Source organism: Dendrobates tinctorius, unplaced genomic scaffold, assembly GCF_039654945.1.
Source record: "Dendrobates tinctorius isolate UK_male_01 unplaced genomic scaffold, ASM3965494v1 ptg000033l, whole genome shotgun sequence".
Classification (NCBI taxonomy): Eukaryota; Metazoa; Chordata; class Amphibia; order Anura; family Dendrobatidae; genus Dendrobates; species Dendrobates tinctorius.
In genome coordinates, this window is record NW_027361701.1 from 17,232,455 (window position 1) to 17,304,543 (window position 72,089).

The 72,089-nt window shown below is 43.4% G+C and overlaps 2 long non-coding RNA genes across 2 annotated transcripts; both read left to right on the forward strand.

The window, feature by feature from the left end:
* Positions 1–19,200: 19,200 nt before the first annotated feature.
* LOC141087463 (uncharacterized) lies at positions 19,201–23,396 on the forward strand. The gene is made up of 3 exons (XR_012231655.1): positions 19,201–19,334; positions 21,676–21,729; positions 23,280–23,396. It is a non-coding gene; the product is annotated as an uncharacterized lncRNA (long non-coding RNA).
* A 752-nt stretch (positions 23,397–24,148) lies between these two features.
* On the forward strand, positions 24,149–28,526 carry LOC141087464 (uncharacterized). Its single transcript, XR_012231656.1, has 3 exons — positions 24,149–24,537; positions 26,881–26,934; positions 28,457–28,526. It is a non-coding gene; the product is annotated as an uncharacterized lncRNA (long non-coding RNA).
* Positions 28,527–72,089: the final 43,563 nt, after the last annotated feature.

Consider the following 72,089-nt stretch of genomic DNA (forward strand, 5'->3'; position numbering starts at 1 on the left):
GGAGCAGAAGCAGCGCCTCAGCACAAGACAAGACCAGTATGGCCCAAATGTGGCAAAGTTTTGCGTCCCCGCCACAAATGTCTACACCATCACAGACGGCTCCAGTCAGCAGGAGGCAACATTTCCGTAAGATGGTGACAGACTACATGTCTTGCGCTCTCAGTGTTCTCCCACACGGCTCTTCCCCCTTCAAATTTTGGGTCTCTAAGCTGGATACATGGCCAGAGCTTAGCCAGTATGCATTGGAGGTGCTGGCTTGCCCTGCTGCTAGTGTATTATCGGAACGCGTCTTTAGTGCCGCAGGTGGTGTACTAACAGACCGTCGCATGCAACTATCCTCCGATAACGTTGACCGGCTTACTTTTCTGAAAATGAACAAGGCCTGGATCTCACAGGAATTTGCCAGTCCTCTTCCAGATTAAATAATTGGTTGGCAACAGTATCCAGGTCTCCTGTTGTGTTCATGTTTCTACCACCTGAACTGTAATCCCTGGGCTCCAACACCGCCAGTTGCTGCTCAGAAGTGCCGTCTGCACAGTCAACACTTGCTCCTGTGTTATTGGGGTTCAGTAATGTCAGCTGATCCCCTGCTGTGTGTTTGGCAATTTCTCCTGCTCCGACCACACTCACACTACTACAGATATTAAACTTGCTCCAATTAGGCCTCTGGCTACACTCTGTTTCTACTGTAATCCCTGGGCTCCAACACCACCAGTTGCTGCTCAGAAGTGTCTTTGGCACGGGTACTCCCTCCTGCCCAGCCTGGTTCCAGCACGCCAGCTGTTTCTGGGTAGTGTCAACGTCACTTTGCCTCTAATATGTTGTCCTGCGTGTTGCGGTCGGGTTAGCCGACTCTATGGTGCCTGCAGTTTAGGTGCTTCCTTTGTGGGCTGCGGGATCTGGCAATGAAGGCTGGTTCCGTAGTGCCAATAGGACAAGCTCCCCCTGTAGGACCGTGGGTTTCGGTAACTCCGGCCGGCTCGCGGCCTTGCAACTTTTTTTTTCATGTGTACCTTCTGCTGCCTATCTGAGTTCCAGTACCATTAGCTGGTTCTTTGGAAGCCAATCTTGAATATGTTCCCCTGGGTTCCAGTAACGTCAGCTGGTTCCAGGCAGAGCCTTTGGCTTAGGTGCCTCCTTCTCGGTATCCGAGTTTCACCAATGTCTGCTGGTCCTTGGTAGTGCTTTCTAGCACAGGTACCTCCTGTTTAGTAACCGGGTTCCAGTACCATCAGCTGGTCCTCAGTAGTTCCATTGGCTCTTGTACCTTCGGCTACCCATCCAGGTTCCAGTACCGTTAGCTGGTTTTCAGCAGTTCCTCAGCCTTCTTGTACCTTCTGCTACATTTCCAAGTTCAAGCTTTTTGAAATGGTTTTAGGTAATCACTCTGGATCTTCCTGATGACGACCCTAAAGACGATGACCCTGAAGACCACCCCGAAGAAGACGACGAAACGTCTTAAAAAATTAATTCCTGCTATTCCATTTGATTGGGCTAAACCTCTATGCCTTTAATGTCTCCTCCACCTCCCCCAATATATTCTACATTAATCTTAGTTGTTTTCCTTCATGTAGAATTAACCTACAAGGAAAGTAAGGGTTTATTTTCAATCCGATATTTCATAGAATCATAGAATCGTAGAGTTGGAAGGGACCTCTTGGGCCATCTGGTCCAACCCCCTGCTCAAAGCAGGATTCGCTAAATCATCCCAGTCAGATGTCTGTACAGCCTCTTTTTGAAGACTTCCATTGAAGGAGAACTCACCACTTCTTGTGACAGCCTGTTCCACTCAATGATCACTCTAACTGTCAAAAAGTTTTTTCTAATATCTAATCTGTGTCTCCTCCCATTCAGTTTCATCCCGTTGCTTCTAGTCTTTCCGTGTGCAAATGAGAATAAAGTTGATCCTTCTACAATGTGACAGCCCTTTAGATATTTGTAGACAGCTATTAAGTCTCCTCTCAGTCTTCTCTTTTGCAAACTAAACATTCCCAAATCCTGCAACCTTTCCTCATAAGACAGGGTTTGCAGACCGGTCACCATTCTGGTCGCTCTTTTCTGAACTTGCTACAGTTTGTTGATGTCTTTTTTAAAATGTGGTGCCCAAAACTGGACACAATATTCCAGATGAGGTCTGACCAAAGAGGAGTAGAGGGAAATAATGACTTCACGTGATCTAGACTGTATGCTTCTGTTAATACATCCTAGAATTGCATTTGCCTTTTTTGCTGCTGCATCACACTGTTGACTCATATTCAGTATGTGATCTATTAGTATACCCAAGTCTTTTTCACATATGCTGTCACTTAGCCCTATTCCTCCCATTCTGTATATGTTTTTTTCATTTTTATTGCCCAGATGTAGTACTTTGCATTTTCCCTGTTAAAAACCATTCTGTTAGTTGCTGCCCACTTCTCCAGTTTATTTATATCTTTTTGAATCCTCTCTCTCTCTTCTCTAGTATTAGCTATCCCTCCTAGCTTTGTGTCATCAGCAAATTTAATCAGTTTACCCTCAATTCCTTCATCTAAATCGTTGATAAAGATGTTGAACAATACAGGGCCCAGGACAGAGCCCTGTGGTACCCCACTTGAGACATTCTTCCAACTGGATGTGCAGCCATTTACGACCACTCTTTGGGTCCGATCACTAAGCCAGTTATGAATCCACCTAACAGTTGCCTTGTCCATTCCATACTTAGTCATTTTTTCAATAAGGATTGTATGAGAGACTTTGTCAAATGCTTTGCTGAAGTCAAAATATACTATATCTACAGCATTTCCTTGTTTTCCTTCATGTAGAATTAACCTACAAGGAAAGTAAGGGTTTATTTTCAATCCGATATTTGTGTCCCATTGACTTACATTGGTTTCCGGTATCGGAATCGGCGATATCCGATATTTTTGGGGTATCGGTCCGATCCAATCCGATCCGATATTTCCCGATATCGGAAGGTATCGCTCAACACTAATGACAAATCAAGATTAAGAATGAAGTTCCACGCTAAGATCCATCTTGTAGCTTGATACAGCAGCAAAAGATGAGGATTTCATCAGTGCAGTGTGTCTATATATAGAAATCCCATGAGACACGCCCATTGGGTGTCTGGTGTCAAGGAAATTCTCCTAGAAAAGCATTGGAAATATCGAACGCATGCACAAAAACAACGCAAACCCATGCAAAAACGTAAACAAGTGCATGCACACTGAACTTTTTTTTGGCGTCATGCGTATGATGATGCGGGTAAAGAACGCTGTGTAAACATGCATTTGCATGCGTTTTTGCATGCGTTTGCACATGCAGATGATACACTGCGCACAGAAATGTTAATATGAACCTAGCCTTTCTCACTGCTACTGTCCCTGTCCAGCACTTCCTGTTCCTCCTACTGCTGCCCGGGATCTGCACATGGCTCACAGATTCCTGGTGTGATGACACCTAAGGTGTCAGTGGCACTGCCTAGGGGGCACTATCAGGGAGCACGTGAATAAGCACAGGGAGTGCAGGCAGAAGGCACGCAGTGCACAAGGACCTGAGACTAGTGTAGTGAGCTCAGGATCTGACACTAAGTGATCATGTGACCGGGGATGGAGCCACCGCACGTGAGTACAGAGAAGGACACTGAGCATGCAGAGCACAAGGCAACTGGGAATCCATGATGCCCCCCACCTCGAACTCCTCCTGAATATCCACCATCACATAGATAAGTAGAAAGGAAGAGCACACAGCTTATATAGGGAGGAGGAGGAGGTGCTGGCTGAACTGGGTTCAACATAAAAAAGTTAAATCAGCTGCACTCATCCAGAAAAAAAATTAAATGGATACATCCCACGGAAATTACCTCACTGATTCACTTAAGAAAAATAAGAGCAAAATAGTGTGTAGCAAAATATCTTGTGACGGTTCGACCTCATCTAGGTCTTTCTCAAACAACGCTATGATTGTCTCATGTAAGCTTTAAATGTTGATACACAGTGAAGAAACTGAGGGGTATAAGAGTCTTTTTGCTTTAGAGGTATGGTGACCAGGGGGCTAAGGAAGTATGCCACTCACCACCACAGCAATAGCGTTGAGCAGTGCGCTTCCTTAACCTCCTGGTCATCATACCTCTGAACCAAAAAGACCCTTATACCCCTCAGTTTCTTCGCTGTGTATCAACATTTAAAGCCTACATGAGACAAACATAGCGTTGTTTGAAAAAGACCTAGACGAGGTAGAAATGTCACATGCTATTTTGCTACATGCTAATTTGCTCTTTTTTTCTTAAGTGAATCTTTTTGTGGTGTAATTTCCTTGTGGTGTAACCATTAAAATTTTTTTCTAAATTAGTGCGGCTGATTTAACTTTTTTATATCCACCAACACAGGCGACGAGGGAGCAAATGACTCTTCTTCCACAGCTCCCAATGGTTTCAGCAGGGCCGTATGGAACACATTGGGGATCTTAATCCCTTTACTCCCAAGCAGGCTCGGACTGGCCTATAGGGGAAAAGGGGAATCCACCAATGGGCCCCTGTGCAAATCAGGGCCTCCAACCTTACTGTATGGGCAGTACTTGTCATAATTCACTTGATTCTCTCTGTTCAGAAAAAGCATCATCTCATCAATCATTACCCAAACTACCCAGTTTATTATTATGTAGAGATATAGGTACATTTGTGAACCAGGGTCGAGTAATATTTGTATACAAGTGAAAAGTGGGCCCCCAAATTCAATGTTACTGGTGGGCCCTTGGCACCCCAGTCCGACACTGCTCACAAGGGTGGTTTGCACGTTAATGACTGGGCCAATTTTTACAATTCTGACCACTGTCCCTTTATGAGGTAATAACTCTGGAATGCCTAAACGGATCTTGGTGATTCTGAGAGTGTTTTCTCATGACTTATTGTTCTTCACTTTAGTGGTAAAATTTCTTTGCTATAACTTGCGTTTATTAATGAAAAAATGGAAATATAGCGAAAATGTTGAAAATTTTGCAATTTTCAAAAATTGATGAATTGTTATGCCCTGTAAGGTAGCACCCAGTGTTCATGTTGAGGGACACTCACTCAGCAGTGGATTAAGCACGCCAGGCATGGGCTGTTCACATAAATCAATCCATCTAGTTTATTGGGCAGCATAAACCATATAGCAGCAACAGTCTTACATCAGACCAAATGAAGATTCAATGTAGAGCTCCGCTCTCTTAGCCCTATGGTCACACAGGCTGTGGTTTGTCCAGCAAACAGACTCTACAGTCTCTCAGTTAACTCCCCCTATCCGGGGTTATCTCTTAGCTGCTTCTCAGTCCTGACATCCCTTCCCTCCTGGGGACTGTCCAGTACTCACAGGCTGTTACACACAGGCCACACATGGTCAGCGGCATCCATATGTGCGCTTCAGGAAGGCAACACACCTAGCACGTAAGCCTTCTGGGACTTTCCACATGGACCAATCAGATCTAAGCATTCACTCAGGTGACCTACCCTGGTCACATTATACATTCCTTAGCCACGCCCACAGCATCACATGGCTATGACCTCATTGCATGTCCTTCAGATTCACAATCACACACATAGGCTTTACTTCAGACACATGCCCCTGGGTTGGTTTGTAGGTGACTGGTCCCACCTGTCTCACCAGCCACCCTATTTCCATTACCACAATGGACATGCCTGTATGCCTGTCCTGGGACACCCACATGGCACCCCCTAGCAGACACAGTGGTCACTGCACCACATACCTCCCCCCTCTGTTCAAACTTGTGGGGTTGAACACTTGATCTCACCCAGGGGTTTCGAGACCGGGCACCCATGTCAGCTTGCCCTACCAGTTCCTGAGACGCAGCCCCTTTCTGCGAGCAATACATTATTGGACTTGGTCCTTTCCTGTTTAAGGGTTAAACTAGTAGGCCTCACCCGCCCCCAGCGGTTCTTATGTCGGCGTTGAGCTTTGGGCCTTAAGTCAGCATCCAACTGTGTCACTAGACCCTGCTTTGTCTCCATATTTCTGCAGTGCGGTCCAATCCCCGACCTTTCTCTCACTGGCCTCTTTTCCTGGTGGGTACAGTCAGAAGTCCCACTTACAGATGCATCAACTGTTTGGCCTGAGTCTGACCCATTTAGTACGTCACAGCAGCTAGGGTCTCTCAGTTTCGTACCACCAGTAGAACTACCCCTTGCAGATTTTTGATGTCCTTGCCCTGCTGACAGTCTTTGGCTATCTGCTATTTCACTATTTGGAGGAACCCTTCGGGTCTTTATACCTTGGGTCAAAGGCTGCCACCATCTGATGTTCTGCATCTCTTTATTGATCTGCAGTCGGTCAAGTCTCAGCTGCTCAATCTCCTGCAGGTACGTTACTCGATATTCTAGGAGCATCCTAAAGTTCCTAAGGCTTTCCATGGAGCCAACAAGAATGATTGGAACCAAGCCACCTTCACCAGATACCTGGACTTCACCATCAGGATGGATTCTCACCCTCGCCACACCGGAGATATTCACAAGGTCTTGTATTACCTTCACGAGCCTTCCAACGACTTTCTCCACCAGATATTTGGGTACCGGAATTACATCATCCCCCAAGCCCAGCCAATTCTTAGCTTCCCTTGCCAGCTCTAGACATCAAGCAGCTTTCACATTATTCCGCCTGAACATCTGTTTAGCGTGGAGACATTGCAGATACATATCTGTTAGGACAGCTACCCACTTTGCTGTGTCTTCAATGGTTGATAGTACAACCAAATGCTGAGTCTCAGGTGCCCAGTGCACCCTACACGCTTTGACCACCTTTTTAAAAGTCTCATGCACACCTTCACCGGTACAGGCTTCTTGCACGTCTTCGGGTACCTCGATCACGCACTTCAAGATCGTCGGCTTGCTCTCTTCCTGGACAGATGGCTTCGGCTTTACAGTTGTCTCGACTGGGTGACTGTCTTCTTCAGCTCTTAGCTCAAAATCTACATGAGATTTTACCTCTTCGAGACCCCTTGCCAAGATGAGCACTGGCAGTTCTATTTTGTTATCACTTGGGCTCGGCTGCTGTAAGTCTTCCACCACCACATTCTCCCGCAGAAGACCTCGTACTGTTTCTTTGAGCACTTCTACCTCTTCTCTGAGGGTCTTATTCAGACTTTGCCACGTTGACGGTGACCTTTGAGCTCAGAGACTTCCTTCTCCAGCTCATCTACTCTGTGCTCCATTTCTCTCTTAGAGCCACAGTCACCCCCAGAGTCTGACTCATCCCCATCAGCCGAGTAAACCCTCCAGTTACCCTCCAACCGTGTGTCCGCTCCAGTCATCTTATCTACCACCTCACCAATCGTCATGTCACGAGTAGAGTTGAGCGAAACTGATCGGCCAAATTCAGAATCCGCTGTCTTTGGCTAAAGTTGGGTTTCGCCGATCGAAACCCGACCACAGCGTGAGGTCGTCCATGAGGTTGCCGCCTTGAATGCCAAAGTCGCGCTACCCACAATGGTTCCAGCACCTTTTCTCATCCAATCATCAAGGATGCACACTGTGGGCAATTCCATAACATAGGCAGCGGCCCTCACCATGTTAGAGAAGGGCATTCAAGTGATTGGCTGGCTTTGTGTGGCGTCACAGTGCCTATAAAAGGCCGTGACCGCCGACCACCATCTTACTTCTGCCGAAGCATAGGGAGAGGTTGCTCGTTCTCAAAAGAGAGAATGTTTAGGCAGGCCAAAAAAAAAAAATTGCTTCTGCTGATAGCGAATGTCACTGTGCAACCCAACAGTGTAGTGTGCAGTGACAGGGGAGGATATATTTGTGTACAGCAGCTCTGTTGGTTATTAGGCTGCCTTATATGGCTCCCTGATAGCTGCATTGCTGTTTGCACACTGCTGTGCAGAGTGCTTTTTTAAAAGCAAAAATCCTTTTATTCCTTTTTTTCTGCACAGTAGATACTGAGCGTAATTTTTTTCACACACCATATAGAGGTGTACTCTCCTCACACACTACTGTGTATCGGCTGGTATCACGGACAAATACATGCTATATGTGTGTGACTCCGTAAAAAAATACACGGAGATTAACATTTTTCCATACATACACCGTTATAGAGGTGTCCGATTCTCAAACAGTATCGGATATCTGGTGTTCTTATTCCGATCACATCGACACAGAGTCAGCGTGTGTGTGTGACACTCCATAAATAAATATACGGACATTTCCATTTCTCTATGCACCATATAGAGGTGTCCGATTCTCAAACAGTGTCGGATATCTGGTGTTCTTATTACGGTCACATCTACACATAGTCAGCGTGTGTGTGTGACACTCCATAAATACATATACGGACATTTCCTTTTCTTTATACACCGTATTGAGCAGTCCGATTCTCAAACAGTATCGGATATCTGGTGTTCTTATTACGGTCACATCTACACAGAGTCAGCATGTGTGTGTGTGACACTCCATAAATACATAGAATCATAGAATCATAGAATCGTAGAGTTGGAAGGGACCTCCTGGGCCATCTGGTCCAACCCCCTGCTCAAAGCAGGATTCGCTAAATCATCCCAGTCAGATGTCTGTCCAGCCTCTGTTTGAAGACTTCCATTGAAGGAGAACTCACCACTTCTCGTGGCAGCTTGTTCCACTCATTGATCACTCTAACTGTCAAAAAGTTTTTTCTAACATCTAATCTGTGTCTCCTCCCATTCAGTTTCATCCCATTGCTTCTAGTCTTTCCTTGTGCAAATGAGAATAAAGTTGATCCTTCTACAATGTGACAGCCCTTTAGATATTTGTAGACAGCTATTAAGTCTCCTCTCAGTCTTCGCTTTTCCAAACTAAACAATCCCAAATCCTGCAACCTTTCCTCATAAGACAGGGCTTGCAGACCGGTCACCATTCTGGTTGCTCTTTTCTGAACTTGCTCCAGTTTGTTGATGTCTTTTTTAAAATGTGGTGCCCAAAACTGGACACAATATTCCAGATGAGGTCTGACCAAAGAGGAGTAGAGGGAAATAATGACTTCACGTGATCTAGACTGTATGCTTCTGTTAATACATCCTAGAATTGCATTTGCCTTCTTTGCTGCTGCATCACACTGTTGACTCATATTCAGTCTGTGATCTATTAGTATACCCAAATCTTTTTCACATGTGCTGTTGCTTAGGCCTATTCCTCCCATTCTGTATATGCTTTTTTCATTTTTATTGCCCAGATGTATATACAGACTTTTCCATTTCTCTATACACCGTATTGAGCTGTCCGATTATCAAACAGTATCGGATATCTGGTGCTCTTATTATTTCATTCCGTAATTGCATATACGGAGATTTACAGTTTCACCAACAACGTATACAGCTGTACACCTCTGATACAGTACCGTATATCTGCTTGTTGAATTACGGTGAAATACATAGTGGGTGAGCGTCTGTGACTCGCAAAATATATACAGAGATTTCACTTCTTACATACCCCTTACACAGCTGTACGCTATTTATACAGTACCATTTCTCTGCTAGTATTTTTGGTACATTTTCAGAAACATGAGGAAGTCTGGTGGAAGAGGCTGCAGACATGGGCGGAGGGGCGCAGCTGGTACTGATGGTGGTGATGGTGGTAGTGCATCGGCTGGTTCTGGCAAAAGCACAATAGCAGCTAAGGCAGGAGGTGTTGAGCCTACGTCATCATCTGGCACAAGAAGGCCTTTAAGGTTTCCTGTTGTGAGTTCATTTTTCCCTTCACCATTGAGGTCTGATGAACTCCCTCCTCTGGTGAAGGAAGGTAGTGAGACTGATTACCAAACACCTGGGCAGCTAGATGATAACTGGGTGGCTGGAATTGAGGACTGGATATAAGGCTGCCGACGCCCTTCTTCCTGGCTGGTGATTTTCCTGCTGGATTCTTGGAAACCAGTCGGATTCCTGCGTCTCAAAGCTAAGTTTTTCTGCTCTGCTTTGTACTCTTCAGTTTTGTTTTTGTTTTGCCTTGTTTTTTGGGAGTTCTGCCATCCCTGGCCGAGGGTGAGCTGAATTCCATTTTTGTCTCTGATCTGTTGATCTTTTGCTCTGTCTTCAGAATATACCTGAGTGCTGATATAGTCTTTTGAAGCCTAGCGACTTCAGGGCCTGTTTTTCCTATCAGTCGGTTGGCTCATTTTGATAGGGTTTTTGCGGATGGCAGACAGCAGCTTTCCTATCCTGTCCTATGTAGTTAGCTTGGGCCCCATCATTTGCTCAACCTATCTTTCTATCTGTGTTAGTGTTTTCATCTTGCTTCACCGTCATTATATGTTGGGGGCTGCCTATTGCTTTGGGGTCTGCTCTGGGGCAGTTTAGTTTTTCCCCTTTCTGTCTTTAGGCTATGTAGCTCTCCGGCTGTGATCGAGGGGTCTAGGGCACCGTAGGAAATCCCCAAGGCAACTGCTAGTTGTTGTGGATAGGATCAGGGGTCTGCAATCCGATAGCTGCCAACCTCTCTGGTTTTTCTGGACTTAGCTGGTATTTTGTTTTTTCCTCCTTTGGTGACTCATCATAACAGTTCCCTTTTCTGGGATTAGGTAAACCGCTTTTAAAGCCGGAGCATTAGGAACAGGTTTTGGCTTACATTGCCGAAACAGCCTCCAGCTCTATTGCCTCCTCTTCTGAAGTTACAAAAACTGCAAACACAGAGTCATCAGTGCAGGCCTCTGGTCAGGAACAACACCTTTCCTTGTGTCCTTCACCCACACCAAAAGTGAAAGATGCTGCAGCACACACTTAAGATTACTCCATGGAACTCTTTTCACATACCATTCCTGGGTTATCAAGTCAAATCCTGAATTCCCCAGTCCAAGATGAATCTGACATGGAGTGCACTGATGCACAGCCACTGCTAGATGAATATGCTGGTACATTCACCCACAGCACTACATTGCCCTCGCAGTCTACTGAGCCCGAATCAGACCCTGATGAAACTCAGGTGCCCCTTCCCGCATACTATACCACCTTACACGGTGACACAGAGGAAGGTACAGAGGAAGGTGCAGATGACATTGAAGACAAGGTCATGGATGACCCAGTTGTTGACCCGGATTGGCATCCATTGGGGGAAGAGGGTGCTGGTGACAATAGGTCAGAACAGGAGAAGGATCCGCAGCAGGCATCGTCATCACAGCAGCGGTTATCCAGCAGGCCCGTAGCTGTCAAAAAACTTGGCAAGAAAACTAAAAGAGTTGCAGGACAGCTTGGCCAGACGGTCAAATTTAGCACAGCGTGCAAGCCCTGAAAATTTGTACCATAGTAGGAAGAGTGCAGTGTGGCACTTTTTTTAACAAAATCCTATTGATGAGGCAAAGGTTATCTGTAAGAAGTGCAGAAGGACCTTTAGCCGAGGGAAAAATCTACGAAATTTGAATACCATGTTGCATGCTTAGACATTTAACCAACATGCACTTGCAAGCATGGACGGACTACAAAACCTCAGGTAGCACATGTGCACCTGCTCTGACTCAAGTTAGCCGGCAACACTCCATCGCTTCCCCCACTGTAAGGCCACCACTAAGCACACCACCATCAAGAAATGTTGAGGTGTCGTCGCTAGGCCAAAGCAGTCAGGCAATCACAATATTTTCGCGAGGAAACACTGAATCTAGGCCATCAACACCCTCACCATCACCAACCCCTTCTCAGTCCATCATGTCCAATGCTAGTTCCCCCATATGCAGCTCTCAAGTCCAGCTCACCCTACCAGACACTCTGAGTAGGACAAGAAAGTACTCATCCTCTCATCCGTGTACTCTGGCTTTGAACGCCTACATTGCCAAACTGATCTCATTAGAGATGATGCCCTTCCGTTTGGTAGAAAGCAAATCTTTCCGAGAGCTCATGGCCTATGCTATCCCACGCTATGACCTACCCAGTCGGCACTTCTTTTCTCGAAAAGCCATCCCTGCCCTCCACTGCATGTGAAAGACCGCATTGTCCATGCACTAAAACAATCAGTGAGTGGAAAGGAGCACCTCACAACAGATGCATGGACTAGTAGGCATGGCCAGGGCCATTACGTGTCCATCACTGCGCACTGGGTTAATGTGGTGGATGCAGGCTCCACAAGGGACAGCGGCGGTGGAACAGTGCTGCCTAGCCCACAGTATAGGAAACAGTTGGCTGTAGGCGTTCGACCCTCCTCCTTCTACTCCTCCTCCAGAAGCGAAAGCTGTTATGATTGAGTCACCGTAGGAGGCAAAAACAGAACTGCTAGCTAAGTCCAGAAAACCAGAGAGGTTGGCAGCTATCGGATTGCAGACCCCTGATCCTATCACAACAACTAACAGTAGCCGTGGGGGGTTCCTACGATGCCCTAGACCCCTCGATCACAGTCGGAGAATTAAATAGGCCTAAAGAAAGAAAGGGGAAATCTAAACTGCCCCAGAGCAGACCCCAAAGCAATAGGCAGCCCCCAACAAATAATGATGGTGAAGCAAGATGAAAACACTAACACAGACAGAAAGATAGACTGAGCAAAGACGGGGCCCAAACTACCTAGATAGGAAAGGACAGGAAGGCTGCTGTCTGCAATCAGTGAAAAACCCTATGAAAATAAGAGCCAACAGACTGACAGTGAAAAAGGCCCTGAAGACGCTAGGCTTCAAAAAAAGCTATGTCAGTACTCAGGAATATTCTGAAGACAGAGCAACCGGCAAAAGGAGATTCAGCTCATCCCAGCAGGGAATGGCAGAATCCAGAAAAGCAAGGAAAACAAAAACAAAACATAAATGCAAACAGGCAAAGCAGAAAACTTAGCTTTAGGGAAGCAGGAATCAGACTGGTGTCCTAGAAGTCCACAGAGAAATCACCCGCAGGGCAGAAGGGCATCGGCAGCCTTATATCCAGTCAGTGACTCCACTCAGCCAGTCATCCTCAATAGACTCAGGTGCCTGATAATCAGGCTCATTACCTTCCTTTACCAGAATAGTGAGTTTACCAGACCTCAGTGGCGAAGGGGAAAATGAACTCATAACAGTACCTCCCCCTTGAGGAGGGGTCACCGAGCCCTCAACCACGCCACCAGGGCGATCAGGGTGAGCCCGATGAAAGGCACGCACCAATCTTTTGGCATGAATATCAGAGGCAGAGACCCAGGAATTATCCTCCTGACCATAACCCTTCCACTTAACCAAATACTGGAGTCTCCGTCTAGCCAGACGGGAATCCAGTATTTTCTCTACCTCATATTCCATGTTACCTTCAACCAATACAGGGTCTGGAGGTGCCACCCCAGGAACAACTGGTACAACAAACCTCTTCAACAAGGACTTATGGAACACATTATGGATTTTAAATGTGACAGGAAGAGCCAAACGAAAAGAGACCGGATTAATAATCTCCAAAATCTTGTAAGGTCCAATAAATCTAGGCTTAAACTTAGGAGAAGCCACCTTCATAGCAATATTTTTTGATGATAACCACACCATATCACCAATCTTAAACTGGGGACCAATGGTCCTATGTCGATTGGAAAACCGCTGGGCCTTTTCCTGGGAGAGAGATAACTTATCCACCACTTGGTCCCAGATCTGGTGCATTCTCTCAACCACAGTGTCAACACCTGGGCAGGCAGAAGGCTCCACCTGCCCTGAAGAAAATCGAGGATGAAACCCAAAGTTACAAAAAAAAGGTGACATCAAAGTGGCAGAACTAGCTCTATTATTTAAAGCAAATTCGGCCAAGGGCAAAAATGAAACCCAATCATCCTGATCAGCGGAAATAAAACATCTCAAATACGACTCCAAGGTCTGGTTTGTTCTCTCTGTCTGCCCATTGGTCTGAGGGTGAAAAGCAGAGGAGAAGGACAACTGAATTCCCAGCTTGGAACAGAAAGTCCTCCAAAATCTAGACACAAACTGAACTCCTCTGTCAGATACAATGTTCCCAGGAATCCCGTGCAAGCGAACCACCTGTTGCAAAAACAGAGGCACCAACTCAGAGGAAGATGGCAACTTAGGGCGTGGTACAAGATGAACCATCTTAGAGAACCTATCACAAATCACCCAAATAACAGTCATTCTTTGAGAGACCGGCATATCAGAGATGAAATCCATTGAAATATGGGTCCATGGCCTCCTGGGGACCGGCAAAGGCATCAACAACCCACTAGAGCGAGAACAAGATTTAGACCGGGAGCAAGTCCCACAGGACTGCACAAAATTCCTGACATCATGAGACAAGGTGGGCCACCAAAAAGAGCGACTCACCAGATCTCTAGTACCAAAAATACCTGGATGACCAGCCAATGCAGAGCAATGAACTTCAGACATCACTCTCTTCTTCCACTGGTCAGGAACATACAACTTTCCACTGGGACAACGCTCAGGTTTGTCCTCCTGGAACTCTTGCAGAGCAAGTCTCAAATCGGGCGAGATGGCAGAAAGAACTACCCCTTCGCCTAAGATGGTAGCAGGCTTGGTCACCACAGGAGAATCAGCAAAGAAACTCCTAGAGAGGGCGTCTGCCTTGACATTCTTAGTTCCAGGAAGAAAAGAGACCACAAAATCAAAACGTGTAAAAAACAAGGCCCACCTAGCCTGTCTAGGGTTCAAGCATTTAGCCGACTCTAGGTAAATCAAATTCTTGTGGTCAGTGAGGACCACAACTTGATGTTTAGCTCCCTCCAACCAATGTCTCCACTCCTCAAATGCCCACTTCATGGCGAACAGTTCCCGATTCCCCACATCATAGTTACGTTCAGATGGAGAGAACTTTCGGGAAAAGAAAGCACAGGGATTCATTTTAGATGTTTCAGGATCCTTTTGGGACAAAACAGCTCCTGCACCAATCTCAGAAGCATCCACCTCTACCTGGAACGGGAGTGAGACATCAGGTTGCCGCAAAACCGGGGCGGAGGTAAATCTTCGCTTCAGCTCCTGAAAGGAAGCAACAGCCTCCGGAGACCAATTCAACACATCAGCACCCTTCTTAGTCAGATCAGTCAATGGCTTGGCAATACTAGAAAATTTTGCTATGAATTTCCGATAAAAATTAGCAAAACCCAAAAACTTCTGGAGGGCCTTCAAAGAAGTGGGCTGAACCCAATCATAAATGGCCTGTACCTTGGCCGGGTCCATTTCAATAGTTGACGGAGACAAAATAAATCCCAAAAATGAAATCCTCTGTACTTTTTTTTTTAAACACAATTCTTTCCTGCTATTGAGTACCCTAGGATCTGCGGTATGGCGGGTGATTCTGTTATGATTGAGTCACCGTAGGAGGCAAAAACAGAACTGCTAGCTAAGTCCAGAAAACCAGAGAGGTTGGCAGCTATCGGATTGCAGACCCCTGATCCTATCACAACAACTAACAGTAGCCGTGGGGGGTTCCTACGATGCCCTAGACCCCTCGATCACAGTCGGAGAATTAAATAGGCCTAAAGAAAGAAAGGGGAAATCTAAACTGCCCCAGAGCAGACCCCAAAGCAATAGGCAGCCCCCAACAAATAATGACGGTGAAGCAAGATGAAAACACTAACACAGACAGAAAGATAGACTGAGCAAAGACGGGGCCCAAACTACCTAGATAGGAAAGGACAGGAAGGCTGCTGTCTGCAATCCGTGAAAAACCCTATGAAAATAAGAGCCAACAGACTGACAGGGAAAAAGGCCCTGAAGACGCTAGGCTTCAAAAAAGCTATGTCAGTACTCAGGAATATTCTGAAGACAGAGCAACCGGCAAAAGGAGATTCAGCTCATCCCAGCAGGGAATGGCAGAATCCAGAAAAGCAAGGAAAACAAAAACAAAACATAAATGCAAACAGGCAAAGCAGAAAACTTAGCTTTAGGGAAGCAGGAATCAGACTGGTGTCCTAGAAGTCCACAGAGAAATCACCCGCAGGGCAGAAGGGCGTCGGCAGCCTTATATCCAGTCAGTGACTCCACTCAGCCAGTCATCCTCATTAGACTCAGGTGCCTGATAATCAGGCTCATTACCTTCCTTTACCAGAATAGGGAGTTCACCAGACCTCAGTGACGAAGGGGAAAATGAACTCACAACAGAAAGCTCGTCGACAGAGCGCAGTCGCACGAGCACTCCATCCACATCTGTCAGTGTTGCACACGAGGTGTCCCACTATCAAACAGCTAGTGCTAAGCGGCAGCAGGCTGTTTTAAAAATGATGTCTTTGGGCGACAGTAGACACACCGCAGAGGTACTGGCCGACTACTTGTCATGGCTGGGCAGTCTACATCTTGAGCCAGGCAAGGTAGTCAGTGATAATGGGCGGAATTTTGTGGCAGCCATAGCCCGTTCATAACTCACACATACCTTGCCTGGCTCACACCTTGAACCTGGTGGTGCAGTACTTCCTAAATAATTAGCCAGAGTTAACAGTCCTGCTCCATAAGGTGTGAAGACTGTGCTCGCACATCCGTCGCTCAAACATCCACTCCAGTCATATGAAGAAGCTGCAGCGATCACTCAACCTCCTAAAGCACCACCTAATCATAGACATTGCTACAAGATGGAACTCTACCATGCACATGGTTGAGAGGCTGTGCGAACAGAGGCAGGCTGTAATGCATTTGTGGGAGGATATATGGGCAGGCAGTTTGAGGGCAGACATAGAATTTTCGGGTGTGCAGTGGTCAAAGCTGAAAGACCTCTGTAAAGTCCTTCACTTCAGTGTTTTGAGGAATGCACACGGCTGGTAAGCGCAGACGATGCCATCATAAGCATGAGCATCCCACTTATGCGTCTGCTCATGCAAACTTTGGCGCACATGAAGGATCAGGCATCTGCAGCTGAGGAGCAACAGGAGGAAGAGGAGGAGGAGGGAAGCCTTGATGACAGTCAGCCATTGTCTGGACAGGGAACTGGCGTGGATGAGGTGGAGGAAGAAGAGGAAGATGAGGAGGAGGATGAGGGGATGATTATTTTGGGGAGGAGGACGCTTCTCAGGGGGCAAGAGAACATGTGGGTAGAGATGAGCGACTTTGCCTTTTTTAGGGTCGAGTCGGGTTTCATGAAACCCGATTTTCGCAAAAGTCGGGTTGAACAAAATCAGCCGACTATAGGGAAAAGTCGGAGGCCGACTGAAACACGAAACTCAATGCAAGTCAATGGGGAAGTAAAGTCGGCAGGGAGTGGAGGACAGTAAACATACCTATAGTGCCCATTTCAATGCCAAAAACATCAATTCTTATTACTGAAGCTTGTCAACCTTAATTTACGTCATAATAATAGATACGCGTTGAAAACTGGTGGTTATTTGGCTAAAGTTGTGGGGGGACACAAAAAAGTGTATGAGAATCCGAGAGAATGAAAAAATCTCTATAATACATATAAGATTGGGACTAAGTATAGTTTAAATAAAAACCTTTATTATTAATAGGCAGTACATAACACAGTACAAATTAAAAACAATCCATCATAGAGCAAAACAAAATAAAGGCCCAACACATATGGGTATAATCTATTCGTACAAAATATCTCAATATTTTAGCAGTAAAACCCATACAGAATATTATACAAATACATATATAGCAAAAATACATACCGGAGAGTAGCCCTAAATATAGTCGTACTGTCGAGGTAGCTATTTAGGGAGGGCTAAATTAACCCTTCACGGTTGAGCCAGTGATTTCCAAATTATTCCAGTGTTGCTAGCAACTCAAATGATCACACGGAGACTGGGGTCTCTGTACGGGAGGATCGAGGCAGATCACTAAGCCCCTTTATTTTAGTCACATCTTTTATAATCTTTTGCTTAATTATGCAAGGTTCTCAAGTACCAATAGCATCATTTCACTTTGTAAGCCAATAATATTGCAAGAAAACCGGAAACCACATATATGTCCGTACCTAAATAGTGTAGAAAGTAGTATAATGGCATATTCTTCAGAGTTTTACACCCCCGCCTCCCTTATCTTATACAGATGGGAAAAGTCTGGTTTCATGACAGCCCATGCCAATTACAAAAATTTATCTTACAACAACAAAAACGGAGAAACGAAACCTTACAGAGAAATGGAGAAGTGAAACTTAAGCTCTGATTTTAGTATTAACCCTTCACATTCCCCCCTAGATAAATTTTTTTAACACATATGCAGCATCAGAGGTGCTATCCCAAGCTAACAGCTTGAGGGGTACTGGTCTTCACATGACTTATGCCGTGTTACCAGTCATAGGTAATACAGATGGTTAGCACTCGGCCAGAGGGTTCGAGTTCGCGGTGCCAGTGAGAAGGAACGGATAGTCCCAGAATCGCATAAACAATGTATAGTCACTGCACACGCTGATTGTACTTAATGTGAAGTAAATTTATTGCTTGACAGTGAGGAAGCGACATCAAACGACGTTTCGGCCACATCGGCCTTTATCACAAAGTCGCTGTAATAAAATACATACATAAAAATATCAAAAAATTGTAAACTTTATACAAAATATATACACATAGTATCCAGAGAGCATGGAATATAAGCACTAGAGTTATTTAGAAAGATGTGGAGACATCGAACACGTGAAACTGAGAGATAACGCGGTAGATAAGAAACATGAAGGAGCGTGGTCATACCCTTTTCAATTGGATGTAGGGTCTGTTTTCACCAAATCGATAGTGTCACTGCTAGGCATAAATGAGTTGATAGCATATTCTGTAAGTAGGGATAGATGAACATATCGTTAGGGTGACATAAATAAAGAAAAAAATAAAAAAATAAAAAATAAAAAATAAAATATAAAATAAAAAATAGGAATAAGAATGAAAATAAAAATAAAAATAAAAAATAAAAAATAAAGAGTAAAAAATGAAAATAGATCAAGTACTGAACTGGGTGTCTGGAGGACAGATGGATAAAACAGATTAACCAGCATAAGTGGCGTAGCTAGTTGTATACAAAAAAGACAGTGAGGGACTGTAAAAATATGCCCAGGTATCTAGCTGTCCAGACAAAAGCTGTATTCTATTTAGGGAAAACCAAGAAATATACCAAAGTTGCCGCTAAATCCTGTTCCTTGAAGAGGTGGTGGACTGGTAAATATGCCACTGCTAAACAAAGAAAAAGGGGGTACATTAGAGATGTGGCAGGATTGGTGGTCCTGGATTGGGACCATACAAAAGTTGGTGATGCAGCGGTGGTCCTGGGTAGGGACCATGGTAAGGTTGGTGGTACAGCAGTGGTCCCAATGGGACAGTACTTACTATTATTAGTGGCGGTTACTATTTACTTACTATCCAGTTGTAAATAGTAACCAGTTACTTACTATCCAGTTGGCGGTTCTTCACCAGGATCCGGGAGCGACACTGGCAGCACCTCTCTTTCCAGAGTTCCTTTTTAGGTCAAAACGCACGCCAACAAGGCGGTCGAGGAGGAGGGGAACAAAATCGCCAGATGACTCTTCGGTCGCAACAGGTAGGAGTCCAAACTTAATTGTAAATATCTCTGATTACTCCCTTTCTCCTTTAGAATTTAAAGTGCTAAACCTAGGACTCTCATTCTGTCCAACACCAAGATGGGATGCTTTCCAATTAGAGAAAGACCTACAACAATTTTACCGCAACATTAGATTAAAGGTACATTTTGAAGATTCTTCAACAAGGGTAGCCAACAGCATAGCTCCAGATTCCAATCGGGTCATTAGCCCCTCGATTACAATTGACACCTTAGGACTACACAACCCAAGTAGCTTTATGCCTCCCAAAACCAATCATGCAGTTGAGACTTTTATAGACCTTCTTGACAGGGATATTAAACAGACCATCCATGACCAACGATTGGGCCTACTTCCCGTCCGCCATAATTTATCACCTGTTGAAAAACAAGCTATCTCATCCTTGAGGGACAATCCAAACATCATTATAAAACCGGCAGACAAAGGAGGAGCAATCGTTGTCATGAACAAGAATCAATACGTGACCGAAATTCAGAGACAACTCTCGGATACCAACACATACAGGAAAGTTCATACTGACCCGACATTCCAAATACGTAGGAAAATAGACCAAATTCTTGACAAACATATGCAGCTTAAGACCATAGATGCAAAGACTAGAACATTTCTGACAAACCAACATCCCATAACCCCGGTACTCTACACCCTCCCCAAAATCCACAAAAACCTACACAACCCTCCTGGACGTCCAATAGTAGCTTCCACGGACTCCATCCTCAATCCTTTATCCATTTTTCTAGAGAAAATATTAACTCCATTTACTCACACCACTAAATCTTTTATTTTGGACACAGGCGATTTCCTGAATAAGATTTGTTCCATTAATTCCGTTTCACCCAGCAGCATTCTCTGCACCTTTGATGTCAACAGTCTATACACATCAATAACACATGATAAAGGTATAGAGGCAGTCAGACTAACTCTCATGGAAGCTAATACTGCACCGGACACACAGGCTTTGTGTTTGGACCTTCTAAATATAGTCTTACGGGAAAACTTCTTCCGATTCCAGGATGATTTTTTCATCCAGACATGCGGCACCGCGATGGGCTCTAATGTAGCCCCCGCATACGCAAATCTTTACATGGATAAGTTTGAACGAGACTACATTTACGCCAATCCACTTTTCCAGGAATTTGCCACAGTGTGGCTTCGCTACATTGATGATATTTTTTGCATATGGGGTGGGGACTCAACTAGCCTTTCTAAATTCTATGATACCATCAACAATGCCAGGCATGAGCTGAAATTTACAATGTCCCACAACCTGGAATCAATCAGTTTTTTGGATACTAGGGTCAAAAAAGATGCACAAGGAACACTGTCATCCGATCTTTACACTAAACCCACCGATTGCAATAATCTCCTTCTGTATGACAGTTGTCATCCAAGGTCCACCCGTAATAGTCTCCCACGATCACAGTTTAAAAGGATTACCAGGATTGTATCAGATCCTTCGACTAGAGACCTCAGATTACAAGAAATGTCTGATAGATTTGAATCTAGGCATTATCCATCTACACTTCTAGCTTCTGAGATGACTAAAGCACGGATTGACCCCGACACCACCAGAACCACAACAATCAAACCACCCAGACTCCCATTCGTCCATGGTCACCACCCGTCCATGCAAAGAATACATAATCTCATCCACAAACATTGGCCTCTATTGACCAGATCCTATCCTAGGATTAACCTCTTTAAATCCCCACCATTGATGTGCCTGAGGAGACCTCAAAATCTTAAGGACAAGCTTGTCCGGGCTGACCTGGGTACCTCCAGTCACATCAATACACATACTCTAACAGGACAAAAGAGAACTGGTACATTCCCTTGCCTAAACTGCATGAGCTGTTCCAATATCATCAAAGGCAGTGAGATAGTCCACCCACGTTCTGGCAAATCCTATCCAATTAGGGATTACTTCACTTGTGAAACTAACTTCGTCGTTTACATTATCAAATGTCCATGTGGTTTATTGTACGTGGGTGAAACCACCCAGGCAATCAGGGACAGAATATCCAGTCACAAGTCTACGATTAGATGCGAGAAAACATGGCTCCCTCTTCCTGCCCATTTCAAGGAATCCCGACACAACGTATCACAACTACGGTTCCAAATTATTGAAAAAGTCCCTAGACCCAAAAGAGGTGGGAACCATGTTCGCCTTTTAAAGCAACGGGAGACATTCTGGATCTACACACTAGACACCTTACATCCGAGGGGTCTCAATCGAGAAATCGATTGGCTAATCTAATAATTTTTATAAAAATTTATTTTTTTCTCTTCCTCTTTCCCTAGACCCATTGATTGGTTGCCTTCTTGAGTCTCCCCTTTTTACATCTAACCCAAGCGGTAAGATAATGAAACATAATGTGTTTTTGTTTTTTGTTTTTTCTTTTTCTTTTTTGTTTTTGTTTGTTTTTTCTTTTTCTTTTTCAAGTTTGCAAAAAAGTTTTCCACAACCCCAACCCCCCTCCCTTTTTTTCCCTTCCTCTGTTTGAAGGCATTTTGCTGTACAATTTATTTTCACCTTTTCTTTACAAATTTGGTCTTTTTATTTACTTTTCAAAAAAATTTTTCTCCCCTTATTTTTTGTTCCTTGCAGGTTTTTTTCCCCCCCTTTTTTTCCCTTTTTTTTCCCTTTTTTTTCTTCTTTTCTTTTTTTCTTTTTTTCCCCCCTTGTTCCTTTTTCTCTTTATTTTTTATTTTCTTATTTTTATTTTTTATTTTTTATTTTTTACTTTTTATTTTTTATTTTTTATTTTCTACTATTCTCATTTTATATCTTTATTTTTCCCTTTATTATTTTTCCTTCTTTATTTTTCCTTTTTTCTAATCTTCATAATTCATTTGATTTGAGTTCATAACCTTCTCCATTCTCTCCCCTAGGTCTGACATCACTCTTTTCATTTCTTTTATTTTTTATTTTTTATGTTTGTTTAAGTTTGGACTCCTACGCAATTCAAATGCTGTATATTTACATGTATGATTTGCAATAATACTGTTCGTTTATATTTGTTTCCATATGTTAATTGCCCAGTCTCTTTATATATAGCACACTGCACCTCCCCCCCTGATGCGTGTGTCCCACTCAGAGCTACAGCAGTCTCTGCATGGCCTCATTAGGTTTTCTTTGATTGCGCTCTACTGCGCATGTGTGAACAGCCAGCGCTATCTTTTTGGTGGGGATCACTGTGAGACACTACGGCAGTGCTCCAATGCACACGCCCCGGCGTCTGATGTCACTTCCGGTCACATGACCGGACCAGACAGGATAAAAAGCACAGCCTGTGATCCAGCGCTCACTCACTGCTCTGGCACCATTGTGCTGACTTCACACTCCACTGAGCCACCAATAATAGTAAGTACTGTCCCATTGGGACCACTGCTGTACCACCAACCTTACCATGGTCCCTACCCAGGACCACCGCTGCATCACCAACTTTTGTATGGTCCCAATCCAGGACCACCAATCCTGCCACATCTCTAATGTACCCCCTTTTTCTTTGTTTAGCAGTGGCATATTTACCAGTCCACCACCTCTTCAAGGAACAGGATTTAGCGGCAACTTTGGTATATTTCTTGGTTTTCCCTAAATAGAATACAGCTTTTGTCTGGACAGCTAGATACCTGGGCATATTTTTACAGTCCCTCACTGTCTTTTTTGTATACAACTAGCTACGCCACTTATGCTGGTTAATCTGTTTTATCCATCTGTCCTCCAGACACCCAGTTCAGTACTTGATCTATTTTCATTTTTTACTCTTTATTTTTTATTTTTTATTTTTATTTTTATTTTCATTCTTATTCCTATTTTTTATTTTATATTTTATTTTTTATTTTTTTATTTTTTTCTTTATTTATGTCACCCTAACGATATGTTCATCTATCCCTACTTACAGAATATGCTATCAACTCATTTATGCCTAGCAGTGACACTATCGATTTGGTGAAAACAGACCCTACATCCAATTGAAAAGGGTATGACCACGCTCCTTCATGTTTCTTATCTACCGCGTTATCTCTCAGTTTCACGTGTTCGATGTCTCCACATCTTTCTAAATAACTCTAGTGCTTATATTCCATGCTCTCTGGATACTATGTGTATATATTTTGTATAAAGTTTACAATTTTTTGATATTTTTATGTATGTATTTTATTACAGCGACTTTGTGATAAAGGCCGATGTGGCCGAAACGTCGTTTGATGTCGCTTCCTCACTGTCAAGCAATAAATTTACTTCACATTAAGTACAATCAGCGTGTGCAGTGACTATACATTGTTTATGCGATTCTGGGACTATCCGTTCCTTCTCACTGGCACCGCGAACTCGAACCCTCTGGCCGAGTGCTAACCATCTGTATTACCTAGTATCAGTTTTCTTTGGTTATTAGCACCGACCCAGTATCCATGACGTCTGAAACATTTATGTACGATGATGCACTAGGATCAACAATTTTATCTAAAATCAGATCTGGCTCAGATTTTCTTCACGTTCCCAGTAGGGACATCAAGACGAGAGACTGGGAGAAAGAAAAGAAAAGACTCATAGCTTATGATCTACACTGCGCCACGTTGGGCGAATACCATCGACAAGGGAAGATACCCCGCGGGCTTCGTAGCCACTTGAGACCTACTCTTTTCTCTGACAACGCTAAGTACTGTGCCACTTTTCAGAGAATTCTGAATAAATGCTCATTCGATATAATTCTATTAACAATCGAATACCTTCAAGAAGCCATAACTGATACCGAAGCAAAAATGTCTACTATAGAGACCCAATTAACTTCAACTTTGAGTAATACTGAGTTTAGTACTCTCAAAAATAAAGTTGATACTGTTTTATTAACACATCGAAAAACTCTAGAAGAACGGAAGAGGTCTAAATTTCAACGTGACACAGAAGACTACCTGAATAACAGAGTGTACAGATGGGAAGATCCAGCACCAAGACACTACCGTTCCAGACCCCGCCGCCACCAAGGGGGATACACAGCCTCCGGGGGATCCTCTCCAGTTGGCGGTTCTTCACCAGGATCCGGGAGCGACACTGGCAGCACCTCTCTTTCCAGAGTTCCTTTTTTAGGTCAAAACGCACGCCAACAAGGCGGTCGAGGAGGAGGGGAACAAAATCGCCAGATGACTCTTCGGTCGCAACAGGTAGGAGTCCAAACTTAATTGTAAATATCTCTGATTACTCCCTTTCTCCTTTAGAATTTAAAGTGCTAAACCTAGGACTCTCATTCTGTCCAACACCAAGATGGGATGCTTTCCAATTAGAGAAAGACCTACAACAATTTTACCGCAACATTAGATTAAAGGTACATTTTGACGATTCTTCAACAAGGGTAGCCAACAGCATAGCTCCAGATTCCAATCGGGTCATTAGCCCCTCGATTACAATTGACACCTTAGGACTACACAACCCAAGTAGCTTTATGCCTCCCAAAACCAATCATGCAGTTGAGACTTTTATAGACCTTCTTGACAGGGATATTAAACAGACCATCCATGACCAACGATTGGGCCTACTTCCCGTCCGCCATAATTTATCACCTGTTGAAAAACAAGCTATCTCATCCTTGAGGGACAATCCAAACATCATTATAAAACCGGCAGACAAAGGAGGAGCAATCGTTGTCATGAACAAGAATCAATACGTGACCGAAATTCAGAGACAACTCTCGGATACCAACACATACAGGAAAGTTCATACTGACCCGACATTCCAAATACGTAGGAAAATAGACCAAATTCTTGACAAACATATGCAGCTTAAGACCATAGATGCAAAGACTAGAACATTTCTGACAAACCAACATCCCATAACCCCGGTACTCTACACCCTCCCCAAAATCCACAAAAACCTACACAACCCTCCTGGACGTCCAATAGTAGCTTCCACGGACTCCATCCTCAATCCTTTATCCATTTTTCTAGAGAAAATATTAACTCCATTTACTCACACCACTAAATCTTTTATTTTGGACACAGGCGATTTCCTGAATAAGATTCGTTCCATTAATTCCGTTTCACCCAGCAGCATTCTCTGCACCTTTGATGTCAACAGTCTATACACATCAATAACACATGATAAAGGTATAGAGGCAGTCAGACTAACTCTCATGGAAGCTAATACTGCACCGGACACACAGGCTTTGTGTTTGGACCTTCTAAATATAGTCTTACGGGAAAACTTCTTCCGATTCCAGGATGATTTTTTCATCCAGACATGCGGCACCGCGATGGGCTCTAATGTAGCCCCCGCGTACGCAAATCTTTACATGGATAAGTTTGAACGAGACTACATTTACGTCAATCCACTTTTCCAGGAATTTGCAACAGTGTGGCTTCGCTACATTGATGATATTTTTTGCATATGGGGTGGGGACTCAACTAGCCTTTCTAAATTCTATGATACCATCAACAATGCCAGGCATGAGCTGAAATTTACAATGTCCCACAACCTGGAATCAATCAGTTTTTTGGATACTAGGGTCAAAAAAGATGCACAAGGAACACTGTCATCTGATCTTTACACTAAACCCACCGATTGCAATAATCTCCTTCTGTATGACAGTTGTCATCCAAGGTCCACCCGTAATAGTCTCCCACGATCACAGTTTAAAAGGATTACCAGGATTGTATCAGATCCTTCGACTAGAGACCTCAGATTACAAGAAATGTCTGATAGATTTGAATCTAGGCATTATCCATCTACACTTCTAGCTTCTGAGATGACTAAAGCACGGATTGACCCCGACACCACCAGAACCACAACAATCAAACCACACCCAGACTCCCATTCGTCCATGGTCACCACCCGTCCATGCAAAGAATACATAATCTCATCCACAAACATTGGCCTCTATTGACCAGATCCTATCCTAGGATTAACCTCTTTAAATCCCCACCATTGATGTGCCTGAGGAGACCTCAAAATCTTAAGGACAAGCTTGTCCGGGTTGACCTGGGTACCTCCAGTCACATCAATACACATACTCTAACAGGACAAAAGAGAACTGGTACATTCCCTTGCCTAAACTGCATGAGCTGTTCCAATATCATCAAAGGCAGTGAGATAGTCCACCCACGTTCTGGCAAATCCTATCCAATTAGGGATTACTTCACTTGTGAAACTAACTTCGTCGTTTACATTATCAAATGTCCATGTGGTTTATTGTACGTGGGTGAAACAACCCAGGCAATCAGGGACAGAATATCCAGTCACAAGTCTACGATTAGATGCGAGAAAACATGGCTCCCACTTCCTGCCCATTTCAAGGAAGCCCGACACAACGTATCACAACTACGGTTCCAAATTATTGAAAAAGTCCCTAGACCCAAAAGAGGTGGGAACCATGTTCGCCTTTTAAAGCAATGGGAGACATTCTGGATCTACACACTAGACACCTTACATCCGAGGGGTCTCAATCGAGAAATCGATTGGCTAATCTAATAATTTTTATAAAAATTTCTTTTTTTCTCTTCCTCTTTCCCTAGACCCATTGATTGGTTGCCTTCTTGAGTCTCCCCTTTTTACATCTAACCCAAGCGGTAAGATAATGAAACATAATGTGTTTTTGTTTTTTTGTTTTTTCTTTTTCTTTTTTGTTTTTGTTTGTTTTTTCTTTTTCTTTTTCAAGTTTGCAAAAAAGTTTTCCACAACCCCAACCCCCCCTCCCCCCTTTTTTTTCCCTTCCTCTGTTTGAAGGCATTTTGCCGTACAATTTATTTTCACCTTTTCTTTACAAATTTGGTCTTTTTATTTACTTTTCAAAAAAATTTTTCTCCCCTTATTTTTTGTTCCTTGCAGGTTTTTTTCCCCCCCCTTTTTTTCCCTTATTTTCCCTTTTTTTTTCTTCTTTTCTTTTTTTCTTTCTTTTTTTTCCCCCCTTGTTCCTTTTTCTCTTTATTTTTTATTTTTTACTTTTTATTTTTTATTTTTTATTTTCTACTATTCTCATTTTATATCTTTATTTTTCCCTTTATTATTTTTCCTTCTTTATTTTTCCTTTTTTCTAATCTTCATAATTCATTTGATTTGAGTTCATAACATTCTCCATTCTCTCCCCTAGGTCTGACATCACTCTTTTCATTTCTTTTATTTTTTATTTTTTATGTTTGTTTAAGTTTGGACTCCTACGCAATTCAAATGCTGTATATTTACATGTATGATTTGCAATAATACTGTTCGTTTATATTTGTTTCCATATGTTAATCGCCCAGTCTCTTTATATATAGCACACTGCACCTCCCCCCCTGATGCGTGTGTCCCACTCAGAGCTACAGCAGTCTCTGCATGGCCTCATTAGGTTTTCTTTGATTGCGCTCTACTGCGCATGTGTGAACAGCCAGCGCCATCTTTTTGGTGGGGATCACTGTGAGACACTACGGCAGTGCTCCAATGCACACGCCCCGGCGTCTGATGTCACTTCCGGTCACATGACCGGACCAGACAGGATAAAAAGCACAGCCTGTGATCCAGCGCTCACTCACTGCTCTGGCACCATTGTGCTGACTTCACACTCCACTGAGCCACCAATAATAGTAAGTACTGTCCCATTGGGACCACTGCTGTACCACCAACCTTACCATGGTCCCTACCCAGGACCACCGCTGCATCACCAACTTTTGTATGGTCCCAATCCAGGACCACCAATCCTGCCACATCTCTAATGTACCCCCTTTTTCTTTGTTTAGCAGTGGCATATTTACCAGTCCACCACCTCTTCAAGGAACAGGATTTAGCGGCAACTTTGGTATATTTCTTGGTTTTCCCTAAATAGAATACAGCTTTTGTCTGGACAGCTAGATACCTGGGCATATTTTTATAGTCCCTCACTGTCTTTTTTTGTATACAACTAGCTACGCCACTTATGCTGGTTAATCTGTTTTATCCATCTGTCCTCCAGACACCCAGTTCAGTACTTGATCTATTTTCATTTTTTACTCTTTATTTTTTATTTTTATTTTCATTCTTATTCCTATTTTTTATTTTATATTTTATTTTTTATTTTTTTATTTTTTTCTTTATTTATGTCACCCTAACGATATGTTCATCTATCCCTACTTACAGAATATGCTATCAACTCATTTATGCCTAGCAGTGACACTATCGATTTGGTGAATACAGACCCTACATCCAATTGAAAAGGGTATGACCACGCTCCTTCATGTTTCTTATCTACCGCGTTATCTCTCAGTTTCACGTGTTCGATGTCTCCACATCTTTCTAAATAACTCTAGTGCTTATATTCCATGCTCTCTGGATACTATGTGTATATATTTTGTATAAAGTTTACAATTTTTTGATATTTTTATGTATGTATTTTATTACAGCGACTTTGTGATAAAGGCCGATGTGGCCGAAACGTCGTTTGATGTCGCTTCCTCACTGTCAAGCAATAAATTTACTTCACATTAAGTACAATCAGCGTGTGCAGTGACTATACATTGTTTATGTGTTACCAGTCATGGCTGTCGCGGCGCACCCTTCCCCCCTGTATACTGCAGTTCACAAATAACAATTTTTGATGACGGTGATGGGGAAATTTTGTAGGTAGGCATGTGCTTGGCTTCAACATCTTCATCAAGTAGCCTTTTGAGATTGGTGCAGAGAAGAGCAGGGGCAACAACACCTTTGGTATCATCATTAGCTGGCTTAGTGTAGAATTTCCTAATACATACAGAAATACACCAAAGAACAAGTTTTAGTATCACATATACAACAAGGATACAGGCAGAAATGTGCAACAAGCTTTGTAAGATCCCAGTTATCCAGCCCCCAATTCCCTTAAATCGGCTGGATTGAGAAAGGAGAAAGTGTCTGACCACCAACTGTCCTTATTACGATCATTGTCTTTATCGTATTAATCTCTGAGTCATTGAATATCTTCTAACTTTAACTTTTAACTTCTACCAATAATAATATGGAAAATGTGAAAAACCAAAACATTATGTCCCCTTTATTTGCTATTGGCTTGTTGGGTGATGGGGAGGACTTCATAGGGACCGTCATACAAGGGCTCTAGTCCGTGCTTCCTGGCATGCCTCTTCACGACTACCAAATCACCAGGCTTCAGATTATGACAGGTGTCGGTTTCTGCTGAATCTGGAAAAGAAGAGAAAACTAGAACATAGATGTTAGCAAGATTTTTACTAAGCAGAATAACACATGGAACAACACGGTCAGTCTCTTCTGATAACTGCTGGGGCTGGAAATTTGCAACAGGGGGCCTAGCACCAAACAATATCTCATATGGGGACAGGCCATATTTTATAATAGGGGTAGTACGAATGTGGTATAGTACAGTGGGTAGGAGCTCTGGCCATGGCGCCTTAGTCTCCTGCATCATTTTGGTCAATTATCCCTTCAGTGTGCCATTCAGCCTCTCAACTTCCCCACTGGATTGTGGGTGGTACAGAGTATGGAGGGCTACAGTGGATCCAAGCATTGTCAGAACTTCTTGGTACACATGAGAAGAAAAAGCCGGGCCTTGGTCACTTTCAACAACTTCTGGAACCCCATATCTGCATATGACTTCCATCACCAGTTTCTTCGCCGTAGTTTTTGCAGTCATGTTGGTAACGGGGAATGCTTCCGGCCAACTGGAGAACATGTCAACAACAACCAAACAGTATTCATACCTTCCAGACTTAGGCATCGTGATATGGTCCACCTGGAGCCTTTGGAAAGGATAGTCGGGCTTATCAAGATGCTTCGGGGGTACACGTTGAAGTTGACCGGGATTACAGGTCTGACAGATATTACAGGCATGGTTGAGCGCTGACAAAACTGTGGAAATTCCCGGGGCCCAGTAGAATTTTTGCACCAGTGCGAGGGCCTGATTCTTTTTTTTTTTCCTCGATGTGTAGGTCCATGTGCCCATATGGCAATAGCAGGGTACATTCGCTTAGGGAGACACACAAGTTGGTCCTTTTTCCAGAGACCATTATCCATTCATGCCCCATCAGTCTTCCATTGCTTCACCTCTTCCTTTGGAGACATTCTCTGCGTCGTCATTAAGCGGTCTCGCGGGGTCCGACAGAAAACTTCAGTCTGTTGTAGATCATCAGGTTCTTGTAGGGTCAGTGCTTCTTGTAACTGTTTACTTTGAGAGCGTGTGGTCACCATAGTTGGTATAGTTGGTTCAACGGATAAAAGAGCAGCGGCTTTTGCTTGCATATCTGCAAATGTGTTGCCAACAGTCTGTGGACTGTTCCTAGGACCGTGCGCCTTAAATTTGATAATGGCCACCTGAGTATGTAATTTGATCGAGCCCATGAGGGTTTTAACATCTTCAGCATTTTTCACTGGGGTTCCAGCAGTAGTAATAAACCCTCGATTGGCCCATAGAGCCCCAAAATCGTGAGCAATACCAAATGCATACCATGAGTCCTTGTATATATTAGCGCGTCTGTTCTTGGCCAAAGTACATGCAGTAGACAGAGCCTGGAGTTCTGCTTCTTGTGCTGACTGTGAGGGCGGGAGCGCAGCTGCGTGCACTACAGTGTCCTCTGTGGTAACTGCATATCCCGTGTGGAATCTACCAAACTCATCAGCATATCTTGAACCATCCGTCTATAACACCAGATCAGGATTTGGGAGTGAATTGTCACTGACATTTGGTGGAGTAGCTGTTTCTTCAATCAGAAATTGGGAACAATCATGTTGGAGAAAATCCTCATCACTGCCATCTTTCCTTATAGTTCATTATGCCGTCTTTCAAGGCATTGTAAAGGGGTTGCATTATGCGGGATGCATCCAGTATCCACTGACAAAAATAGGTGCATAAGAAAACGGTGGAGTTCAGTTTCATCTTTTGGGAAAGGAAGGGAGCTGACAGCTATTTTTCTTTCTTCTGTGAGGTGTCTGGCACCCTGAAGGAGACAGTGACCCAAGAATATCACTTGTCCAAGGCAGAACTGAAGTCTCGAGGCCGAAACCCGACAGTTCAGTGCTGCCAGATGCTTAAGGAGGCTAAAAATGGCAGCAATGGCAAAAGACACCTGCTCATATTTTTTTTTGCAACCTGGGTGGGACTGTTTTGGGCCCCTTGTGACATAACTGTCCATATTAACTGTCGTCCCTGATAAGTGAATGCAAATGGAAACTGGCAGTCTGGGTGTAACGGAATGCTAAAGAAGGTATTGTCAAGATCAATAACTGTAAACCAAGCAGCATCCTGGGGTATTTGGGACAAAAGAGTATGAGGATTAGGCACCAGGTTTGAGAAACACTTTTACTGGTTCTACAGGCATTTTCCCTATATCATTTGGCCCTTTCGACCAGAGTTTAGATGGTATCTCTGAGAGGTATGGGGTGAGTCATTGATCCTCTGGCAATATTGGGGATGGATCTGGGCCTATCAGGGCCATCATAACTGTAGGAAGGGCATGCAAAATACAGATTTCCTCACTGTCTTCATCTACATAGGGATTATATAAAAAAAAGAAAAAAAACATCTGACCATCATCTTGGAATTGTATTCTGGAGCGGAACTGTGATAATAAATCTGCCCCTAGTAAACTTACAGGACATATGAGAGAGATTACAAACTGAGCAGTAACGAGAATTAGCAGGGAGGGGCTGAGGAGCAAGATTCCCACTAGCTTAAGTCTGAGGAAGGGGGGCGAGAGTTTGATGTGTGCTCCAGTGATACTCAATGATACTGATAAGAGACTGGCTGTGTGCTCGCAGCTGCAGTGGGGGCGAAGGGGGATATGGTGTGGGCTAAGATGGGAGGGGTACTGGAGCAGCTGCAGCTGCTAGCTTGCTTTTTTTTTCTCTCTCTCTCCTGAACAGAGCAGGTTAAAGTCTGAAAACTTTTTTTACTTTCAATGCATCATCCGGGGTGGAATTCTCAATGTCAAGTCTAACTGAAATTATTGCCTCTTGCAATTCGGGTCTGAGGCCGGACATGAAAGCTGCCACAAAAAGATGTGTATGGGCTTCATTATACAGTGAGAATCCCAGATCTCTAAATACTACCATGAGACGCCCATAGAACTTCTTGGCGTTCTCCCCCTTGGCCTGTGTGACATCTGTGAGAGAGGTAGCTTGGTCCGCTAATTTATCTTGTGCCCAAACCTTCAAAGCATTGCAGAAATCAACACCACTTTCATAGGTTTCCCCATCCAGATTCATATTATATATTATGCCACCCTCAATAATTGGAAAATACCCCTCCCCAACTTTTACTCAAAGTAAGTGTAATAGATCTCTTCGGGGAGTGGAATAAATGTCTCGATTTGATGCCATTTGCCTGTAGAAAGCCATGGGGGAAGTCTCTGGATTGGGTAATTGATTGCGAACAGTGTCTATTTGTGATGGAGTGAAGGGATTATACTCATAACCACTAGCAATATTAGACATAGCGGGGACTGAGGCTAGCGGCGGATGATAATAGGTAACGTCAGAGTTTAACAAAGGAAAGGTGGGGGTGGGGGCTGCTTCTCCCGGTCTCCTTGTGCCACAATTATAACAGACCTCTCTCCACTGAGGATTAGTAACTACACATACAGCACAGATCCTCCCGGCAGGATCATAGGGTGGGGGAATACTGAGTTTCGATAGTCCAGGATACATCAGTGCCTTAGGGTTAAAGGGCACAGAGCTTACAGTCGGGAGGAGAGGCTTGATTTCCTGGGGAGGGACCTCATCATCTAGAAGGGAAACTTCTTGTTTCAAATCATCACTTTTAACTGTTCGACTGCCTGACACATTGGTATTAATCTTAATTCCTTCTTAACCAATCACATTCTCACACCACAGTCACTTGCTTGAACCACAATGCATCCCGTCCCTGTCGTAATAGACAATTTTTCCTTCTTCAACATAGCAGTAACAGAAACAATCAGAATTCACTTGCTGTGCAATTTCCACATAACCTTCATTATACAATTCATGTGCCAAGCCACGGAATTCCTCAGCGCCTTTAAGTAATCCATCATCAGTCAACCTTTTAACTCCTTCATCCCATAGCGTAGGCTGCAACCTCCCACCCTTAGGAAATCCCAGAATCAAAAATATTTTTCCTGCATTCCTGACACATTTCTTTCCTCGTCTTTGAATCAGAAGACTAACAGTATCTGATCCTTCACACAATTCCAAACTTTTCTTTTTCTTCCACATAAACATAATTCTCTCCTTTAGAGCTAAATATCCTGACAAATTGTGCACAATACTGGAGCAGCAGTCTCCGTTTGTTCCACAGGGTCAACCCCCTCTGGGAAGCCCAAAATTCGCGTTACTCAGTGAAAGGAGAAGGACGTCTCAGACTATCTCTCCGGACACATCTGGTTCTATATACAGTGGGGCAAAAAAGTATTTAGTCAGTCAGCAATAGTGCAAGTTCCACCACTTAAAAAGATGAGAGGCGTCTGTAATTTACATCATAGGTAGACCTCAACTATGGGAGACAAACTGAGAAAAAAAAATCCAGAAAATCACATTGTCTGGTTTTTTTTCATTTTATTTGCATATTATGGTGGAAAATAAGTATTTGGTCAGAAACAAAATTTCATCTCAATACTTTGTGATATATCCTTTGTTGGCAATGACAGAGGTCAAACGTTTTCTGTAAGTCTTCACAAGGTTGCCACACACTGTTGTTGGTATGTTGGCCCATTCCTCCATGCAGATCTCCTCTAGAGCAGTGATGTTTTTGGCTTTTCGCTTGGCAACACGGACTTTCAACTCCCTCCAAAGGTTTTCTATAGGGTTGAGATCTGGAGACTGGCTAGGCCACTCCAGGACCTTGAAATGCTTCTTACGAAGCCACTCCTTCGTTGCCCTGGCGGTGTGCTTTGGATCATTGTCATGTTGAAAGACCCAGCCACGTTTCATCATCAATGCCCTTGCTGATGGAAGGAGGTTTGCACTCAAAATCTCACGATACATGGCCCCATTCATTCTTTCATGTACCCGGATCAATCGTCCTGGCCCCTTTGCAGAGAAACAGCCCCAAAGCATGATGTTTCCACCACCATGCTTTACAGTAGGTATGGTGTTTGATGGATGCAACTCAGTATTCTTTTTCCTCCAAACACGACAAGTTGTGTTTCTACCAAACAGTTCCAGTTTGGTTTCATCAGACCATAGGACATTCTCCCAAAACTCCTCTGGATCATCCAAATGCTCTCTAGCAAACTTCAGACGGGCCCGGACATGTACAGGCTTAAGCAGTGGGACACGTCTGGCACTGCAGGATCTGAGTCCATGGTGGCGTAGTGTGTTACTTATGGTAGGACTTGTTACATTGGTCCCAGCTCTCTGCAGTTCATTCACTAGGTCCCCCCGCGTGGTTCTGGGATTTTTGCTCACCGTTCTTGTGATCATTCTGACCCCACGGGGTGGGATTTTGCGTGGAGCACCAGATCGAGGGAGATTATCAGTGGTCTTGTATGTCTTCCATTTTCTAATTATTGCTCCCACAGTTGATTTCTTCACTCCAAGCTGGTTGGCTATTGCAGATTCAGTCTTCCCAGCCTGGTGCAGGGCTACAATTTTGTTTCTGGTGTCCTTTGACAGCTCTTTGGTCTTCACCATAGTGGAGTTTGGAGTCAGACTGTTTGTGGGTATGCACAGGTGTCTTTTTATACTGATAACAAGTTTAAACAGGTGCCATTACTACAGGTAATGAGTGGAGGAAAGAGGAGACTCTCAAAGAAGAAGTTACAGGTCTGTGAGATCCAGAAATCTTGATTGCTTGTTTCTGACCAAATACTTATTTTCCACCATAATATGCAAATAAAATGAAAAAAAAACAGACAATGTGATTTTCTTGATTTTTTTTCTCAGTTTGTCTCCCATAGTTGAGGTCTACCTATGATGTAAATTACAGACGCCTTTCATCTTTTTAAGTGGTGGAACTTGCACTATTGCTGACTGACAATACTTTTTTGCCCCACTGTATATCTATATATACCTGAGTTACGTATCCTACCCATCTTCGATCACTCACCACGCCCAATACTAATAATGATCGGGAATTTCAGGATATTTTGACTATAAAGAGAGTCACAATCACTGGTCAATCCGGGGTGTCCGTCCCTTATGAGGTACGGTTCGAGCACTGGGCCCCCAACGGGACTACACCTCTATATGATTCCACCCATGAATCACCCCACCACGAGGACAAACCTCAGATCCCCTTTGCAGCAACAAGCACAGGAAAACCACACCAATGGTCAGTCTGAACAGTATAACTGCCAACTTACCGTGGTTGTGGGGGGTGATCAGTCCCAATTTTCCAACACCTGTGTCCGCTCCGAGGGTCCTTTGTCTTGTTGTCCTCCGGGGGCAGAGGCGTCCCTGTTCAGGGGGCCCCACGTTGCGCGCCACTGTCGAGGTAGCTATTTAGGGAGGGCTAAATTAACCCTTCACGGTTGTGCCAGTGATTTCCATATTATTCCAGTGTTGCTAGCAACTCAATTGACCACACGGAGACTGGGGTCTCTGTACGGGAGGATCGAGGCAGATCACTAAGCCCCTTTATTTTAGTCACATCTTTTATAATCTTTTGTTTAATTATGCAAGGTTCTCAAATACCAATAGCATCATTTCACTTTGTAAGCCAATAATATTGCAAGAAACCGGAAACTACATATATGTCCGTACCTAAATAGTGTAGAAAGTAGTATAATGGCATATTCTTCAGAGTTTTACACCCCCGCCTCCCTTATCTTATACAGATGGGACCAGTCTGGTTTCATGACAGCCCATGCCAATTACAAAAATTTATCTTACAACAACAAAAACGGAGAAACGAAACTGTCATGGTCACGCGTGTCAGGACGCAGATGATACAGCAAGGCGAACCCATAACACATGTGACCCTGGATACAGCGCCTCCAGTGGGGCGAAATTAAATAATAAAACATGCAGATGGATACGCCACCTCCACCTGGCGAATTTAGGAATTACACGTTATACATACATTCTGGAAACCCCGCCTCCAGTAAGGCGAATTTAAATAAATAATAAGGGGGACCTGGGAAACATTAACAATGGTGGGCCCAGCGATAGGGAAAAGGGAAGTGGAGACCTCCTGAGCTCCCCTGAGCCAGTGTCCCTACACTCCTAACGTTCCCTATGCCGGTTCCGCACCGGGCGCCGCACGCGTACCTCAAAGCCCTTGCTCGCCCTGACCCTAAACCCTCACTAGGGAATAGGGCGGTGTGGAGACTAATCCCACCACTGCACTAAAAACACACATGAGGGAAAGAGACAATACAGGGGGACACCACTTAGCTTTATGCTCTGTGCTTATGCTCCTGCAACAGAGCCCTCCACCTGCGTGCGTCTTCTCCTCCACCCGGATCCATCACCGTAACAGGATCCTTCACCATAGTGCAGCCTTGGAGCAGAGTCCACCACCAGTTGCTGCTGCTTAGTAACAGAGTCCCAAGGATGAGTTCAGCTTCTGCCACGAAGTCAAGCATGCTTGAGTCCAGCTCAGCAGCCAAGTCCCACATGGTGAGTGCCACTCTCCATAGTCGCCACTCCACCAGTCCATGCAGACACTTCCTGCTGACACCATCACTGCGACCCCACCACGCCATGCCAGCCCTTCGTCCAGACACCATAGCTGACACACGTCCCCCCTGGCTAAGCTGCGCAGGACTCCTCCTCAGCTCCATTCTTCCACCAGGCTCTCACCAACTCAGAATATAGGGAATGAATGAATATCATCCCTTGGCAACTTGCCAAAAGGAAAAAAGTTCACTCTGTGCTTTTAAAGCTGTCAGATCACTTCAGATCATGACAGTACCCCCTCCTTAATGAGGGGCCTCTGGACGCTCAAGACCACCCCTCATTAGGGAAATACCTACAGCGGGGACGTCCAGATCCTGAGTTCACCCTACCACTACCTGACACTTCAGGTTTATGACAAACACACCGCTGGTATTGGCAATACAGTTCATTTTGGAGGCACCACTCGTCTCCACAGTGCCGACCTGGGGAACGAGTTTATGTATGGGTATGTTTGCTATGAGCTGATCAGACTCCACAACTCACTTCCACAAGATGTTTTTTGGTGGCACCATACACGCTCGTTCACACACAGGTCCGGACCTGAACGTTTATTGCACACATTCGTTTGTCACAATTAGTGAAGTCATTCTGGACTTGACAACAAGGGCGTCCTCCTGTGTCACCACACTCACACCCCCGCCATTCACCAAGGGACACCAACCTCCAACCCTCTTCACCATGAGGCCTGCGCCTCCCAGGGTTGGTTAATGGCGAGGATTGAGATTTGTCCCTACTCCCCCCCAGCACACCTGCTGCTCACACCAGGAGGAGAAGGGACAGGATATGGAGGAACATACACTCGCTGGTCACCTCCACACGACCAGGAGGGGGCGGCATTAAAGATTTGGCGTGAGCCCCGCGGACTCTACACCAGTCTGCTCATCACTGGAACGTACCCCTTCACCTCGGGGAATACCAAGCAGCTCCGTGGGGCACCATTCCTCCCACCTGCCTGGGTACACCCGCATGCATGAGCAAGTCCCACTCCCCAGCAGCGACTCTAGGGGCTTTTAGCCAGATCACAGCCGCCATTTTGATTTCCTGGTTATCTGAGCAGAGGCCCCAGACCCTGATAACTGCTGCTGCAGCGGCTCTAACACACCATGCCGCTCCTCACTCACCTCAGTGAGGCCCGGCAGCAATTACTCACAGGTCTCCACATGGCCAAGGCTCACCAGAAAAAAGGTATGGCTGGTGATAATGTCACGGTCACGCGTGTCAGGATGCAGATGATACAGCAAGGCGAACCCATAACACATGTGACCCTGGATACAGCGCCTCCAGTGGGGCGAATTTAAATAATAAAATGTGCAGATGGATACGTCGCCTCCACCTGGCGAATTTAGGAATTACACGTTATACATACATTCTGGAAACCCCGCCTCCAGTAAGGCGAATTTAAATAAATAATAAGGGGGACCTGGGAAACATTAACAATGGTGGGCCCTGCGATAGGGAAAAGGGAAGTGGAGACCTCCTGAGCTCCCCTGAGCCAGTGTCCCTACACTCCTAACGTTCCCTATGCCGGTTCCGCACCGGGCGCCGCACGCGTACCTCAAAGCCCTTGCTCGCCCTGACCCTAAACCCTCACTAGGGAATAGGGCGGTGCGGAGACTAATCCCACCACTGCACTAAAAACACACATGAGGGAAAGAGACAATACAGGGGGACACCACTTAGCTTTATGCTCTGTGCTTATGCTCCTGCAACAGAGCCCTCCACCTGCGTGCATCTTCTCCTCCACCCGGATCCATCACCATAACAGGATCCTTCACCATAGTGCAGCCTTGGAGCAGAGTCCACCACCAGTTGCTGCTGCTTAGTAACAGAGTCCCAAGGATGAGTTCAGCTTCTGCCATGAAGTCAAGCATGCTTGAGTCCAGCTCAGCAGCCAAGTCCCACATGGTGAGTGCCACTCTCCATAGTCCCACTCCACCAGTCCATGCAGACACTTCCTGCTGACACCATCACTGCGACCCCACCACGCCATGCCAGCCCTTCGTCCAGACACCATAGCTGACACACGTCCCCCCTGGCTAAGCTGCGCAGGACTCCTCCTCAGCTCCATCCTTCCACCAGGCTCTCACCAACTCAGAATATAGGGAATGAATGAATCTCACCAGCAGTGATTACACACCCTGAGACTCATTTATAGAGCCCCACACCTGATTCCTAATTACGTGCACATTAAACTGAAACCTAAGGTGCGATACCACTAACCACCACCGGGGACAGTCAAGTCACCTTGGCAACTTGCCAAAAGGAAAAAAAGTTCACTCTGTGCTTTTAAAACTGTCAGATCACTTCAGATCATGACAGAAACCTTACAGAGAAATGGAGAAGTGAAACTTAAGCTCTGATTTTAGTATTAACCCTTCACAGTACCACAGCCAGATTGTTGAAAAAATCACATATGTAGTGAATATAATTGAACATATGTGTCACAATAAAGTGCAATTACAAATAAATAAAAAACTTACAACAATGAAGTGATTAATTAAAAAGATGCAAAGAGAAGAAACACTGCTGAAAGGGAGAGCAGCTGTTAACTCGCAAAAAAAAAATACACACCGTGGTATATTCATAAGTGTATAAACAGACTAACCGCACTATAGTGCCATAATGAGGTGCAAGAAAAAACTCACTGATGTGAATACATAGGCTGCCTGCCAGTATTATAATGACCACCGCTAAAAAAATTCTGAAAATAATTAGCCCACCAGGACCTTGAGAGGCTCAATCGTGCTATTATATCCTAATGTATTGTCAACAATAGTTACCTTATAGCAGGGCAAGATTTGCAGAGGTGTGTGACATGCCCCGATGTGCGTTTTGGATTACTCCTTCGTCCCCGACGCGTCACACACCTCTGCAAATGATAGCGCGATTGAGCCTCTCAAGGTCCTGGTGGGCTAATTATTTTCAGAATTTTTTTAGCGGTGGTCTGTTATGATGAGTCACCGAAGGAGGAAAAAACAAAATACCAGCTAAGTCCAGAAAAACCAGAGAGGTTGGCAGCTATCGGATTGCAGACCACTGGACCTATGCACAACAACTAGCAGTAGCCGTGGGGGGTTCCTACGGTGCCCTAGACCCCTCGATCACAGCCGGAGAACTACATAGCCTAAAGACAGAAAGGGGAAAAACTAAACTGCCCCAGAGCAGACCCCAAAGCAATAGGCAGCCCCCAACATATAATGACGGTGAAGCAAGATGAAAACACTAACATAGATAGAAAGATAGGTTGAGCAAATGATGGGGCCCAAGCTAACTACATAGGACAGGATAGGAAAGCTGCTGTCTGCCATCCGCAAAAACCCTATCAAAATGAGCCAACCGACTGATAGGAAAAACAGGCCCTGAAGTCGCTAGGCTTCAAAAGACTACATCAGCACTCAGGTATATTCTGAAGACAGAGCAAAAGATCAACAGATCAGAGACAAAAATGGAATTCAGCTCACCCCCGGCCGGGGATGGCAGAACTCCCAAAAAACAAGGCAAAACAAAAACAAAACTGAAGAGAACAAAGCAGAGCAGAAAAACTTAGCTTTGAGATGCAGGAATCAGACTGGTCTCCAAGAATCCAGCAGGAAAATCACCAGCCAGGAAGAAGGGCGTCGGCAGCCTTATATCTAGTCATCAATTCCAGCCAACCAGTCATCATCTAGCTGCCCAGGTGTTTGGTAATCAGCCTCACTACCTTCCTTCACCAGAGGAGGGAGTTCATCAGATGGGAATCCAGTATCTCTACCTCATATTCCATGTTACCTTCAACCAATATAGGGTCAGGAGGTGCCATCACAGGAACTACTGGTTCAACAAACCTCTTCAACAAGGACTTATGAAACACATTATGAATTTTAAATGTGACAGGAAGAGCCAAGTGAAAAGAGACCGGATTAATAATCTCCAAAATCTTGTAAGGTCCAATAAATCTAGGCTTAAACTTAGGAGAAGCCACCTTCATAGCGATATTTTTTGATGACAACCAAACCATATCACCCACCTTAAACTGGGGACCAACGGTCCTACGCCGGTTGGAAAACCGCTGGGCCTTTTCCTGGGAGAGAGACAACTTATCCACTACTTGGTCCCAGATCTGGTGCATTCTCTCCACCACAGTGTCAACACCTGGGCAGGCAGAAGGCTCCACCTGCCCTGAAGAAAATCGAGGGTGAAAACCAAAGTTACAAAAAAAAGGTGACATCAAAGTGGCAGAACTAGCTCTATTATTTAAAGCAAATTCGGCCAAGGGCAAAAATGAAACCCAATCATCCTGATCGGCAGAAATAAAACATCTCAAATACGACTCCAAAGTCTGGTTTGTTCTCTCTGTCTGCCCATTGGTCTGAGGGTGAAACGCAGAGGAGAAGGACAACTGAATTACCAGCTTGGAACAGAAAGTCCTCCAAAATCTAGACACAAACTGAACTCCTCTGTCAGACACAATGTTCTCAGGAATCCCGTGCAAGCGAACCACCTGTTGCAAAAACAAGGGCACCAACTCAGAGGAAGATGGCAACTTAGGGAGTGGTACAAGATGGACCATCTTAGAGAATCTATCACAAATCACCCAAATAACAGTCATTCTCTGAGAGACAGGCATATCAGAGATAAAATCCATTGAAATATGGGTCCATGGCCTCCTGGGCACCGGCAAAGGCATCAACAAGCCACTAGAGCGAGAACAAGGTTTAGACCGGGAGCAAGTCCCACAGGACTGCACAAAATTCCTGACATCATGAGACAAGGTGGGCCACCAAAAAAACCGACTCACCAGATCTCTAGTACCAAAAATACCTGGATGACCAGCCAATGCAGAGCAATGAACTTCAGACATCACTCTCTTCCTCCACTGGTCAGGAACATACAACTTTCCACTGGGACAACGCTCAGGTTTGTCCTCCTGAAACTCTTCCAGAGCACGTCTCAAATCGGGCGAAATGGCAGAAAGAACTACCCCCTCACCTAAGATGGTAGCAGGCATAGTCACAACAGGAGAATCAGCAAAGAAGCTCCTAGAGAGGGCATCTGCCTTGACATTCTTAGTGCCCGGAAGAAAAGAGACCACAAAATCAAAACGTGTGAAAAACAAGGCCCACCTAGCCTGTCTAGGATTCAAGCGCTTGGCCGACTCCAGGTAAATCAAATTCTTGTGGTCAGTAAGGACCACGACTTGGTGTTTGGCTCCCTCCAACCAATATCTCCACTCCTCAAATGCCCATTTCATGGCCAACAGTTCCCGATTCACCACATCATAGTTACGTTCGGATGGGGAGAACTTTCGGGAAAAGAAAGCACAAGGATTCATTTTAGATGTCACAGGATCTTTTTGGGACAACACCGCTCCTGCACCAATCTCAGAAGCGTCCACCTCCACCTGAAACGGGAGTGAGACATCAGGTTGCCGCAAAACCAGAGCAGAAGTGAATCTTCGCTTCAGCTCCTGAAAGGAAGAAACAGCCTCCGGAGACCAATTCAGCACATCAGCACCCTTCCTAGTCAAATCCGTCAATGGCTTGGCAATACCAGAAAAATTAGCTATAAATTTCAGATAAAAATTAGCAAAACCCAAAAACTTCTGGAGGGCCTTCAAAAAAGTGGGCTGAACCCAATCATAAATGGCCTGTACCTTGGCCGGGTCCATTTCAATAGTTGACAGAGACAAAATAAATCCCAAAAATGAAATCCTCTGTACCCCAAAAAGGCATTTTGATCCCTTGACATACAGGGAATTCTCCCTCAAAATCCGGAACACAGTCCGAACATGTTCCACATGAGAGTCCCAATTCTTGGAGAAGATCAAAATATCATCCAGATAGATAATGAAAAATTTATCCACAAAGTCTCAGAATATATCGTTCATGAAGCACTGGAAGACAGAAGGGGCATTAGTGAGCCCAAAAGGCATCACCAGGTACTCAAAATGTCCCTCCGGAGTATTAAACGCCGTCTTCCATTCATCCCCATGCTTAATGCGAATAAGATTATACGCCCCCCTGAGGTCAAGCTTGGTAAACTAGCAAGCACCTTTAACTCTGGAGAATAGATCAGAAATCAGGGGTAATGGATACTGATATTTAAAAGTAATTTTGTTGAGGGCACGATAGTCAACACAAGGCCTTAATGAACCATCCTTTTAGCCACAAAAAAAAACCAGCACCTAAGGGTGAAGAGGATGGTCTAATATGACCCTTCTCCAATGCCTCCTTAATATAGGATCGCATAGCCTCGTGCTTGGGTACAGATAAATTGAAAAGCCGACCCTTGGGGAATTTACACCCCGGGTTCAGCTCAATTGCACAGTCATAACTCCTATGAGGAGGCAAAGACGCAGACTCATTCTCACTAAATACATCATAAAAGTCAGCCAAATAGTCAGGAACATCATGCGACTGGGGAGAGGTGGAGAAAACAGGAGCATCACTAAGGGCACACCGATAACCCCAACTTACCACAGACAAAGATTTCCAATCCAGAACTGGATTATGGATTTGCAACCAGGGAAACCCCAGAACAATGGTATCATGCAAATTATGCAACACCAAAAATCTGCAATTTTCTTGATGGTTTGGGGCGACCAGCATTACCACCTGGGTCCAAAACTGAGGTTTATTCTTCGCCAAAGGAGTAGCATCAATTCCCCTCAAAGGGATAGGCGTCCACAGAGGTGTCATAGGAAATCCACAACGTTTAGCAAAATCCAAGTCCATCAGGTTAAGAGCTGCTCCTGAATCCACAAAAGCCTTGGCGGAAAATGTGGACAGGGAGCAGATCAGAGTAATTGCCAGAAGAAACTTAGGTTGAACACCACCCACAGAAAACGTGTGTGCACAACGTTTCTCTCGTTTAGGGCAGACAGAAATAATATGCGAGGCATCTCCACAAAAAAAACACAGCTTATTACGCCTTCTGAACTCCTGACGTTGCGCCCTAGACAAAACTCTGTCACATTGCATAGGTTCAGACATTTGCTCAACAGGTGGCAACATCTCTCGTGTAGTTTTGCGTTCACGTAAACGCCGATCCACCTGAATGGCTAATGACATAGAATCGTCAAGACCAGAGGGAACAGGAAATCCCATCATAGTATCTTTTACAGTTTCTGACAAACCCTTCCGAAAGAGGGCTGCCAAGGCACCATCATTCCAGGTAGTAAGGACCGCCCACTTTCGGAATTTTTGACAGTACAACTCTGCCGATTCCCGACCCTGGCTTAATGCCAACAGGGTCTTTTCAGCCTGATCAACAGCATTAGGTTCATCATACAACAACCCCAAGGTTTGAAAAAATGCGTTCACATTATTCAGAATGGGATCATCAGGTTTCAAAGAAAGCACCCAATCCTGGGGATCGCCGCGCAGCAAAGAGATGACAATTTTAACCTGCTGCGCGGAGTTCCCCGACGAGTTAGGCTTCAAGGCAAAAAATAATTTACAATTATTCTTGAAATTCAAGAATTTAGACCGATCCCCAAAAAATACATCAGGAGTGGGAATCTTTGGTTCAGCAGCATGTGAATGAGCAAGATAGGCGGAAATTCCCCGCACTTCAGCAGCGAGCTGCTCCACACGATCAGACAATTGCTTCATCTCCATTGAGAGAAAAATTCCCCCTATGGCCTCAGAGATATAGAGGAAAAAATATGCACACAAAAAAAAAAAAAAATTCTGACACTTTTTTTTACAATTCTCTCCTGCTATTGAGTACACTAGGATCTGCGGTATGGCTGGTGATTCTGTTATGATGAGTCACCTAAGGAGGAAAAGACAAAATACCAGCTAAGTCCAGAAAAACCAGAGAGGTTGGCAGCTATCGGATTGCAGACCCCTGGACCTATCCACAACAACTAGCAGTAGCCGTGGGGGGTTCCTACGGTGCCCTAGACCCCTCAATCACAGCCGGAGAACTACATAGCCTAAAGACAGAAAGGGGAAAAACTAGACTGCCCCAGAGCAGACCCCAAAGTAATAGGCAGCCCCCACATATAATGACGGTGAAGCAAGATGAAAACACTAACACAGATAGAAAGATAGGTTGAGCAAATGATGGGGCCCAAGCTAACTACATAGGACAGGATAGGAAAGCTGCTGTCTGCCATCTGCAAAAACCCTATCAAAATGAGCCAACCGACTGATAGGAAAAACAGGCCCTGAAGTCGCTAGGCTTCAAAAGACTATATCAGCACTCAGGTATATTCTGAAGACAGAGCAAAAGATCAACAGATCAGAGACAAAAATGGAATTCAGCTCACCCCCGGCCAGAGATGGCAGAACTCCCAAAAAACAAGGCAAAACAAAAACAAAACTGAAGAGAACAAAGCAGAGCAGAAAAACTTAGCTTTGAGATGCAGGAATCAGACTGGTCTCCAAGAATCCAGCAGGAAAATCACCAGCCAGGAAGAAGGGCGTCGGCAGCCTTATATCTAGTCCTCAATTCCAGCCACCCAGTCATCATCTAGATTCCCAGGTGTTTGGTAATCAGCCTCACTACCTTCCTTCACCAGAGGAGGGAGTTCATCAGACCTCAATGGTGAAAGGAAAAATGAACTCACAACAGTGGTCATTATAATACTGGCAGGCAGCCTATGTATTCACATCTGTGAGTTTTTTCTTGCACCTCATTATGGCACTATAGTGCGGTTAGTCTGTTTATACACTTATGAATATACCACGGTGTGTATTTTTTTTTATCACTTCATTGTTGTGAGTAAGTTTTTCATTTATTTGTAATTGCACTTTATTGTGACACATATGTTCAATTATATACACTACATATGTGATTTTTTTCAACAATCTGGCTGTGGTACGACTATATTTAGGGCTACTCTCAGGTATTTAATGTTGCTATATATATTTGAGATGAGCGAAACGGGTAGGTCATATTCAATAGTCGGCGACTTTCGCTGAAGTCCGGTTTCATGAAGCGAAACCCGACCATAGCGTGAGGTTGGCCACGAGGTCGGCGACCAGAGCGCTAAAGTCACGTTTCAAAAGATGCTTCCAGCACCCTTTTTCAGCCAATGATGGAGGACGCACACTGTGCGATGATATGGGCATTGGTCACCACCATCTTTGAGAAGGGCATGCAAGTTATTGGCTGGCTTTGTGTGGTGTCACAGGGGCTATAAAAGGGCATGCACGCCGACCGCCATCTTACTTATGCCGATCTTAGCATAGGGAGAGCTGCTGCTGATGATTCTGTAGGGAGAGTGTTAGGCAGGGAAGAAGAACCAAAAAACTGCTTCTGCTGTTAGCGATTTCCACTTACAACACAACACTTTGTGTGCAGTGAAAGGGGAGGCTCTATTTTTGTGCATCAGCTCTGTTGGTCATTAGGCTAGCTTATAATAATAATCTTTATTTTTATACAGCGCTAACATATTCTGCAGCGCTTTACAGTTTCTAAGGCTCCCTGATAGCTGCATAGCTGTTTGCACACTGCTGTGCAAACTGCTTTTTTAAAAGCAAAAATACTTTTCTTCCTCTTTTCTGCACAGTTAACAAGCGTTCATTTTTCCACCTTTTTTGTGTGCAGCAGTCCTGCTTATTAGGCTGCCTGCGTCCATACTTGGACAGAGAGCATCATTATCAGCGTCCTCAAATCTCTAGTGAGATCCAAATTCTCACCAATCCTATAGACACCCTCCACCTTGTCATACACCATCCAATTTCAGCCTGATACATTGAGGTGTAATCTCTCCTGTGCCAGAGACAATAGTTCAGAGTCCTCAAATCTCTAGTGAGATCCAAACTCTCACCAATCCTATAGACACCCTCCACCTTGTCATACACCATCCAATTTCAGCCTGTTACATTGAGGTGTAATCTCTCCTGGTCCTGAGACAATAGTTCTGCGTCCTCAAATCTATAGTGAGATCCAAATTCTCACCAATCCTATAGACACCCTCCACCTTGTCATACACCATCCAATTTCAGCCTGTTACATTGAGGTGTAATCTCTCCTGGTCCTGAGACAATAGTTCTGCATCCTCAAATCTCTAGTGAGATTCAAATTCTCACCAATCCTATAGTCACCCTCCACCTTGTCATACACCATCCAATTTCAGCCTGTTACATTGAGGTGTAATCTCTCCTGGTCCTGAGACAATGGCTTTGCGTCCTCAAATCTATAGTGAGATTCAAATTCTCACCAATCCTATAGACACCCTCCACCTTGTCATACACCATCCAATTTCAGATTAAAAACATATGTGACATGCACAAGTGTGAACAAGTCGGTAAGACAATGCTGACACCACCCAATGGCTGAAACACAACAAGAAAGCACAAAATAACAAATTTGCAAAAATACTCTGCAGTAATAAACATGACAGTAATCAGCAAGTGCTGTATAACAAATACAGGGTATTTAGTCGATACGTTTTTTGCAAAAAATGTATGCCAAGCTGCTTCATCACGTCACGGTAACCCTTCACGAAGCAGTCCCTATCTAATGTATTTAAAACCTGAACATGTGAACAGTGTCTAAATGAACAGGATACAGACAGGCGCCTCCTAGTATATGGGTTTGTGGTGTAAGACAGCTCATTTATGAGCATGTCACACAGGAGAGGGGTAGGGTCTCCAAAACCATGCTGAGCACGGAAAAAACGGATTAAAAACATATGTGACATGCACAAGTGTGAACAAGTCGGTAAGACAATGCTCACACCACCCAATGGCTGAAACACAACAAGAAAGCACAAAATAACAAATTTGCAAAAAAACTCTGCAGTAAAAAACATGACAGTAATCAGCAAGTGCTGTATAACAAATACAGGGTATTTAGTCGATACGTTTTTTGCAAAAAATGTATACCAAGCCGCTTCACCACGTCACAGTAACCCTTCACGAAGCAGTCCCCATCTAATGTATCCTGTGTGACATGCACATAAATGAGCTGTCTTACACCGCAAGCTTATATACTAGGAGGCGCCTGTCTGTATCCTGTTCATTTAGACACTGTTCACATGTTCAGGTTTTCAATACATTAGAAGTAGAATGTCTCAAAGATGGATGCAAATAAAAGCCCGCAGGGTAAAAAAATTAAACAAAATTCTAAAATATGTATTTAAATAAACAAATATATAAATATATATATATATATATATATATATATAATGATAAATGATCAGGGACACAATGCTTAAATATAAAAAAATGCCTTTATTAAATATTGGCACAGCATATAAGTGCATAAAAAAAAAAGTAAAATATACAACCACGTTAGCAATATATGTATGGAAAACGGAAAAGCCAATCTATAACATTAGGCTTAATTAATAAACCAGGTAATTAATTAAGTGACACAAAAAGTATGACCAAATATGTAAAAGCAAAATGTGCTCAAAGTGCTAAAGTGCAACTATGTGAATATAAGATCCCACTAAAAAATGTGCAACATGACCGCAATAAACAAAGTGCAGTGTATAAAATACCTGTAAGCCAATTGACGCTGTGTGGAATGTATTTAAACGCGCCCCGTTTAAAGTAAAGGATTAATGTTTTGCCCCACGGCAAAATTTTACTGTTTCACGGCAGTCAAAGATTTACATCTATTTGCTAGGAAGTTATTATTTAAACGCATTTTTCATGATAAACCTTCGATTCTTTTCCAACAGAGGCGGAACAAAAGGCGTTAGCCGACTTGGAGCAGTTGTCTAGTGAACACAACATGAAGGAAGGTGTTATTAAGAAACCATCTACCAAATTTCCTCCATTATCATCTTGTCCAAGTGTTGATGTATTTGTCAAAACAGTTAGTAGGGAATTAAATAACATTTCACCGAAAATACATATGGACAATTTGAGTATTGAAGAAAGAACAAGTCTTAAGAGATTATCTGGTCTACAAGGCATTGTATACAAGCAAGCAGATAAGGGTGGGAATATAGTGGTATGGCCAAAGGACATGTATGAAACAGAGGCATATCGCCAGTTGAAAAATCCTGAATGTTATAAGAGGTTAACATTCAATCCTCTGTTAAAATTTCAAGTGGAGCTAAAAGTATTCTTACAGGATGCCAAAGATGATGGCATAATTACAAATGATCTTTTTTTGGCCCTACAAGTCCAAGAGTCTACCATTCCCACCCTTTGTCTGCTGCCCAAGATACACAAAAACATTGATACACCACCAGGTAGACCAATTATATCAGGGAGAGGTAATTTTATGGAAAATGTCAATAAATACATCGATTTCATTTTGCAGCCTTTTGTTGCATCCCTCCCATCCTATACCAGGGACACCAGTGATTTTCTTAAAAAGATTGATGGTATGCATATTGATAAGGACTCGCTGCTGTATTATATTTTCTACAACATTCATCCTATTCATGCTCATTTATTATCTTTTTTATCAATTTATTAGAATTTGCTTTATGTCACAATTTTTCCATTTTTAGGGGGTCCTTCTTCCTACAGACCCAGGGAACAGCGATGGATGCTTCTTTTGCCCCATCTTATGCCAACCTGTTCCTGGTTCTGTGGGAAAGGGACCTTTTTTATCTGGCAATTATGAGTCGATTGAGAGTGTTCCATTTTGGACACGCTACATCGATGATGTGTTTTTTATTTGGCAGGATTCCACCGGAATGCTTAATTTGAATGACATCAATGTGCACCTTACTTTTCGGTTAATTGTGAGGTCATTGATTTTCTGGATGTCCATGTGATGAGGGATAGTAATGATTGTTTGCAAACTGATTTGTTTAGGAAACAAACAGCAGTTAACTCTCTCTTTCATGCTTCATCTTCTCACCCTCGTAATTTAATTAACTCTATTCCAATCGGGCAATTCTTGCGCATAAGACGCATTTGTTCCTCAGAAATAGATTTTTTAAGACAGGCAGAGTTATTGAAAGAAAGATTTTTGGAGTGAGGTTTTAGCCGTCGCTCCATAAAAAGGGCATTTAATAGAGCAAGACATTTATCTCGACATAGTGTACTTTATGATAATAATGAAAATAAATCAAATTCTAAGGAAGTAGTTAGATTTATTACTAGCTTCAATGGTCAAAATGAACAACTTAGATTCTATTTGGATAAATTTTGGCCAATTTTGAAGGCAGATCCCATTCTTTCAAATTATGTTGGAGATTATCCGAATATTACATTCCGAAGATCACGCGATTTAGGTGATAGTTTAGTGAAAAGTCACTATCTTCAGAAACCAGCTAATAACTTTTTCACACAATACAAACAAACCACGGGTTGTAAACCGTGTGGACAGTGTATAGCCTGCCCCAATATTGTCAGGGCACGTCCATTTACGAGCTCTGATAATGTTCGTGTTTTTGACATCAAGAAATCTATAACTTGCTCATCCACAGCTGTCATTTACTATGCCACATGCCCCTGCCCCCTCATCTACGTTGGCCTTACCACCCGCCAGCTCAAGGTGAGGGTGCGGGAGCATGTTCTAGGCATAAGGGCAGCTGTGGATGTTGAGAACATTTCCTCGCTCAAAACCCTGCCAAGACATTTCAAAACACATCATAATTGTGATTCTTCATTATTGAAGGTATCTGGTATTGATATGGTGTGCAGGGGTGACAGAGGAGGAAATGTCAGAAAATTGCTTGCTCAATTAGAGACCCAATGGATATGGACACAAGGCACGGTGTCTCCATTGGGCCACAATGAGAGTCTTTCGTTTATCCCGTTTTCATAATGTTTCTTCTGTGCATTTTAATAAAAAATTTTTTTTATTTTTTATATCTTTTTAGTGGTGTGACTGATGTGGTTTCATGAGGACTATTACATCTATCCTATTTTTGTGGAAAGAGGAAGCAAGAAGACTTTTCATCTGTTTATATTTCGGCTTATTTAGATACATATATATATATAATAATTTTTGCAATTATTATTTATTATATATTTTGTGTGGCATTTTTTTATTTTTTTACTTTTCACTGTGTGCACTTTTATATCCATAACTAATGTAACTTTATATAATTATGGATTTAACTATTATTATGTTATATATATGGGTGCTTATTATTGTGCATTTATATATTATAATTAAGTTATATATGTTGTCACACGTATTTATTATATACAATTTTTATACTAATATTTGATTTATTTAGATATATATATGTATGATTCACTGTACCACATATTTGATAGAATTATATCTATATTCTACATATTATTATTTTCCTTGCTTCTATTGCAATCAGTCTGATGTTGTCATTGGCATTGAACTGTGCGCATGCGTTGTCCAATCACCGGTGGTTTGCATGGTGACGGCGTCTCCTTGCATATGACGCCTGTCGCACTGTGACTTCCGTGTTGTATTGGCTACGCGTGCGCCATTTCGTTTTCTGCCCGTGATCAACCTCATTAAAACTGACGGGCATTGTGCTACATGCATCCACTACTAAATATGCCGTTGGTTTACATGGTAACGGCGTCTCATAGTGACTGACAGCTAATATACCTGGAAGTATTTAGTCACATGATGTGTATTATCTTTTGACTTCCAGGTTTTAATGACGGCACATGCGCTGTTGAGCTATTTTGCCCATAATTGATTCCTCTATAAATAAACCTCTCACACGCACTGTATATTATCTATCCCCCTGACGAAGGAGATTTATTTCCGAAACGCGCGTCGGGGCGCATTTAAATACATTCCACACAGCGTCAATTGGCTTACAGGTATTTTATACACTGCACTTTGGTTATTGCGGTCATGTTGCACATTTTTTAATGGGATCTTATGTTCACATAGTTGCACTTTAGCACTTTGAGCACATATTGCTTTTACATATTTGGTCATACTTTTTGTGTCACTTAATTAATTACCTGGTTTATTAATTAAGCCTTATGTTATGGATTGGTTTTTCTGTTTTCCATACATGTATTGCTAACATGGTTGTATATTTTACTTTTTTTATGCACTTATATGCTGTGCCATTATTTTAATAAAGGCATTTTTTAATATTTAAGCATTGTGTCCCTGATCATTTATCATTATTATATATATATATTTATATATTTGTTTATTTAAATACATATTTTAGAATTTTTGTTTAATTTTTTTTTACCCTGCAGGATTTTATTTCCATCCATCTTCGAGATATTCTACTTTTATATATACCGGATGGTCTGCCATCCTTTTTTAGGGGGATTGGTTCAAACATAGTTTTGAGTCAGTATATATTATCATACATATGTTTATAAATTATACAAATATATTGTGAGTTTGAATTCTTTTTCCTCTGTTCATTTCCAAAAATTTTCTGTGTTTTGCACAGGTTGGTCTGCATTCTAAGATGGATTTTAAGACCAGGGAGTCATCCTGGCAGGGTCAGGTGAATGATATTTTCGGGAACACTGGCACGACAATTACAACAATTTTGATGGTTTAACATTAGACTCTCTATCCAGATCTATTAAGAAATTATTATTCAAGCGTACACGAATATGGTGGACAAAAGCCTTCTTGGAAAATTATATACAAAAACAATTAATACCAAGAGGTTTGAGAGTACGGGTGACCCCGTCGTTTATAGTCGAAGATGAAGCTTTTATAAATTCATGGGAGAAAATTTGTAACAAAACTTCCTGGAAACTAATGGAGCTTTTGATTGGTTTCAATGCCAAATCTATTATAAATGTAGATAAAGAGCTGGATGAATTATTTAATAAAGCCAAGTCCAATTTATCCCCTGAACAATTTAATAATCTCAATGGGTCCCTTGATAAAGATCTGGAATCATTAGTCAAGGAAATACAACGTAAACATATTAATAAATTGTCAAGGGACCAAAATGATTTATCTTCGGGGAAGATTTACTACTGGAAAAGGCATACCAATGATAATCACAATAGGGATCGTTCCATGTCCATTGCTTCAAATCATTCAGTCGGTGATGCTTCTGTTGCCTCCTCTTCCGCCTCTGTATCTTCTATGGTTACTCCTAAGAGAAAAAGGAATTTGCGTTTTCTTCCTAACAAAAGAAATTATTCTCCGGAATCAAATTCAAATCTGTTAAAGGTAATTAATTTAAGCATTCATACCTTTTCTTCTACTGAAATCAATATTTTAAGTAAAGGATTAATGTTTTGCCCCACGGCAAAATTTTACTGTTTCACGGCAGTCAAAGATTTACATCTATTTGCTAGGAAGTTATTATTTAAACACATTTTTCATGATAAACAAACCTTCGATTCTTTTCCAACAGAGGCGGAACAGAAGGCGTTAGCCGACTTGCAGCATTGTCTAGAGAACACAACATGAAGGAAGGTGAGGTTCCACAGGTTATCAAGAAACCATCTTCCAAATTTCCTCCATTATCAACTTGTCCAAGTGTTGATGTATTTGTCAAAACAGTTAGTAGGGAATTAAATAACATTTCACCGAAAATACATATGGACAATTTGAGTATTGAAGAACAACAAGTCTTAAGAGATTATCTGGTCTACAAGACATTGTATACAAGCAAGCAGATAAGGGTGGGAATATAGTGGTATGGCCAAAGGACATGTATGAAAGAGAGGCATATCGCCAGTTGAATAATCCTGAATGTTATAAGAGGTTAACATTCAATCCTCTGTTAAAATTTCAAGTGGAGCTAAAAGTATTCTTACAGGATGCCAAAGATGATGGCATAATTACAAATGATCTTTTTTTGGCCCTACAAGTCCAAGAGCTTACCATTCCCACCCTTTGTCTGCTGCCCAAGATACACAAAAACATTGATACACCACCAGGTAGACCAATTAGATCAGGGAGAGGTAAATTTATGGAAAATGTCAATAAATACATCAATTTCATTTTGCAGCATTTTGTTGCATCCCTCCCATCCTATACCAGGGACACCAGTGATTTTCTTAAAAAGATTGATGGTATGCATATTGATAAGGACTCCATGTTAGTCACATGTGACGTGGAGTCCTTATATACTAATATCAAACATGCCGATGGAATCGCTGCTGTATTATATTTTCTACAACATTCATCCTATTCACGCTCATTTATTATGTTTTTTATCAATTTATTAGAATTTGCTTTATGTCACAATTTTTTCATTTTTAGGGGGTCCTTCTTCCTATAGACCCAGGGAACAGCGATGGATGCTTCTTTTGCCCCATCTTATGCCAACCTGTTCCTGCGTCTGTGGGAAAGGGACCTTTTTTATCTGGCAATTATGAGTCGATTGAGAGTGTTCCTTTTTGGACACGCTACATCGATGATGTGTTTCTTATTTGGCAGGATTCCACCGACAAGTTATCTAAATTCATGGGAATGCTTAATTTGAATGACATCAATGTGCACCTTACTTTTTGGTTTAATTGTGAGGTCATTGATATTCTGGATGTCGGTGTGATGAGGGATAGTAATGATTGTTTGCAAACTGATTTGTTTAGGAAACAAACAGCAGTTAACTCTCTTTCATGCTTCATCTTCTCACCCTCGTAATTTAATTAACTCTATTCCAATCGGGCAATTCTTGCGCATAAGACGCATTTGTTCCACAGAAATAGATTTTTTAAGACAGGCAGAGTTATTGAAAGAAAGAATTTTGGAGCGAGGTTATAGCCGACGCTCCATAAAAAGGGCATTTAATAGAGCAAGACATTTATCTCGACATAGTGTACTTTATGATAATAATGAAAATAAATCAAATTCTAAGGAAGTAGTTAGATTTATTACTAGCTTCAATGGCCAAAATGAACAACTTAGATTCTATTTGGATAAATTTTGGCCAATTTTGAAGGCAGATCCCATTCTTTCAAATTATGTTGGAGATTATCCGAATATTACATTCCGAAGATCACGCAATTTAGGTGATAGTTTAGTGAAAAGTCACTATCTTCAGAAACCAGCTAATAACTTTTTCACACAATACAAACAAACCACGGGATGTAAACCGTGTGGACAGTGTATAGCCTGCCCCAATATTGTCAGGGCACGTCCATTTACGAGCTCTGATAATGTTCGTGTTTTTGACATCAAGAAATCTATAACTTGCTCATCCACAGCTGTCATTTACTATGCCACATGCCCCTGCTCCCTCATCTACATATATATATATATAATAATTTTTGCAATTATTATTTATTATATATTTTTTGTGGCATTTTGTATTTTTTTACTTTTCACTGTGTGCACTTTTATATCCATAATTAATGTAACTTTATATAATTATGGAATTAACTATTATTATGTTATATATATGGGTGCTTAATATTGTGCATCTATATATTATAATTAAGTTATATATGTTGTCACACGTATTTATTATGGTTTTAGGAAGTTTCGCCCCCAGCAGTTCGCCCCCAGCATTTCGCCCCCAGCAGTTCGCCCCCAGCAGTTCGCCCCCAGGTACACTTCGCCCCCGAATATTTCGCCCCCAGCATTTCGCCCCCAGGTTGTTTTGCCCCCGCACATTTCGCCCCCGCACATTTCGGCCCCAGCAGTTCGCCCCCGGATGTTTCGCCCCCGGATGTTTCGCCCCCAGCAGTTCGCCCCCGGATGTTTCGCCCCCGGATGTTTCGCCCCCGGATGTTTCGCCCCCGGATGTTTCGCCCCCAGCAGTTCGCCCCCGGATGTTTCGCCCCCAGCAGTTCGCCCCCGGATGTTTCGCCCCCAGCAGGTCGCCCACGGATGTTTCGCCCCCAGCAGTTCGCCCCCGGATGTTTCGCCCCCAGCAGTTCGCCCCCGGATGTTTCGCCCCCAGCAGTTCGCCCCCAGCAGTTCACCCCCAGATGTTTCGCACCCAGCAGTTCGCCCCCGGATGTTTTGCCCCCAGCAGTTCGCCTCCAACAGTTCACCCCCGGATGTTTCGCCCCCAGCAGTTCGCCCCCAGCAGTTCGTACCCGGATGTTTCGCCCCCAGCAGTTCGCCCCCGGATGTTTCGCCCCCAGCAGTTCGCCCCCGGATGATTCACCCCCAGCAGTTCGCCCCCGGATGTTTCGCCCCCAGCAGTTCGCCCCCGGATGTTTCGCCCCCAGCAGTTCGCCCCCGGATGTTTCGCCCCCAGCAGTTCGCCCCCGGATGTTTCACCCCCAGCAGTTCGCCCCCAGCAGTTCGCCCCCGGATGTTTCGCCCCCAGCAGTTCGCCCCCGGATGTTTCGCCCCCGGATGTTTCGCCCCCAGCAGTTCGCCCCCAGCAGTTCGCCCCCGGATGTTTCATCCCCAGCAGTTCGCCCCCGGATGTTTTGTCCCCAGCAGTTCGCCCACAGCAGTTCGCCCCCGGATGTTTCGCCCCCTGCTTTTTGCCCCCAGATGTTTCGGCCCCAAATTAGGCAGGGAATTTTGGCCTTGTGTTTTAGCCCTAAGACCGCTTTCACAGTAGCCACTTTCCCAAGTGCTAAGCACTGGAAAATCGCTAAGAAGATTGCCAATTTTGAATATACTACATGGTGGCCCGATTCTAATGTATCGGGTATTCTAGAAGGCACAGCCACGTGGTATGTTGCACAGGTTATGTAGTATATTGGACAGTCCACGTAGTACATTGTACAGGCCACGTAGTATATAGGACAGCCGACGTAGTATTTTGGACAGCGCACGTAGTAAATTGCACAGTCCACGTAGTAAATTGCACAGCACACATAGTAAATTACACAGCGCACATAGTATATTGGCCAGCCAACGTAGTATATTGCACTGGTCACGTAGTATATTGCACTGTCCACGTAGTCTAGGAATGTGGGCACTATATTCGTGTTTAAAAAAAAATAATAAAGATATACTCACCTCAGCCACGGACCCTGAAGTCCTCGCGCCTCTCTGCAGTGCTGGCGGTGGCTTCCGGTCTGAGCGTAGGACCTGCGATGATGTCGCGGTCACATGACCGTGACATCATCGCAGGTCCTGGACGGTGTGCATTGGAGAGAGGCGCGGAGGACAGCGCGATGTTGGAGGGGGTGAGAATAACTTTTTTTTTTTATCATTATTAATTTTAACATTACATCTTTTCACTATTGATGCTGCATAGGCACCATCAATAGCGAAAAGTTGGTCACACAGGGTTAATAGCAGCGTTAACGGAGTGCGGTACACCGCGATCCGTTAACGCTGGCATTAACCCTGTGTGAGCGGTCAGCGGTGAGTACAGGGCAGTGAAGCAGCGGCCATTTTTATGGCAGACTGTGACCGTCGCTGATTGGTCGTGGGCGTTTTGCCACGACCAATCAGCGACTTGGATTTACATGACAGACAGACGCCGCGACCAATGAATATACGAATAAAATGTTACAGACAGAAAGACGAAAGTGACCCTTAGACAATTATATAGTAGATAAGTCAATGGCTAGAAAAGCGAGGTGTTGTTTAGGCCAGCTCTTTTTATTTTATTACAGGAGCTATTTTTGAGCACTTAGCGTTCATCAATAGCCTGTATCTTATGGGTCATTACCGAGAGCGCTCACAAAAGCGCTCTGAAAAATGCCAGTAAAGCACGTGCTTTGGAGTTCTAAAACAGTGGCAGCATAAGGGTGCCTTCACACTTCCGCTACATATGCACTACAGGCCGCCCGTTCGCTTCTGTAATGCCGCATTCCGCTAACCTGCAGCGGAACGAAAAGAAGAAAATGCTCTTCTTTTTGTTCTGACACTGATAGCGGAATGCGGCATTACGAAAGCGAACGGGCGTCTGCAGATCGCGGAACCCAGCCGTTCACTTCTATGGGCAATGCAAGCGGAATGCCAGCATTCAGCCAGCATTGCCCTGGGGTCAGCTGGATGTCAGATCCAGAGCGGATCGACCTCTGGCGGCCACAAACACAAGTGTGAAACCACTCTAAAATTACAGTGTGCAAGAGGCCTAAAATCTAAACAATTTTGAACTTTTACCTGACCAAGCACTGACCTGCTTTGTTGCAAGTTTTGCTGCAGATGTAACAAGTAGCATGGTCACATGTCCTGCAAGTTACATTAGACTAGCTTTTATTCCATCTGTATATCAGAATATAGCAGTGTCTGAAATCTCCACAAAGAGAGAAGTGTACTGCCACAAAAAATCAGTCAGCTTCCACAGCAATTCACTTTCTACAACTATGAATTCAGTTCTGTCCAAACGTGGAAGGAGCAAGTTGGTCCATGAGAATCACATTTACTTATTTTCCAAACGAACCGCTGACGATGTTCATTCCATCTGGGTATGTGAAAAACGGTCGACTTGCAAGGGACGTGTTTGGACCAATGAAGAATCTGGCGAAGTTGTGAAAGTAGTCAATCTTCACAATCACGCAGCACAAGCTGCAAGACCTGAAGCAATCCGACTTGTTAATGAGGCTGTGACCAGGGCAAGGACAACACAGGAGACACCACAACAGATTCTCACAGACGTCATTTCAGGAGCCCATTCTAATGTTGCAGCACTTCTCCCAAGGAAAGCATCACTGAAGAGGACAATACGATTAGCAAGGCAACTTGGCAATATCCCAAGGTTACCTCAAACCCTTGATCAACTTGTTATCCCCCTCGAGTTCCAGGAGATCAGTATTGATGGTGTCCAGCAGCAGTTCCTTCTGCATGACTCTGGTAAGCTACTTAACCATTTAACATTGTATTAAAACAATTCCATTAAGCATAATTATTGCAAAGTTTATTTTGCACAAATGTGAAAAATGCTACACTATAAGGTGCTGATATAAAATACTATGTGATTTTTGCCTTCAAGGGAAACTTTGAGGGTAATATAATGTAGCGAGGCCTACTGATTCCAACTAGTGTTGGCCGATCACTGGAAAGATAGGATCAGATCGGGCTGATCATACCGAAAGATTGGAATTAATTCAGATCCAATCTCCAGAGCTAGATGTAGATAAATATATATATATATATATATGCACACTGTACGCCCGAACAGTGTGTGTGTGTATATATATGCATATATGTGGGTGAGTGATGGTGGTCTGGCACTTTTGGAACTTTGAAATGCAATAAAGGATTTGTATAGGACTTCAGGAGCGCGGAGGTCTTTCTTCATGGATGCATGTTAAGTACGGGCGGAAGCCAACCCCTGCTCTAGCAGCACACTGAGTCCTCAGCAACAATCTCAGTTGAGCCACTCTTCTTCCAGCTTTCTTGCATATATATAATGGCCCCAAGCTGCGCTGTTAAAAAATAAACAAACCCAGTTATTCAACTCTCTCTCCGGTGTCCAGCGCTGTCTCCGGCGGTGCAGGGAATTCCGAAATCCCAATGCTATGCTTTCTGGGTTGTGCATCACCACCTCTGCACATGTGCCGGGCTGTTCTGTGACGTGATGTGGTGCTTTCCCAGGACCGTCTAGTGAGCGGTCCTGGGATCACTCTCCACTGTAGTTATAGTACGGCAGGCACAGAGGCGGCGATGCGCCGCCTGGATTTCGGGATTCCCTGCACTGCTGGGCTAGGAGCCGGAGCCAGTACTGGACACTGGAGAAAGAGGTGAGTAACTGGGTTTGTTTATTTTTTAACAGCGCAGCCTGGAGCCATTTACTAAAGCTAAATATGCACACACGCTGTACACCTGTATAGTGTGTGTGTGTGTGTGTGTGTGTGTGTGTATATATATATATATATATATATATATATATATATATGCGCACACTGTTCGGGAGTGTATGCCCGGACAGTGTTTTCAGATTACGGAGGATTCCGATTTCTAATTCAGATCATCATCATGATCTGGCTACAAATCGGATCGTAATTTAAAATAACGATCAGCCTGAAAATTGTAATAAATTACGATCTTCAGTGATCGGACCGGCCAACACTAATTCCAAATATGCAGCATTGTACTGGCCATACCTGTCCTGGATGCTGCCCCGGAGTTCAGCCTCGCCTGTCTGCGGCATGCACGGACTGAACTGCCATCGCCGGCTGATTCCTCGGCTCTCGTAGTTCAGTCCTGCAGATCCGTGGACAGGTCGGGCTGAACTCTGGAGCTCAGGTGAGAAACGCCATGATTTGCAGATGCGTTTTGCCTGCTGCTTCCAAGCACTTTTTAAGCCCTTTGCAAGCGCTTTGCCAAAACGCTTCTGCAAATAGGGGACGTGGCCAAGCTCTGCTATGGGCGTGGCCATGCCCTGCTATGGCCTAAACCGAGCGTATTTGGCGTGGTTTGCAGGCATTTTTCGGGAGGTTTCCCTCTTGCCCATTCCCATTCCTTCCGGGATCCGCCGGAAAATAGCTTTGAAGCTATTTTCCGGTGGGGCGTTTTCCGGCCCCGGCCGGAATCCGCCCGTAACCCGCACCATAGACATGAAAGGGCGGGTTTCAGGCAGGAAACACAGCACGGAATACGCCTGTAAATCCAGCTTGTCTGGATAAAGCCTGAGGCCTCGTGCCCACTGACGGAAGGGGATTGTGGAGCGGCATCTCCGCAGCGGCTGTAATTGCGGTAGCAATTGGAGATCCCACAGGAATCTATTTGTGCCTGCAATTGTGGCCACTATTGTGGTACCCTAATTCTGTATCAAAATCTTCACTTAACTCTATGGATTTAGGTGCAGGTTTTAGTGCAGGATTTCAGCCGCTTGTCTGAATGGCTGGAATTTTGTTTGTATAATGGCAGCATACATTGACATGCTGCACTGCATGTTTTTTTTTTGTAAACAAAATTTTTTCATCAGCATGTGGATGGGATTTACACATTAATGCTGCATATGACCCCAGCCTAATGGACCATTCAGTTATGCCTTAGGCCAAAAGCACACTGGTGATTTTACTGGCGTTTTTTGCGTCCTGCACAATCCTCTCAATGAGACAACATAGGCAGCGCGGACGTCACGAACGTCCGCGCTGCCCACCCGACGGCTAGCGTGCCCACCCGCCTGAATGGAATGCCCCATTCAGGCGGGCGGACCGCCCAGTCGTTCATTCAGACGTCCAGCCGCACGCCGCGTCTGGATGCGGCTGTCAACTAGACGGCCCGTTCAGCATAGTGGCGATCGGCCGTGCTGAACGGCCGTCTAGTTGAAGGGTCTAAAGGTACCCTAAAAATGTGACCTCTTTCAAGTTTGGAAGTAATTTTAATTTTAAACAAAAATATATAATTTTCCACTGGGACAATATATGTTGTAAAAAACTATTGGTTGGCCCCTTCACACTAGATTTTGCTTCAGTTTTTTTATTATGAAATCAGAAAATCTGGAGCAAAATGTGAGTATTTAATGTGAGATATGAACAGAGTCTTCTGATTAGGATATTTTTTTTGTGAATTTATCCCAAAACTCTGTCTGCTGCTTGTTACACTTTTTCTGTTATTTCCTCTACTAATACTTTCATTTTAAATTAGGAAATGGACACAGCCGTATGTTGATATTTGGAACAAGAGACAATCTCCATCTACTGGCACAAAGTAAAGAGTGGTTTGCTGATGGCATGTTTTTCACTACACCAGCCTTATTTAAGCAACTTTACACAATCCATGTAGTCCACAGCGGCCTTGTTGTTCCTGTAGTGTACACCTTGCTGACAGACAAGAGCCGTTCTACATACCAGAGGTTGCTGCAAGAGCTGAAGAACTTGCAGCCTGGACTGCAGCCAGACAACCTGATGTTGGATTTTGAACTAGCTGCAATACTGGCATTTCAAAGTGAATTCCCCAACCTTGTGAAGACTGGTTGCTTTTTCCACCTTTCACAGTCGGTTTGGCGTAAAGTTCAAAATGAAGGACTCAAGATGCAATACCAAGGTGACCATGAATTTGCCCGTTGGATACGCATGATACCTGCCCTGGCCTTTCTACCACCACAGAATGTTGTGCAATCATTTGAAGATTTGGTGGAAGATCCTGACTTTCCACAAGAAGCAATACCTATTGCCAACTATTTTGAAGACAGCTATATCGGTCGAATGAATCGCAGAGGACGTCAAGCACCTTTGTTTCCAGTTCAATTCTGGAATGTGTATGAACGAACATTGAATGATCAACAGCGAACAAATAATGATGTCGAAGGATGGCACCGTAGCTTTCGAGAAACATGTGGTACTCTTTTCCAAAATATATACCGGTTCATTAACTGTCTGAAACATCAGCAAGAGCTCCATAGTTTTGAAATTATTCAGATAATAGCAGGAAATCCCATCGCTGCAAGAAACAAAAAGTATGCTGCAATTTCAGCAAGGGTTAAACGTATCGTGCAAGATTTCGATAATAGAAGCTTGATGGATTATCTGAGAGGCATTGCCTACAGCTTTGATTTTTAGTTCATGGTCACATATTGTATGTTTTGAGAGCAGTGTTTTTAGCTGTAAAATAATTCAAGCATTATAACCTGCAATTTATATTTTCTCTTTTTCTCTAATCCTTCCCCTCTATACCTTTTTATGTTTCTTGTTAAAACAGTTTTGATATATACAGTTAAAGCATAACTCTGCAAAAAACATGTTATGTTATAGTACCTGTGCCCATGATATTCATTTCCAAAGGAGACCTTCCAGCAGCTTCACTTCTGTGTGAAAAGTCTCATCCAAGTTAAAGCTCCATGTGCTGCAGGATTTCAGTGGTTGCTAAGTTGTTTCTCCTTAGTAGCAGTACTTGTGGATGGATTCTAGAGGGCGTGGCTGCACAGGAGCATGCAGCTAACAATATATTCCCTATGATGTATAAAGGGCTGCTGGTTTACAGCCCTCTGCAAAGCCCCCCCTATGTGTTCCGTCCTGTAACGGCTTTACACAGGCAGGGGGGAGCCCTCCTCTTGTCCAGGACAGAGCACATGAGCAGAGGGTGAAGGGGAGCTTTGCAGAGGGCTGTGAACAAGCAGCCCTGAATGTATCATAGGGAGCCAGGATCCGTTCTGCTCCCAAGGGGGCACGACCTCCTTAGTAACCAATGAAATCCTACTATTTTCCTGTCTGTTTGTAAAATTACTCATCTAGAAAACAAAGTTTGAGAATAAAAAAAACTAATTTGATCAGAATTGTATATCTTAGACTCATATGGTGTATTATTAGTGATAAGCAAACCTGCCAATGTTCAGTTCAGGCAGGTTTTTCCCGGATGCGAAAGATCCAGGAGCAAATTGCTAGAGGCAAAACATCCAGGGATGAACTGCTGGGGGCGAACTGACAGGGGGCGAAACATCCGGGGGTGAAACATCCGGGGGCGAAATGCTGGGGGCGAAACATCCGGGGGCGAACTGCTGGGGGCGAAACATCCGGGGGTGAACATCCGGGGGTGAACTGCTGGGGGCGAAACATCCAGGGGCGAAACATCCGGGGGTGAACTGCTGGGGGCGAAACATCCGGGGACGAACTGCTGGGGGAGAACTGCTGGGGGCAAAACATCCGGGGGCGAAACATCCGGGGGCGAACTGCTGGGGGCGAAACATCCAGGGGCGAAACATCCGGGGGCGAACTGCTTGGGGCGAAACATCCGGGGGTGAACATCCGGGGGTGAACTGCTGGGGGCGAAACATCCAGGGGCGAAACATCCGGGGGCGAACTGCTGGGGGCGAAACATCCGGGGGCGAAACATCCGGGGGCGAAACATCCGGGGGCGAAACATCCGGGGGTGAACTGCTGGGGGCGAAACATCCGGGGGCGAAACATCCGGGGGCGAAACATCCGGGGGCGAACTGCTGGGGGCGAAATGTGCGGGGGCGAAATGTGCGGGGGCGAACTGCTGGGGGCGAAATGTGCGGGGGCGAAATGTGCGGGGGCGAAACAACCTGGGGGCGAAATGCTGGGGGCGAAATGTTCGGGGGCGAAGTGTACCTGGGGGCGAACTGCTGGGGGCGAACTGCTGGGGGCGAAATGCTGGGGGCGAACTGCTGGGAGCGAAACTTCCAACTCCCATTTATTATATACAATTTTTATACTAATATTTGATTTATTTATATATATATATATATATATATATATATATGGTATGATTCACTGTACCACATATTTGATAGAATTATATCTATATTCTACATATTATTATTTTCCTTGCTTCTATTGCAATCAGTCTGATGTTGTCATTGGCATTGAACTGTGCGCATGCATTGTCCAATCACCGGTGGTTTGCATGGGGACGGCGTCTCCTTGCATATGATGCCTGTCGCACTGTGACTTCTGTGTTGTATTGGCTACGCGTGCGCCATTTAGTTTTCTGCCCGTGATCAACCTCATTAAAACTGACGGGCATTGTGCTACATGCATCCGCTACTGAATATGCCGTTGGTTTACATGGTAACGGCGTCTCATAGTGACTGACAGCTAATATACCCGGAAGTATTTAGTCACATGATGTGTATTATCTTTTGACTTCCGGGTTTTAATGACGGCGCATGCGCTGTTGAGCTATTTTGCCCGTAATTGATTCCTCTATAAATAAACCTCTCACACGCACTGTATATTATCTATCCCCCTGACGAAGGAGATTTATTTCCGAAACACGCATCGGGGCGCGTTTAAATACAATCCACACAGCGTCAATTGGCTTACAGGTATTTTATACACTGCACTTTGGTTATTGCGGTCATGTTGCACATTTTTTTAGTGGGATCTTATGTTCACAGAGTTGCACTTTAGCACTTTGAGCACATATTGCTTTTACATATTTGGTCATACTTTTTGTGTCACTTAATTAATTACCTGGTTTATTAATTAAGCCTTATGTTATGGATTGGTTTTTCCGTTTTCCATACATATATTGCTAACGTGGTTGCATATTTTACTTTTTTTTATGCAATTATATGCTGTGCCATTATTTTAATAAAGGCATTTTTTAATATTTAAGCATTGTGTCCCTGATCATTTATCATTATTATATATATATATATTTTTATATATTTGTTTATTTAAATACATATTTTAGAATTTTTGTTTCATTTTTTTTACCCTGCAGGAATTTATTTCCATCCATCTTCGAGACATTCTACTTTTATACATACCGAATGGTCTGCCATCCTTTTTTAGGGGGATTGGTTCAAACATAGTTTTGAGTCAGTATATATTATCATACATATGTTTATAAATTATACAAATATATTGTGAGTTTGAATTCTTTTTCCTCTGTTCATTTCTTTAATTACATTAGATAGGGACTGCTTCATGAAGGGTTACCGTGACGTGGTGACGCGGCTTGGTATACATTTTTTGCAAAAAACATATCGACTAAATACCCTGTATTTGTTATACAGCACTTGCTGATTACTGTCATGTTTTTTACTGCAGAGTATTTTTGTAAATTTGTTATTTTGTGCTTTCTTGTTGTGTTTCAGCCATTGGGTGGTGTGAGCATTGTCTTACTGACTTGTTCACACTTGTGCATGTCACATATGTTTTTAATCCATTTTTTCCATGTTAAGCATGGTTTGGGAGACCCCACCCCTCTCCTGTGTGACATGCACATAAATGAGCTGTCTTACACCACAAGCCCATATATTAGGAGGCGCCTGTCTGTATCCTGTTCATTTAGACACTGTTCACATGTTAAGGTTTTAAATACATTAGATAGGGACTGCTTCGTGAAGGGTTACCGTGACATGGTGAAGCGGCTTGGTATATATTTTTTGCAAAAAATGTATTGACTAAATACTCTGTATTTGTTATACAGCACTTTCTGATTAGAGTCATGTTTTTTACTGCACAGTATTTTTGCAAATTTGTTATTTTGTGCTTTCTTGTTGTGTTTCAACCATCCAATTTCAGCCTGTTACATTGACATGTAATCTCACCTGGTCCTGAGACAATAGTTCAGCATCGTCAAATCTATAGTTAGATTCAAATTCTCACAAATCCTATAGACACCCTCCACCTTGTCATGCACCATCCAATTTCAGCCTGTTACATTGAGGTGTAATCTCTTCTGTGCCTGAGACAATAGTTCAGCTTCCTCAAATATCTAGTGAGATCCAAATTCTCACCAATCCTATAGACACCCTCCACCTTGTCTTACACCATCCAAATTCAGCCTGTTACATTGATGTTTAATCTCTCCTTGTCCTGAGACAATAGTTTTGCGTCCTCAAAATATGCCAATTGTTGCTCAGAATCCTCCCAATTTCAATATGATCAGAACAGAATTGTGTAATGAAATTAGTCATGAATTTATTACTTTCAGGTTTAACTGTTTTGGTTCCATTAATGAGGCTCTCTTGAGATAAATTAATGCATTTGTTAAAAGCATTCTTAAGTAGATTATCCGGATATTTTTTATCAGTAAACCTATTTTTTAATATTTCTGCTTGATCAATAAATACCTTCGTATCAGTACAATTTTTTCTGATTCTCCAGTACTGGTTAATGCTTAAGAATGAGAGTGAGATCCAAATTCTCACCAATCCTATAGACACCATCCACCTTGTCTTACACCATCCAATTTTATCCTGTTACAATAAATCTCTCCTGGTCCTGAGACAATAGTTCTGCGTCCTCAAATCTATAGTGAGATTCAATTTCTCACCAATCCTATAGACACACTCCACCTTGTCATACACCATCCAATTTCAGCCTGTTACATTGAGGTGTAATCTCTCCTGTGCCTGAGACAATAGTTCACCGTCCTAGAATCTCTAGTGAGATCCAAATTCTCATCAATCCTATAGACACCCTCAATCTTTTCATACACCATCCAATTTCAGCCTTTTACATTGAGGTGTAATCTCTCCTGGCTCTGAGACATAAGTTCTGCATTCCCAAATCTATAGTGAGATTCAAATTCTCACCAATCCTATATAGACACCCTCCACCTTGTCATACACCATCCAATTTCAGCCTGTTACATTGAGGTGTAATCTCTCCTGTGCCTGAGACAAGAATTCAGCATCCTCAAATGGCTAGTGAGATTCAAATTCTCACCAATCCTTTAGACATCCTCCACCTTCTCATATACCATCCAATTTCAGCCTGTTACATTGAATCTCTCCTGGTCCTGAGACAATAGTTCTGTGTCCTGAAATCAATAGTGAGATTCAAATTCTCACCAATCCTATAGACACCCTGCACCTTGTCATACACCATCCAATTTCAGCCTGTTACATTGAGGTGTAATCTCTCTTGTGCTGGAGATAAAAGTTCAGCATCCTCAAATCTCTAGTGAGATCCAAATTCTTAACAATCTTATAGACACCCTCCACCTTGTCATACACCATCCAATTTCAGCCTGTTACATTGAATCTCTTCTGGTCCTGAGACAATAGTTCTGTGCCCTCAAATCTATAGTGAGATTCAAATTCTCACCAATCCTATAGACACCCTGCACCATGTCATACACCATCCAATTTCAGCCTGTTACATTGAGGTGTAATCTCTCCTGTGCCTGAGACAATAGTTCAGCGTCCTCAAATCTCTAGTGAGATTCAAATTCTCACCAATACTATAAAGATGTATATCTTTGTACCGTGTTAGCCAGTAGATAGAAATAGAGATTCAAAAAGGTATCAACTACTGAGGACTCTCAATCCTGAATATTTTTCCACCAATGCTATAGACACCCTCCACCTTGTCATACACCATGAAATTTCAGCCGGTTACATTGATGTTTAATCTCTCCTGGTCCTGAGACAATAGTTCTGCATCCTCAAATCTATAGTGAGATTCAAATTGTCACCAATCCTGTAGACACCCTCCACCTTGTCATACACCATCCAATTTCAGCCTGTTACATTGAATCTCTCCTGGTCCTGAGACAATAGTTCTGCATCCTCAAATCTATAGTGAGATTCAAATTCTCACCAATCCTATAGACACCCTGCACCTTGTCATACACCATCCAATTTCAGCCTGTTACATAGAGGTGTAATCTCTCATGTGCCTGAGACAATAGTTCAGCATCCTCATATTTCTAGTGAGATCCAAATTCTCACCAATCCTATAGACACCCTCCCCTTTGTCATACACCATCCAATTTCATCCTGTTACAATGAATCTCTCCTGGTCCTGAGACAATAGATCTGTGTACTCAAATCTATAGTGAGATTCAAATTTTCACCAATCCTATAGACACCCTCCACCTTGTCATACATCATCCAATTTCAGCCTGTTACATTGAGGTGTAATCTCTCCTGTGTCTGAGACAACAATTCAGCGTCGTAGAATCTCTAGTGAGATCCAAATTCTCACCAATCCTATAGACACCCTCCACCTTTTCATACACCATCCAATTTCAGCCTTTTACAATGAGATGTAATCTCTCCTGGTTCTGAGACAATAGTTCTGCATTCTCCAATCTATAGTGAGATTCAAATTCTCACCAATCCTATATAGACACCCTCCACGATCGAATTTCAGCCTATTACATTGAGGTGTAATCTCTCCTGTGCCTGAGACAAGAATTCAGCATCCTCAAATGGCTAGTGAGATTCAAATTCTCACCAATCCTATAGACACCCTCCACCTTGTCATACACCATCCAATTTCAGCCTGTTACATTGAATCTCTCCTGGTCCTGAGACAATAGTTCTGTGTCCTCAAATCTATAGTGAGATTCAAATTCTCACCAATCCTATAGACACCCTCCACCTTGTCATACACCATCCAATTTCAGCCTGTTACATTGAAGTGTAATCTCTCCTGTGCCTGAGACAATAGTTCTGCGTCCTCAAATATCTAGTGAGATCCAAATTCTCACCAATCCTATAGACACCCTCCACCTTGTCTTACACCATCCAAATTCAGCCTGTTACATTGATGTTTAATCTCTCCTTGTTCTGAGACAATAGTTTTGCGTCCTCAAATCTATAGTGCGATTCAAATTCTCACCAATCCTTTAGACACCCTCCACGTTGTCATACACCATCCAATTTCAGCCTGTTACATTGAGGTGTAATCTTTCCTGGTTCTGAGGCAATAGTTCTGCGTCCTCAAATCTCTAGTGAGATCCAAATTCTCACCAATCCTATAGACACCCTCCCCTTTGTCATACACCATCCAATTTCATCCTGTTACAATGAATCTCTCCTGGTCCTGAGACAGTAGATCTGTGTACTCAAATCTATAGTGAGATTCAAATTTTCACCAATCCTATAGACACCCTTCACCTTGTCATACACCATCCAATTTCAGCCTGTTACATTGAGGTGTAATCTCTCCTGTGTCTGAGACAACAATTCAGCGTCGTAGAATCTCTAGTGAGATCCAAATTCTCACCAATCCTATAGACACCCTCCACCTTTTCATACACCATCCAATTTCAGCCTTTTACATTGAGGTGTAATCTCTCCTGGTTCTGAGACAATAGTTCTGCATTCTCCAATCTATAGTGAGATTCAAATTCTCACCAATCCTATATAGACACCCTCCACCTTGTCATACACCATCGAATTTCAGCCTATTACATTGAGGTGTAATCTCTCCTGTGCATGAGACAAGAATTCTGCATCCTCAAATGGCTAGTGAGATTCAAATTCTCACCAATCCTATAGACACCCTCCACCTTGTCATACACCATCCAATTTCAGCCTGTTACATTGAATCTCTCCTGGTCCTGAGACAATAGTTCTGTGTCCTCAAATCTATAGTGAGATTCAAATTCTCAAAAATCCTATAGACACCATGCACCTTGTCATACACCATCCAATTTCAGCCTGTTACATTGAGGTGTAATCTCTCCTGTGCCTGAGACAATATTTCAGCATCCTCAAATCTCTAGTTAGATCCAAATTCTCACCAATACTATACACACCATCCACCTTGTCATACAACATCCAATTTCAGCCTGTTACATTGAATCTCTCCTAGTCCTGAGACAATAGTTTTGTGTACTCAAATCAATAGTGAGATTCAAATTCTCACCAATCCTATAGACACCCTCCACCTTGTCATACACCATCCAAATTCAGCCTGTTACATTGAATCTCTCCTGGTCCTGAGACAATAGTTCTGTGTCCTCAAATCTATAATGAGATTCAAATTCTCACCAATCCTATGGACACACTGCACCTTGTCATACACATCCAATTTCAGCCTGTTACATTGAGGTGTAATTTCTCCTATGCCTGAGACAATAGTTCAGCGTCCTAAAATCTCTAAAATATTCAGAATTGAGAGTCCTCAGTGGTTGATACCTTTTAATGGCTAACCGAAAAGATGGTAACACATTGCAAGCTTTCGGGACTACTCAAGTCCCTTCATCAGGCATAGACTAATACAAAATCTGAAGAGTCACATATTTATGCACAACACAGCACAGAAAAAATGCAATAGATGAAACAAGCGACGTGATGCAGAAATAATTAAGGAAGAGGGAGAAACATAAATATTGGACCAGTTCATAGATAAGGAGTCCGAATGTTTTATTGTCCTCTCGTTGGGGTCTCCTAATGTGTTGTGATGCCCCCACAGTGAGTTAGGAGCAAATTCCTTAATTGATGTAAAAAGACATAAATCCATGCGACACATTCATTCCAGCATCGAGAGTGTCAAAGGTCATCATAAATTTATACTCACAGACTCTTCTCTGCCTCTGAGATGTGATGTTACCTTTCAATAGCAGTAATTTCATATCCATGGTGTTGTGGTCCATCATACAAAAATGTTTTGCCACAGGTAGATCCATTCTTTTTTCTCTTATTTTTTGGCGATGAGCATTCATCCTTGTTCAAAGCTTTTACCCTGTAGTGAGATCCAAATTCTCACCAATCCTATAGACACCCTCCACCTTGTCATACACCATCCAATTTCAGCCTGGTACAATGAGGTGTAATCTCTCCTGGTCCTGAGACAATAGTTCTGTGTCCTCAAATCTATAGAGATTCAAATTCTCACCAATCCTATAGACACCCTCCACCTTGTCATACACCATCCAATTTCAGCCTGTTACATTGAGGTGTAATCTCTCCTGTGCCTGAGACAATAGTTCTGCGTCCTCAAATATCTAGTGAGATCCAAATTCTCACCAATCCTATAGACACCCTCCACCTTGTCTTACACCATCCAAATTCAGCCTGTTACATTGATGTTTAATCTCTCCTTGTCATGAGACAATAGTTTTGCGTCCTCAAATCTATAGTGCGATTCAAATTCTCACCAATCCTTTAGACACCCTCCACGTTGTCATACACCATCCAATTTCAGCCTGTTACATTGAGGTGTAATCTTTCCTGGTTCTGAGACAATAGTTCTGCGTCCTCAAATCTCTAGTGAGATCCAAATTCTCACCAATCCTATAGACACCCTCCCCTTTGTCATACACCATCCAATTTCATCCTGTTACATTGAGGTGTAATCTCTCCTGTGCCTGAGACAATAGTTCAGCGTCGTAGAATCTCTAGTGAGATCCAAATTCTCACCAATCCTATAGACACCCTCAGCCTTTTCATACACCATCCAATTTCAGCCTGTTACATTGAGGTGTAATCTCTCCTGTGCCTGAGACAAGAATTCAGCATCCTCAAATGGCTAGTGAGATTCAAATTCTCACCAATCCTATAGACACCCTCCACCTTGTCATACACCATCTAATTTCAGCCAGTTACATTGAGGTGTAATTTCTCCTGTGCCTGAGACAATAGTTCAGCATCCTCAAATCCCTAGTGAGATTCAAATTCTCACCAATCCTATAGACACCCTCCACCTTGTCATACACCCTACAATTTCAGCCTCTTACATTGAGGTGTAATCTCTCCTGTGCCTGAGACAATAGTTCTGTATCGTCAAATCTCTAGTGAGATCCAAATTCTCACCAATCCTGTAGACACCCTACACCTTGTCATACACCATCCAATTTCAGCCTGTTACATTGAGGTGTTATCTCTCCTGGTCCTGAGACAATAGTTCTGCGTTCTGAAAGCTATAGTGAGATTCAAATTCTCACCAATCCTATAAACACCCTGCAACTTGTCATACACCATCCAATTTCAGCCTGTTACATTGAGGTGAAATCTCTACTGTGCCTGAGACAATAGTTCAGCATCCTCATATCTCTAGTGAGATCCAAATTCTCACCAATCCTATAGACACCCTCCCCTTTGTCATACACCATCCAATTTCATCCTGTTACAATGAATCTCTCCTGGTCCTGAGACAATAGATCTGTGTACTCAAATCTATAGTGAGATTCAAATTTTCACCAATCCTATAGACACCCTCCACCTTGTCATACACCATCCAATTTCAGCCTGTTACATTGAGGTGTAATCTCTCCTGTGTCTGAGACAACAATTCAGCGTCGTAGAATCTCTAGTGAGATCCAAATTCTCACCAATCCTATAGACACCCTCCACCTTTTCATACACCATCCAATTTCATCCTTTTACATTGAGGTGTAATCTCTCCTGGTTCTGAGACAA